The following is a 72,089-nucleotide window of genomic DNA, read 5'->3' as shown; positions in this document are numbered from 1 at the left end:
GAATGCTCAATCGGAATGAGATCTGGTTCAACCTTGAACTCTTTTCCTGCTAAGCCCCATATGTGGCAGGATTTAGCATGGTGGGTGTTGTGATACTGTAGCTTCTTTAGTGGCCAGCATTGACTTTTTCAGCGGTTTGTGTTGAATTGGTATTGGTTCGGGCAGACCCGCCTCTGGTCCTTGTGGCATAGATGGGCCTTGGATGCCCATGCTGCTGTCTCCAGTTTCCAGGTATGTACAGTAATGGATATTATTCAATTTACCTGTTGGTGATGTTAACGTTACAGCTGATTGGTGTACTGAACAGGTTTTATTTTAAAAAGCAACCTTACACACCATACACCGATCAGCCATATAATTAACCACAAAACATGAACACATGGGTGTCCACGGCTTTCCTATGGACTATAGGCCAGCTTCAATTCCACATAAAATTCAGTGCAGCACAAATCGTAGAAAAAAAGTCATTACTTTGCACATTAAAAGGCAACAGAAAACCCAGTGGATCACAGCCTGCTCCTCACAGGAACCAGAAGACAAAGAATGCCAAGCCAGCCTCCAAATTCCCCACATCCCAAATTCCCCACATCTCCCATGGGATGCACCAGACAAACAAGTCTGATACACGGATCCCCCACCCTACAACCCACAGCACCCACTGCCAACTTCCTGGTGCCAGACCCTAGAGCACACACCCACAGAGGTCTTGTGGAGTCATGCCCCGAGGGGCCAGACAGCTCACTGGGAATTTACACAATACCGAACTTAATGTTTTGTGTTGTAATTTTTGTGTGGTTGATTAATGCATAACAAATTACTACTATTGCCGAACAAACAGTAACAAAACAACATAATACATTTCAATTTAAATGGAAGTGATCATAACAACCCATACACAGTTACTCATAATAATTTCCAGGCTTCTCAGAAGACTTATCAGTGGATTTTGGAATGTGGCTGAGGGGAATTACCCATTCAGCTACAAGAACATTAGTGAGGTCAGGCACTGATGTTGGGCAAGGAGCCCAGGCATGCAGTCAGTAAGATTCATCCCAATCAGCGCGGTTGATGTCAGGGACGTCAGGACCACTAAAATTCTTCCGATCCAAATTTGGCCAACTCTATCTTCATGGACCTCACTTTATGCACAGGGGCATTGTCATGAATCAGATAGAACAAGTTTATTCCTCTTTGTTTCAAAGAGGGGAAACTGTAATGCATTAGCATACAAAGGCTCCTGACTTTGTGGCAGCAGTCTGAAGAAGGCTCACATACTGTACTGTATGAGTGCGATGTTTTGTGTGAGTGCGTGTGTTTGTGTGTTATAGCCTATGCATTTACTGTTTGCATAAAAAACTCCAGCTTACCTATTTGTCTTGCAAAGTGCTGGTATCTAATGTAGGCAAAAAGTTTACCTGCAATCTGTGTACAAAGTTCGCTCGGCAACAGTAGGTCAAAAGAAGGCCACGTACACATTTTAAAACCTGTCGGTGTCTTTAAATAAGTAGATTAAATGCATTTTTCTAAAAGATAATTAATGTTTTGTGATAAAATCATCTTCCAAATGCAGGAATTTACTGGAGTGGATGTCCAGTACCCACACACACGTGCTACAGGCACACCTGCAGTAGTTTACTTTAGCAGATTCATATGTGTCACCACAGCAACCACCGAACACAATACAGGTCACCTCGCATGCCCGACAATCCCCCATATTCACCAGTTGCTATGGAAAGAACTTGAATGATAGAATCAGAAAAACTCAGCACATCGGAAAGCAGATTATTGAGCTCGGTATTTTCACTCAATAGTAAGCACAGACATGAGTCACGGTGTTCTCAGGATGGAGGAGCTTCCTTGGCACTTCCTTCCCACACTGAAAAAACACGAAGGCCGATGACGTTTCATGGATAAGGGGTTCCCAAACTTTTCTTAGCGGAACCCCTTAATTCTTTCCCTGCGTACTGAGACTTTAGCTAGACTGCTATAACATTTTAAATGTGCATAAACATGACTTCTTAAAACATTTTTAGTTTGGGAAATATTTCTATCTACAGGTATTATTTTTTACCATTACAGTTTGTGTTTGAACTTGACATACAGATGGGTCCATAAATAGTTAGACATTAACGATAATGTAAGCAGCACCATGTAGGGGTGGTGGTTAGCACGGTGACCTCGCACCTCCAGGGTCATTGGTTCAATTCCCTCCTCAGGTCTGTGTGCATGGCATTTGCATGTCCTCCCGGTGCTTTCTGGGTTTCTTCCAGTTACTCCGGTTTCCTCCCACAGTTCAAAGACATGCAGATTAGGTTCATTTGCGTTCCCAAATTGCCCGTAGTGTGTGTGTGTCTGTCTGTGTGTGTTTGTGTGTGTGCATCTTGCAATGGATCTGCACCCTGTCCAAGGTGTACCCCAGTTCTTCCTCAAAGTCTCCTGGGATAGGCTCCAGTGCCCCGGCAGTACCCTGTGCAGGATAAGCGGTAGAGAAGATGAATGAATGATGAACTTGTTACTACACGCCTACATGGAAACGCCACCTACTAGACAAAAAAAAAAAAAAAAAAAAAAAAAAAATATATATATATATATATATATATATATATATCAAAATGTTTCTTTTCTATAACAGCAGCTCAGACAGAAGTGGTGGCTGTATTGCAAATCTCAAATTTTTCTAATATGCTTTAGTTTCTATGGCAACAGGTAATTCACAGGGACATGTATGGGGGACGTGGCACATAATCTAATTCTAATAATAAACGGATTAAATATATGTTTGCTGTTTAACAAAGGAACACGTCTCTTCATTTATATGGTGAAGGCGTGATTGAAATTCAGTGTGGATTTTTTTCTTGAAATCTTCTATTGCATCTGTTTATTTTAATCACAAGTAAAAAAAAACAAACAAACAAACAAAAAAAAAAACCCCACAACGATCCTGGTTTTGCATTTCTTTATTTACTTAAATTTCTATTTGAAAATTCCATCCATCCATCTAGGAAGCTCTGTAGTCCAAATGGGGACAGGAGGCCAATTGTAACCATTGTATTTACTCACATCTTTACGACCGTGGTAGGACAACATTTACACACGCGGTCACACACTATGGACAATTTGGGAACGCCACTTAGACTAATCTGTATGTCTTGGGACTTTGGAAGGAAACTGGAGAACCCTAAGGAAACCCAACAAGCACGGAGCACCATGCACACAGACCCAGAGGTAGGAATTGAACTTGGACCCTGGACATAGTTACTAGTTTTTTTTTTTTTTTTTATTCTTGATTCTTGATAAGATCCCATTTAAAATCAGAAAATTCGTATCATTGGATCTGCAGGATGTACAGTATGTACAGTACTGTAGTTTGACGGGGAACTAAATGCACACGCACTGTTCCTTATATAATTGATTTCTATCACATGAAGTAATCTATTGATCCACCCATGAGCTCAATCCTGAACTTATATGACATTTCAACTGTTTGTCTCTCCTTATAGCTTACTAACAGGATGAATCATTTTCTTTCTTCATCACTTCCATCAATGTAATTGAATTGTCTTCACTGTTGTTCCAGCCTCCCCTGACTCTGACACAGATCCACACATCCACTGTGCTCCAGTCTCTAAAAGCATCTGTTATTTACTTCTTCTCATTAAACACTGCAAATATATGCAGAGCTTTATATGCCGCCCACTGAACATACAGCATCACGTATGATTTTTTTTCATGTGAAAATTATTTAGCATGATTTTATCACTTTTTTATTAGTTTTTTTTGTCAGTCATGATGCCAGTCATGCAGTCATATAGTCATAGGTCCATTGTTGCATCCAAATGTCACGTTCAGTTGGGTGTATTAATAATCAAAAGTTCATTGCATCCATTTTCTCAGAAAAGCTAATGTCAAGCAGAGCAAACAGTGAGTCACGTTGTTATGGTTAGCGCTTTTTTTCAGCTATAGATAAGTAAAGGTAAATGGGAAGCCACTTATCTTTATAACCAGTGTTGCAGGAAGATATGTAGAAAAAATAAGAATATTGGCTTAAGAAATATTGCACAAGCGAGAATGAAGTTCTTTGGAATATCTGATTACATGCAGCATAATCACAGCTGTGCCAATACTCTCGATAACTGCAGGTAGGAAAGTGCTATATTGCTTTTATGTACAGTACCTGTTCTATAAAGAGTGAATTTTATTTGTTTATTTTTGCACCTTTGTTATAAATTGACCCTGAAAAAGTTTTTTTTTTTTAAATATAATTTCAACCAAAGGGCAAGATTCAATGTCATGTCACACGTACTTTGGAGCAAAAGCAAATAATTTTTTCACATATCCCAGTTAGGAAGCTGTGTTCGGATTGCAGGGTCAGCCTGGAGCAGGTGGGGTTCACGGCCTTGTTTAAGGACTTAACAATGGCAACTTGGTGGTGCTGGGGCTTGAACTCATGACCTTCCGGTCAGCAATCCACAGCCTGAACCGTTTGGGCTATCACTGCCTTTTATTGCTGTGGGTATAATACTAAAAAGCACCATATTTCTCCTAATTATGTCACTAGTGTTACTGTAATAATGTCAAAGTCACTCACTCATTCTCTGTACCACTTATCCTGTACAGGGTCACATGAGGTCAGGACTCTACTCCAGGGCCCTTGGGGCACAAGGCAGGATATACCCAGAACAGGGTGCCAATTTATTCCAGAGCACACACTTACATGCTATTCGAAAACGACAGTTAGCCTAACCTGTACAATATAAACAGTCTTTGGACTGTGGGAGGAAACTGGTGTTTAAGCACAGGGAGAACATGCAAACTTCACACACAAGAGGGTGGAATCGAACTCATGAACCCTGGAGTGTGCAAGTCTATTGTGATAACCACTGTGCCACCCTGCCACCTACCTCGTCAAGCTCGGAAGTGGAATTTGATGTTGCGAACCCAAAGGAGTAGAATAATGTGATAGAGTGAAACTTTCTAGCGCACAATTACAGGAAACATAAACAGTCTTCGAACGCCTCTTAACCAATCAGTTTAGGGGACCGGACTACCCAACTGTTCTATTATGAAGTGCAATTGCTAATGCATTTAGTTCATTTTTATCAGGTTTAAGCATATTGGATAACATTAAGGTTTTATTGTTAGCTCCTAAAAACAAAAGAGCAACAGCTTAAATCAATGATCAATGTCAGTATTTAAAATCAGTGGAGACAGCAAACACTGGACTCAGAGTTCCGGAATGCAATGCTGTTCAACAGCTGAGTTATGGCACAAACTCCTCTGTGCTAGTAAGTGATCTCTGAGGGGATATTCGTTATGGTGTTGACAGCAGTAAAAATTTGTGTGAAAGTTGAAATCCGATCTGTTTGCGCGGTGTGTACACATGGGGAAGTGAAAAAACTTGACAGGCTGAAGAACTGCTACTGTACATCGCGAGCACACCGGGTGATGTGGTCCAATGTTTCTATAGCAATGATGTTTTTTTACAGGGAGGGGTTGCTAGCCCTCTGCCCAATCATCCTCCTTTCTCATCCAGTCTTTGGGACGCGTCAATGGCGGTGTGATTTTGAATAGGAAAAAGGCATTAAGGGCTTTGCTAAGGGCCCAATGGTGGGGAACCCTCGACCCCCTAATCAGCAAACCAGAGCCTCTACTATCTGAGCCACCAACCCAGAGCCTCTACCATCTGAGCCACCAACCCAGAGCCTCTATCATCTGTCCCAGAGCCTCTACCACCATTGCCCGAGGCAAAGATTAAGCAAGGGTTAAGTTTGCTTGCACCACTATCAGCCGGTAGTTGACTGGCATTGTGGGTAATATAAGAAACCATATACCAAAGTAATGTCAAAAGTGTTAAAAACCAGCTGAAAATGTCAATATAGAATTTCATCAGTCGATCAATCAATTGATCTTGTATGCCACTGAAGATGAATGTGTTTTTCCTTTCATTTTTCTATTTTATTAGGCTACATTTTCCATGAATCATAGTAATAAGCTTTGACCAGATACAATTTACTAATAGAGTACTGTGTAACAAACAGCAGAATGAAAATGTGTGTGTGTGTTCTTGTGTGTAAGGTGTTAGTGAGTGGGTTTTGAACTGCTTGCCCTCAGGCTGGAGCGATACACACAGATGTGCCTCACGGCCTGGTTCTCGGAAAGCGCCTGGCAGCGACTCTTACATTCCAGCTTCATTTAGTACAACGTTGAGCTGATAATCATACTTAACCTTACATCACCGCGGTGTACACCCAGGTCACATCCAAGCAGCGGCAGCACTACAGCCAAGTGGAACCTTCATACCTGATTACACGGTGTGGCGGGTTTTAAATCGCTTAACACCCATCTTCCTCAAATAGCTCGTAAATGAAAGTGTTTTTCTTTAACAAATAAAGTATCATAATGATAGCAGTTTAAATAATACCACAACATAGAAAGAAATGCTGGAAGTAATGATCAGTATATTAGGAACAACAACAAGGAAATTTAAATCTTTAATCTTTAAGTCACTAATCCAGATGTTCAGCCTATTTTGCACACAGAAGAGAGCCATCAGTACACACAATCTGATAATGAATAAATTTAATACAAATTAGTCAGCAGAACTAATCATGCTCATTCTTGTCAGTATAACAGCATCACAAACAAGCAGAGCTTTGCAGGGTGACTGTTTTGTTGTTTGGAAAAAGATTCACATTAACTCATTTTTTTTTTTCACCTAGCTTTCTCAAGAGACAGATGTGCAGCGTCATGGAAACACTTGCTTACTAAAGTCATCAGTTCATATCCAGTCAGCAGAATCTGGGACAAAAGATGCTGGTAGTCAGAGATATTGATTCAGTTTTGATAGAGTAACATTTTCCATTTTCTCTGACTTTCTCTGACTATTTTATGTGCTTTCTTGAATTATTGGTTGCCAAATGTAAACAGTTTATAACTCTTCACTACTATATTACCAGTAACTATTTTTAGGGTTGTGCTGCTAGGTGCATGTCATCTCCTCTTTCTCTGTTAACAGTAACAGCTCTCTGTGTTTAACAACTTGTCATTCATGCTCAGCCTGCACAGAAAATCAATGCAAAAATAGACAGACAAGCTTAACTCTTAAAACACAAGAGAGAAAAAACACATTTTTATCCATTACTTAATAAAAATAATAAACATACTGAATATAGTGGTCAGGATAGTGCAATATTGAGTGACATTCTTTTTTTTAATAGCACAACCTAGACAGTATGATGATTCAAATTTTATTCTATTTTAATCTACTGTACAAGCATACAAAATGTACAAAATGGGTCATACAGGCAAAGAGATAGTACAAATACATTAGATCATGTGATTTCATGTGATTTCATATGAGCATTTTATAGGTTCAAAACTTTTGTGAAGTCATTCTCATATTCCGGACTGCATTTTAAAACCAACTCATTTTGGTTCTACCTGAGATATTCAAAACACTCGCGTGTCTGAAGTCTCATCCGCTGACACACACTGTAGGACTTCATTTTTTTTTTTAAACCAGTCATTGACTAATACTGTGTTGCTGGCATGGATCTGTGCCACTTGAATTTTAAAGCATTTATAAATGTGATATCTCTATCCTCACTCTGGCTGTAGAATTTATTTTAATCTTTAAACTTTCGGAAAGGACAAATGCATTGTTTTTTGACATTTGACATTTAACAAGCTTTAGTTAGTTGTCGCTCTTATTAGAAATGATTTAGAATGAGCTGTGAGCTACAAATGCACCGCTGTCTTCACTTCTTCATCAGAAGTGAATCTTCGTCCTTATAGGGCTGCTTTCAGGGAACCAAACAGGCCCTTATCCAGAGCGACTTATATTTATAATAAAATATAAATATTTATTGACTCTTCCTTATATACTGTATACATCGTGGTTATTGTTAATAAACTAAAGCATTTTTTATAGTACGGTAAATAGAAGGCTGAGAAAATCTCAATTAAAGTGTCACTTTTTACACTTTCACTAAAATAAAGATAAAAAATTAATAGTCATCTATCCCTGCATCACCTGCTGGTCTGAACAGGAAGTGTTTCTTTAAGACTATGCTAAACTGTACAAAGCGATTACGTAGACCTGATTTTACCTGTACAGTCGTAGACAAAAATTTAGAGAATGACACAAATATAAATTTTTACAAAGTCCTGTCATTCTTAGTGGTGATGGCAGTCTATTTTTGCATAATCAATGCAATCCCCAATAGGAGTGTGGACAAACAAAACCCCACAAATTCTGAAAAACTCCAAGCATTGATTTTGCGAGAATAAGGGCTGCCATCAGTCAGGATGTGGCTGATAGAAGTTGATTGATAGCATGCCAAGGTGAATTGCACATCTTGAAAATGAAGGGTCAACACTGCAAATACTGATTCTTTGCATAAACTTAATGAAATTGTCAATAAAAGCCTTTAAAACTTATGAAATGCTTGTAATCATACTTTAGTATACCATAGGAACATACACGAAAATGTTTAAAAACACAGATTTCTTGGAAATTACAGTAAAAAAAACTTTTGTCCACTGCTGTAGACTCAATAATAATGTTGCTAAACTGTTAATTAAGTTTAAGTTAGGACAGTTAGGTAACTGTCATCTTTTCTTGGTTATATTCGGCAATTCTTTAGCTTTTTTTAAAAATATATATTCTTTGCTAAGATGAAAGAGAGACACCTGAATTCTAGATGTTTTTTTAAAAAAACTAAAAGTCAACTCAAATGCAAATAAAATTTACCTGCCAGAAAAAAAAAAAAACTAATGATGTAATGGGAAAGCACATGCGTAATCAAAGTCATTGTAATGTGGCACATGAAAGAAAAGTTACATGGTTGCTTTCACTTCTCCATGACTTTATCAAGGTGAACTTTTACAAGGTAAACTTTCCGCAATAAAAGCATCGGGTAAAATATGTTATGTGTCATCGTTTACTATTTGTTGTGTTACAAATGTTGATGTCTCTGTTAATCTTTACATCAGATTGTATTAGAAGGGTGTCTATGGAAGAGCTGGTAGCTAAGCAGGTTGTATTTCAACCTAATCGTTCAGATATAATGTTGATGATGTCATTATGGAGTGAGAGCACTGGTCGAGCCACTACACTTGTACAAATGGACTTTTTGCACAGATGCATTGTCATGCTGGAAGGTGTTTTAGGCTCATACTTCTAGAAGTAATGCAACAGCATACAAAGACATCCTATATGATTGTGTTCTTACACATTTTAAGGTGGTATCCACATATGGGTATAATGGTCATGTGTCGACAAATTGTTGGTCTTTATTTTTTTCTTTGCTTACCTACAGGATTTTATATAAGCTATTACTATGTGTTCATTGTGCCTTGTGACTTGTTTGGGCATCATAGGCAAGCTTTTAGAACTGACCTGGCAGTCAGAACATTGTTGTGTCAGAACTTTTTGTGTTTTTGCTTTGAGACTTGTTGGGAGCTAGTGCATGACCCTGTATATCACACAGACACCTAGCCAACATCAGCACCTGCACAGATGAGGTAACCTGTTTATGCAAATCCTCAGCAAATTGCAACAGAGAATGTCACATCTGTCTTTGTTGGAATCTGGAACATGTTGTGTCTAGTCATGTTCAGATAGCTTGCAGCAATATTGATCAGGCCAGAAAATCTTAAGCAAAAAGACTTCATTTGAATTCCAATTTGAATTCCAAAATATCAAACCAGCTGCTGAACACTTAATGGTACAGTATTTTAATATCTGAACCAAAATATCTGGACTACAGAAACCCACACAGAAAAAAAGCCCATACTCAGAAACACAGCCCCATGACAGATAGCCATCTCGCCATTCCTCACCTTTTGACCTCAGTTGACCTTCCCTTCCAAGTTCCCATAAAACCTCCCCTCCCCTTCTTAACTCACTTTGTCTCCCTGATTTTCTTAACCCGCCAATTTTCTGAACAATAAAGCTGGAAACACCTGCCTGTTACATCTACAATTTTTAAATGTTCTGTTCTTGATCCTTTAAAACAGCTCTTTCAATTTCTTCCATTCACTGATATTTATACTCTCCATGGACCATGAACTTAGCTCATGAATTTCTCTACTGTTCCAATATTTAAAATTATTATTAAAAAAATTACCAACTTTGTCTTTTGTCTTCGTTTTGTCCTCACCTATCTCTTGGACCCTGTTTTTTGTTCCCTCATAATCGTTACATTAAAAAATCCTTTTAAACTTTTCCAACAATTTTTAAGCATAACAGATACAATCAGTGAGCTGGACTAGCCAGAATGACTGATTTGGTGCCAACCACAGGAGTGTCCACAACAGTCAAAATGACTGATCCAAACCAATCTAGCCACAGGTGTGTCCCAACCAACAAAACTGGCTTTTGGACTGTTGTGGGCATCTTTACATCATTTACATTTAGGCATCCAGGCATTCGGCACACGTTATTATCCAGAGCGATGTACAAAAGTGCTTTATTTTTTTTTTAAAAATAGATCCTTACACTGGTTTGCTAGGTTACTACCTACAAGTACTTGACTGTAGAAGTACCATCAGTCAAGCAGTGTTTTTTGGAGAAAGCGAATGGGGGAAATGAAGTTTTAGTATAAGCAACACATAGGGATTACTATCCATCTCGCGTTGGTGTCCATCGTGTGTTGTTGTGACTCTTTTGATCTACAGTATCTGCAACTCCTCATTAAAATTTTGCCAAACTTTCACAGTACCTTTTTTTTCAGAAAGCATAGATATGCATTAGTTGTTTAGTTTTCTTATACATTTTTTTTTTTTATCTAATATCTTCCAATAGACTGTAACAGTCAGGGGTTTAGTAAGGAGGTTACACATATATACCAAATCAAATAACACCACAAAGTGGCATTTCTTTTTTTTTTTAGGGTAGACTGCAATGCCGCGCTGCTACAGTAGCTACCTTGTGAAACTTATTCTTCTCAGTAACAAGCAGTCCTTTTTATCACAGAACATTTATTAGGAAGCACTAGATAATTTATTATAAGAAACACCATGTTTACTGGGCAGGTCACATGTCTTCCTTGGAAGGCTCTTCAACTAATATACAGAATTCTTAACAAGACTTCAGGGCAAAAATATTCCTCAAAGACTTGTGCTTGGCCGGTCTTTCTGTGATTGCAGTTATGTTTGTACATGTTTTGCATGGTGGCGTAGTGGTTAGCACTGTCACTTAGCACCTCCGGGGTATGGGTTTGATTCCCGCTTCGGGCCTGTGTGCATGCAGTTTAAAAATGGAAAAGTTGGTGGGTTTCCTCCTACAGTCCAAAGACTAGTAGATTAAGAACTGTTACCTTGGGATAAGAATCAATTTACCACCTTGGCTGTCTTATCTATTTCATGGTAATCTCCTTATCTTGCAGTTTTCTCAAGATAGTATCAGGAAAAATCATTTCCCTGTCATAATAACTGATGTAACTCTAGGCATTGAGCATTTCATGGTTAGTGCAGCTCTCTCCTGGCTGAACTATGATCTTGCACTATAAAATAATTGCTGTTTAATAATTAAGGCGCATATTGATCTGTAGACTAAGCAGCAACTGATATGGGTCTGTGTTTCAAACCCACCAGTACATGAGTACATAAATAAAATCTGGTAAAACCACTACTGTTGGGTAAAACCAAGTTCACAACCAAAGTTGATCTCATGGTGGTCGCATAGTTCTGCAATAGACATGTCACATTCAGTTTCAACTGGATACTTGCATTGCATGTTGGCTCACTTTACATTTTGGATGAACACAAAAGTGAAAGAGAAAAATTTGAATCCCTTAAACATGTGACAGTGGATTTTCCAGAGTTGCTGCATGTAGGCCGAGCTAGATGATTAAGTCAAATGTCACCTTTGTTGTTTACCTTTAAAGTTTGTAATGCTTGAATGCAATTTTAAACCTAAATTTGCCTGGTGCGTCTGGATCACAATGACAAGCTTTTTTTTTTTTTTTTTTTTTTAAATAATGCTCAATCTTCTACTTTTTTCTACTTTGTTTTTGCCTTGCTCCTTTACTCCCACTTGTACGGTGCACATTTCAAAACAAAAGCCAGTATTGCCCCTGGGACTTAATATTTAATTCTGTGTATGCCGCTTTGTTTGATTTTTCAGCACCTCCCTTGTGGCTTTGTTTGTTTAGTTAACTTTAGGATGTTGCATAACTATTATAGTAATGCAATAAAATGTTACGGGACAGGATGTAGCAAGAGAGAGCTATCTGCATAGCGCACAGATGAATCATCCCTGAAGGCTTGGCTGTGTCCACAATCATTTCCTGTCTAATATGCTACAGAGTACAGAGCAGCAGTACTGTATATTGACCATGTAAGGGTCTGTGTAAACAGCTACGTACACAACGTTCATCGAAAAATTGGATGAAACATGAAAATCATTTTTAGAGACATGCATTCTCGTGATAAATTAAACAATAACTCAACATCAAGTGTCTAAGTGGGCGATTTGGCCACCATGAGCCACCAGAACGGGTTTAGCACCTTTCATTGCCAGAGATTCTACAAAGTGCTGAAGGGAGCTTCAAATTCACTGGTCATTCAGTGTTGAACCCAAACGGTAAGATCTGGTGAGTGTGAAGGTCACAGCATATACAGTAGTTTACATCATTTACACTCAGCAAACCACCAAGTGAGCCCTAGTGTCCTGGGATGGAGGCTTTGCCATCTTAGACGAGATCACTGTCATTATATGCTGTATGATCACTACCTGAATAAAACAACAGCAACAAACACACATACAAGGTACAGCAAAAGCCACTGGGTTTTTTCCATAATTTTAATAATTTAATTATATTTTATTATCATTATTCACTTGAAGTAAAAAGGGAATGCAAGAACAGAGAAGTGCATGCCTTCAGGACATTAGGAATGAAAATGAAAACTAAGAATGATAATGAAAACACTACTTACTCCACTTTAACCACTGATTGTTAGAAAGTTTTTTTGTACATTGAGAATATGTATAGTTTGAAATTGGTTCACTAGTTATGTATGCAAAGCCTATTTGTTGCAACTCTAGGTAGCCCTTAAAGCTGAGAACATTTCAGCCATTGTTTGTTTTGCTATATTTTTTTAAAAACCGTCATACATTACTGCATATATCATATTGAGTGACAATTTTTTTCAGCAAAAAAAGGGAAATATAGTAATATTGGCGATATAATAAACTGAATTTTAGTTCATTTTAAGCAATTTTCCCAAACAGTGAAAAATGATAAAATAGGTCAAGGCAAAGAAATGTAATAAAAAAAAGGGTTGTTTCTATGACCAAATAATAATAATAGTAATATGCTAATTTTGTGAGTTCTACATTTTTGCAACTTAATTCTCATATTGTAGTAGTGGTAAATTTAACACTTTTAATTACTTGCATATTAGTTGAAATATATGGAAATATGGGTTTGCTAAAAATAAGTTGAGAAATGAAGTTAAAAACGAAAATTATAAAAATATATATAAAAAAACAAATCAGGTTGGCACCAGAAATTTTCAGGGGTGCACGAGATAATTGTATATATTTTTTTATTTCTTTAATTTATTATATAAATATATATATATATATATTTACATATTTTATATTCATGTCCCTTTAGGGGCTCAGTATGGAAGAAGTAAAATAAATTATTATTATTATTATTATTATTATTATTATTATTATTATTATTATTATTGTTATTATTTTAAATAAGGGAATAAGTAGGAGAAGGTTAGATACTTGGATTTTTTTGATTGTGTGGCTGAAAATAAACAGGATTTATTGTTTTTTTTTTACTTCTTTTTACTATTATCAGGGTGGGAGTTATTTTTTAAGTAAGCTGTGATTTTTTCTCTTGTTTTTAATAGACTGAATTAAAATAATTTTCAAATAAATTAACATTTTTACTTTACTATAAATGCCAATAATTTTGATGCCATTTTGAGCTCAGGTAGATTCTTCATTTATTATCAGTAATCGATTTAGTTTTCAAATGATAAGATTTTTATAATCAGGCTCTCCCTTCAGTGTTCAGAGAAATGCTGGATGGTTCTGGTCATCTTCAGCCATAAATACAGGCTTTTATTTGCAAGAACTGACTTATCTGACTTTGCGAGTTATGTGCTCTGGATTTTCAGGATGATCAGAGATAAACTTTTTTGTTTCGATAAAGAAGCTGAGAACAATGTTTTAAATAATGGATGAAAGGAACTTTTTAAAGAGAGACTTCAAAAATATTTGAACGTTCTTAAGCGCATGATTGCCCCCTTGTGATGTAAGTGAATATTTGGGTTTTATTTTGGTAAAACTTACCTTGACCTCATTTATGATCGACCTTTGATTCATGATCAAAGCTTGTGAAGATTGTTGTGACCTAAAAGGAAAATATAGGGGAAGTCCTGTGAAACTGGGACATGAATCAAAACCTTTCTCATAGATGTTTATGTCTAGGCCATTTGCCACTTGAATATAGTGAGATAGAACACAGTATTTCATAGCCAATGTAGTCCAAGTACAGGTGAGGGTTCCGTGTTTCATCATTTGAAATGAGAATATATTCATACATAGTTAGCCATACAGTTTGTATTTGAAAACAATACATATTATTGTATTTTTAGGGGAAATGATGTCGCCTTAATGTGAGCCACAAACATGTCTACTCACTTAGCTTACTTCGGTTGTATTATTTAATAGAATAAAGACAAGCATTACAGGACGTAGTTCTTTTAGAGACAGATGCTTGATTTATTTGGCACATTTCTCTATGGATTACTTTTGAATTTTAAATGAAACATTTGCCCTGAACAATCTGATTATTAATATTTCTAATTAATCTGGAATGGCAGCCTGGAATTGTGTATTATTATTATTATATTATTATTATTATTATTATTATTATTATTATTATTATTATTATTATATATTTATTATAATTTATCGTTATGCTCTTGATGTCTCTCTTTTAATAAGGTAAAAATGTGATTTCTGTTAACGATAAAAGACACATCATGAGATCTGAATAAGAAATATTAAATGGTAATTAACACGTCCAGATCCAAAGCAAAGTGCAGTGCTACAGTTGTTTAGGCCTGATGTTCCAACTTCTTTCAGTGTGTTTGACAGTAAATTGCTGTGAACCCTTCTGAAACCGAGTCTGAGGATGACGGTTGGAGCACCTGTCATGCAAAGAGCTCATCCTCACTGTTTGCCCCTAGAGAAGTGAAATCCTCTCAGGCCGAGTGCCGAACAGGTAAGCCCCCCTCCCGGCCACCACAAGGCCCAGCATTAACAGAAATACACTCTGGTTTACCAGCCACATGTGCTAGGCACCGGCGTCTGCCTGCCCAACACCTTCCGAAGGCTGCTATCAGATGCCTCCAGGCAGCCTAGCCTGACCAAGGGCCCTAGTTCAGCTTTGGCTGTGGCTTCAGCCTCAGGCAACGCTCAGCTCTCTGTGGGTGACCTGCATCCGGCAGATGTCCCAGATGCAAGGCCGAGGGGATCCCACCACAGGAGGGAGGAGGTATGTGTGTGTATGTGTGTGTAACGGGGGGTTGCGTAAAAGAAAGTCTCTTCTCGTGTACTGATGTGCAAGGCCGAGTCTTACGTTCAGTCTCCTTCGAGACTTCCAGCAAGCAGACTTCCAGATGTTCAGTGCAAATGAGAATATTTTTTTCTTTAAACTTGATCATTTGCTCCTATGTAATAAACTTGTATCTTTCTTTCAGAAATTCAGCACAGAGAAAACAAACGTCTTCTCCATGCCTGTGTAAGTGGTTAGCACTAATTACATGAATTAAACCTAGACTAGATGAACCTCTGATCGGTGTAGGGACTTTTAAAAAATATGCTTAGGTAAGCAAAATATGTGTAATTCTGCAACTACACTAAATAAATTATCTAGCCTGTCATATCAACACAGAAATCTCAAGCATAATAAATGATTTTCATTTTTTAAATTTTATATATGTGTGTGTATATATATTCTTGAATTACTTAAGGCCATAAAGGTCAACAAGAATCAAATATCAAATAAGTGTCTAAAAGCTCTATTTTATTTTAGTTATTCGTGATGTGGTAAGCTAGGCCATACAACCACACACACCTTTACCGTCTCATTCGCTGAGATTAGATGTAACAATCAATTGCTCCTGACCAAAATGTTATTTAGTGTTACCTATCTAACCGATCTTCGTATCATTGGGTTATTTCTTGTGCAAGTGCTACTTTTGTGTTCCAACCAACCCCGGAAGCACGAGGCAATAGACTCAAAGACTCCAAGACCGCACTGGCTCTTTGCATGTGTGGGGCTTTCCACCTAAATCCGATACATGACCTGACTATTGTGATATTAAAAACATGTGCATGTGTGATTGTGAGATTCTAGATGGAAGAGGTTAGAGCATGTTTGAGGCCGGAAGCCTGTTGTCTCTGTGGTTCTGTCCTGCAGTGCTCTAGACAGCAAACTTTTTACTGAAGTGTGTGTGTGTGTGTGTTTTTGTGTGTAAAAGTAAAAGCCTTACAGACATGCACTTATAGAGAATTGAACATATTAATTTATGTATGGGTTCATTTGGGACAATTGGTTGTTGAATTTGTATTTCTATTTGTACCATGTGCTTTATATATATTTTTTTATATTTGCATGTGGTAAAATATCTGTTATGTAAAATATAATAAATAAATGTATGTAATTTTTTTTAAGTTTTATAATTATTATCATTCTACAGTAGTCTATTAGAACATTTAGGATAGATTTTATATCTGTTGTTTGTTTTTGCAGTAATACTCAACCTAAGCATGATGTTCTTGTTTATTAGACTTTCTTTTTAGCCGCTGAGAAATCTCCCATTGCTGGTGATTTTGCTACCATTTTTGCCTATTTCTGGATTTTATTGGTGTTACTCAGATTTTCCTAGGCCCGAGGCTTGGCTTGAGATCCTATTGACAGATTGTTAGTATAGACTATTTGCAAGGGAGATTCGGCACAGTTTTAAGTGAAACTTAACAGTGTAAAACAAGATTTTGTTTTAAGCCCGCCTTTCTTCTCCCTTTGGACATAGACTTCACAAAAATGAAAGTACCTTATGTTGTTGTGGTGATGCAGGATTACACTGAACAGTTTGTACAGAATCATCAGCATACATGCACAAAATGGAACATACATGTTTACAAAAATAGAAAGTTATTTCTTCTAAATAAAACAGAACTACAGATATTGTATAACTAAATGTGATTGTAAGTTAAGTGGTTATTTGTAACATATACATTACTGCACAGTGAATTTTTTTTCTTGTGGGCTGGGGTCAGAGCGCTGGGTCAGTTATGATATCGCACCCCTAAGGCAGACAGGATTAAAGGTTTTGCTCAAACGCAATTTATATCAGGGGCTCAATTATATACATTTTATAAATAATTAGGAAAAATCTTTTTCAATTATTTATCAACATGTGTTGTTTGAATATTGTGATCGAATAAAAAAAAATTATAAAATCTGATATAAATATTGAAATCTGATAGAAATGTTTTTGTAAAATGTCTGTTAAAGATTTTTGTATTACTTGCACACCATGCACTCTACATGATGAACTAGCTCAGGGCTTCTTATGAGTAAGTAGTGTCATCTAGTGGTTGAAAGGTCAATTAACTCTTCCATGCAAACAGATCTCAAAGCTTTTGGACTTAAAATTGTGTGTCAGGATATCTGTGTCACATTATTGAAGTGAAGATAAAAGTCTAAATGCCCCTCACTTTCTATATATTCTTCATAAGGTTCAATAATAAGGTTTAATTCTTCAGGTATAATCTTGATACTGATACATGAAATATGAAAATGGGTTTTTATTTTAAATACTACTACTAATACTATTACTACTAATAATAATGATACTACTACTACTACTAATAATAATAATAATAATATAAATAATACTGTAAATAATAAGGTTGTAGCTAAATAACCACAGAAACAAACAGATGTTTAAAATAATAGATTTGTTTATTACATCTTTTTAACAGAACTTGTGCATAATCCAATTAGATGCATCACATTCTCTATTTAAACTTAAAAAAAAGGAAGACCCGTGGATAGTAAAAATCTGGAAGAAATCAAGTAAGCTTTTTAAAACACACACACAGACAAAAAATAGACAACAAAGAAAAACCCTGCAAAGGTGCCTTTTTCTATTAAATTTTTAAAACTCAACGGATAAACCTGAAAAAAGTTAAATTAACACAATAAGACAAAAGAAAAGCTAATAAACACAAAAACAAAAACAACAGAATTGATTAAAAGAAATAAAACACAGGAGATTAACAAGGATGTGAAAGTTTGTTCTTTAGCTGTAAATAGACAAAAATAAAATAGAACAAATACGAGAACTTAAGTGTAAACATGCCAGCAATAATAAACAAAATTCCAATGAACTTCTGGTGGGATTAGGACACTGGGACAGTGATTCCAGTGAAAGATTTCAACTAAGGATTTCTATTTCTTAGTATAAAAAATCTAGCAAATATAAAAATCATCAGACTGTTAGAGATTAACAAAATAATAGTTGCAAAATGTCATAATTACAACTCGAATGAAAATGAAATCGATACAGGGGTCTGAATATTAACATGCTCTTATTCGTGTAAAATCTAGCTGTATTACATAAACACATACTGTAGCATTCACAAGAAGTTTCCTGCATGTGACTATCAGTGTCAATGTTGCTCATTATTGTATGAACAAAAAGTGTAAGTGAAATCTTTTATATACAGATTTGCTGTACATATCCTGAACAAAGTTGAGATGTATCCCAGTAACACTGACTGTGAGAGGGGAATACACCCTGGATGGAATGCCTACGTATGCATCACACACACACACACACACACACACACACACACACTATTGGCAGATTTTTTAGAGGTGAAGGGAAACTGGTGGAAACCCAAAGACAACCCACACAAACATTGAAAGAAAAATCACAGATATTTCACACAGACCGTCATCTGAGCTCAGTATCGAACCTGGGACCCTGAAGGTACAAGAAAGCAATGTACCCACTGCACCAGCGTGCCACCTCGCTCAGTATCACGAGCACCTTAAACTGCTGTCATTCTATAAGATAGAAAGCTAAAGGTATATTTCATAATAACAAACAATAAAATAGGCAGTTCAGTAGGAAAGATTTCCTGTGTAGAGAGCCTGTGTAAAATTGTGGTTAATTTTATCCTTTCAACTCGCTATTCCATACAAAAGCAAGCTACATGTAATTGAAATGTAAATTCTGGTACATGCAAAAGGACTTCAGGGAATCACAGTCATTTCACACTGCAGTTATGAACATTCTGTGATATGTTGGAATACACATGCAGAGAGATGAAAGAAATTTACGTTTGCATAAATTTCTTTTTTTTTTTTTAAATAAAAGTAAATCACAACAGTATGTGGGTAAAATCGGCATGTTGATATTACATATTATGCTCTAATATTTATTAGTTTTCATAGTAACTTCCATAATGAGTTGTTAAAATTGATATGGTGATGTTTCCTATGGATGCATTGATTAATTTTATTTATTTATTAATTTATTTGTATTGAACTTGTTTCATGCTCGTGAAGAGATTTTAAAAGAGCTTTAATATCATCTATGATAAGACAATTTTTGGCTGTGCTCTAAAAGAAATAGCTATTAATACCTATTAATTTCTTATATAGAAAACAATGTCCTGTTGTGTTTAATTAACTTGTTGTTATAGAGGTTGCCTTTTCATAACAAAACAATAGCTTCCTACCTTAGCGACTCAAACACCCAGAACAATCAGTTTGTCAGCTAACTAAGCTGGATGTTGGACTAGTTGATTGAATCACCCTGGCAGAATTGTGGACATCCCGTACAATAGTGTGTCAAGACATCACATTCTCAGGCCTTATGGAATGCTAGATAACAAGGAGGTCACATTTACAGCAGGTGAGCAGCGGTTGCCATAACAGTTTGTGGCGATGAAGTTTGATGGTTTGGGATGAGGGGACAATAAAAAAAACAAAAGTCCTTCTCAGGTGAGTCTCAGTGCACTAACATGTTTGACTATAATGTACAGTATACTAACAGTGAAATGTACTTTGAATGTTCCTGTCAATGTTCCTTTTTTTAAATGCCACTTGGATAAAATGGCACGTATGAAGCAGGTAAAGAAAATATATGCAAACTTTTAAAAACAATAGAATTCTACACAAAATAGTTAAATAATTAAACAAAAAACAGAATAATGGTGATGGGCAACTTTAATTTGCTACTCTGCTTATTGCTACGTAATGTTAAGGTTTGTATACATGTAGAAAAGTGACCAGGACAAGCAGTCGAGTCACTGAGCATAACTCTGGCTGGCAAAAATAACATCATCATCATCATCATCATCATCATCAGCATCAACAACAAGAACAATATCATTCGAATAAGCTTGCAGGCAAATAATGTAAAAAGGTGTGTAACTAGTCCTTAAAAACATGTACAAACATCGCTGATGGTGTAAATCTTCTTTCTGAAAATTCTTCCAGGTAACTGGTCACTGAGAAATGTCATAGTAGTAATCTCTTAGCCTGGGCTCCACCACAGAAAAGCCTGGCCTCTCGTCCGGCCTGAAGAAATAAGATTGCGTTACGTTCGTGGAATGTTCAGAAATAAAAAGCTCTAGGAATCCAATAAATATCCAAAATGTTATTGTACACATGCGACCAAGTGTTATTTGACTTATCGATTTAAACTATATCCATCTATTACCTATACCTATATCTTCTATGCACTACTGGCAATTTGGAAATCAATCTAGACTGCATGTCTTTGAAACGTACAGTAAGAGGAAACCTACCAAGTATAGGGAGAACATTTTCTTATATGATTGTTTAAATCGAAAAACGATAAACTCTCTTATACATTTAAAGTCACACGCTCTAATGTTTTGTTGGGCCGCTTTTTGCTTTAATTACGGCCGTGCCATTGTTTCCATGAGCTTATGCAATGTTAACCAGAGTTGCATTCATTTCTCTTCAAGATCTTGATGATGATGGAAGTATCGTCATCAGCACATATAAAAGATTCTTAGCGGGATTAAGATCTGGACTCTGTGGAGGCCAACCTATGTGTAAAAATGATGTCTCATGCTCCCTGAACCACTCTTTCATAATTTGAACCTAAAGAATTCTGGCATTGTCTTCTTGGAATATTCCCAATTCAATTTCCAGTGTTCCAAAGTCCATTCTTTTGCTCTTTTTTCTCACTGATAAGTGTTTTTCTTTAAAGCTACACAGCTGTTTAGTATTAATTCCATAAGTCATCTTGGTGTTTTGTGTGGGAAATGCTTTTACCTTGACTAATTAACATAGGCATGATTTCTACTTTTTTTTTTTTTTTTTATATTACTAAGCATTTAAGTGATCTCCCATCATGCTTAATGACGATGTTTTTTGGCAATATTTCTTTCTTGAAGAATGAAATTAAGAATGCATTTTCAGTTATTTTTTGGCTGAGCAGTGTATATGCTTAATAAACCATTATCATATGTCAGGAATAAATCTTGCTCAGGGGTGTTTATAAGGTTACTGATCACATCTTCAATTAATGCAATACTGGAAAAAGAAATATAGGAAGTCACTCACTTGTATGTCCAGCATTTCAACATGAGGTTGTAAATCTCTTGTGGGCAGCTGGGTGGAGCGGGCATCCTCTGACCACTCTCAATCATCTGGATAACCTCATTTCCCTTCATCCCCTATAGAGTACAAAGAGACAACAGCATTTCAACCCCAGATTACAAACAGACTCAGGGCTTTCCGGAACATGTGCTACACTATGACTCAGCAATATAAGGTCACTATGACTCAACAATATTGGGTTCTGTGTGACATTCTGATCATACACAGTATATTAGATAAGATTAGATTCAACTTTATTGTCATTGCACATAGTTACAAGGCAACGAAATGCAGTTAGCATCTAACCAGAAATGTAAGTTAGCAGTGGGGTATAAACATATATACAGATCTATATATATACTATACAAAAATAAATAAATAAAAATAAAGGCTATGTATGAATTGGATTTACAGAAGAATATACAGTATGTATATATTTAAATGAATATACAGTGTAAAGTGAGCAGAGATGGATGAATTAATTGACTGAATAAGTGTAGATATACAGATATGTCTAAATATAAGTATATGGGATAAAGATATACTGAAACTCTATATGGTTGAATTTACAGGATGTGCAATAATATGAAAATATATACGAATAAATATGAATAACCTAATTTAACAGCTGGAAGGGAATGCAGAGAGTATATCTTTACACACATATATACATATATTAATATACATATATTAGTGTACGGTCTATGTGCAGGTTATACAAGTGAATGTACAGGGAATATTTACAGAGATATTATACAGGGATGTTGGGTTATCAGTGATGATGATGCCGTGCATGTAAAGGGGTTAGGTGGTTGGTGAAGTTTTCAATAAGGTAACCACTGTGGGGTAAAAACTGTTTCTCATCCTGCTGCTCTTGGCTTTTAGGCATCTAAATCTTTTTCCAAAGGGAAGGAGAGAAAACAGTTTATGTGCAGGGTGAGAGGTGTCCTTCACGATGCTACGGGCCCTACGCAGACACCTTTTCTTGTACACCTCCTCAATGCAATGATGCACTGGGCGGTTTTCACCACCCTTTGGATGGATTTACGGTCCGAAACAGAGCGGTTACCGTACCAGACTGTAGGATGCTCTCTACTGCACAACGATAGAAATTGTTTATTATGTCCTTAGAAAGGTGATTCTTCCTCAGTTGTCTCAGGAAGAAGAGACGCTGGGAAGCTTTCTTGAGGAGACTGGAGGTATTAGTGAACCAGGTTACAGTAAGTCCTCAGAAATGTGTATCCCCAGGAACTTGAAGTAAGTAACACGTTCAATATATATATGAGGTCAATAAATATTTGATCATCACCCTGTGATTTTGCAAGTTCTCTTACTTAGAAATCATGGAGGGGTCTACAATTTTCAGCATAGGTGCATTTCCACTCTGAGAGACAGAATCTTAAAAGAAAAATCCAAAAATCACATTTCATGATTTTTATAAACAATTTATTTGTGAATTACTGTGTCAAATAGGAATTTGATCACTTGCTTATCAGCCAGATTTCTGACCCTCAAAGACCTTTTATTTTGCTTTTAAATAGTCCATATGCTTCTTTCTTGGTTCTACTTGTGCTTTGGGTCATTGTTATGTTGGAAGACCCAGCCACGACCCATCTTTAATGCTCTGACTGAGGGAAGGAGGTTTTTGCCCAATATGTCACAATAGCATGGCCCCATTCATCCTCTCCCTAATACAGTGCAGTCGTCCTGTCCCCTGTGCAGAAAAACACCCCCAGGGCATGATGCCTCCAGCCCCATGCTTCACTGTAGGTATGGTATTATTGGGATGATACTCATCATTCTTCTTCCTCCAAACACGGCGAATGGAGTTAAGACCAAAAGTTCTACTTTGGTCTCATCTGACCTCAGGACTTTCTCCCATGACTTCTCTGGATTATCCAGCTGGTCCCTGGCAAACTTCAGACGGGCCTGAACATGGGCTGACTTAAGCAGGGGAAGCTTCCGTGTGATGCAAGATTTTAAACCATGACGTCTTAGTGTATTACTGATAGTAGCCTTGGAAACGATGGTCCCAGCTCTCTTCACGGCATTGACCAGCTCCTCCCGTGTAGTTCTGGGCTGATTCTTCACCATTCTTAGCATCATTGATACCCCGTGTATCTACTTAGACTTAGGCTGATTGTGGGGTGCACAGGTGTCTTTATGACAGCTAACGACCTCAAACAGGTGCTACTAATTTATAATCATGAGCAGAGTCTAGCTGGACTATTTAAAAGCAAAATAAAAGGTCTTTGAGGGTCAGAAATCTGGCTGATAAGCAAGTGATCAAATACTTATTTAACACAGTAATTCACAAATAAATTGTAAAAAAATCATACAATGCGATTTCCGGATTTTTCTTTTTAGATTCTGTCTCTTACAGTGGAAATGCACCTACTGTATGCCAAAAAATGTAGACCCCATTTTTAGAAACAAATGTAGAGAGAGAACTTGCAAAATCACAGGGTGATCAAATGCTTATTGACCTCACTGTATATATATATATATATATATATATATATATATATATATATATATATATATATATATATATATATATATATAATATAATATAATAAATAATACCTATTATATAACAAAATATATTAATCTTACATTTATGTTCTAATGTCCCATATCATTAAAAGGTGATTACATATATCATTTACATTAATTATATATATATATATATATATATATATATATATATATATATATATATATAAATGATTACATTAATTTATGTAAATGATTACATAGAAAATTATATAATTTTATATAGTAATATAAACATTTTGGCAGCAGTCCGGTGGCTTAGTGGTTAGCTCTGGGATGGGTTCCAACCCTCTGAACATGTTAACGCAGTCGCCCACTAGATGTCGCCAAAGAGCTTAAAATGGTACGAATATGTCTGCTAGAGTGAGCTTTAAGCTTTAAGCTTTAATTAAATTTGTAACTTTTAACATTGCATTTACATATAATGTAAAAACATTAAATATATAATTATATATAATTATCTATCTATACAAATAATAAAACTGTTTGATTGCCGTGCGTGTTCATTGAAGGTATTTGCAAAATAATTTTTTGTGGTGACGTAAGATGAGTAATCAAACACATCAATATATTTAAAAAAAAATGTATGTCTGTTTGTCCTGTTTGTTTGTGCACACATCTCGTAAAACCTACTGAATGGATTTTAATGGCATTTCACAGATGTATTTGGCCGAGCTTGAGATAAAATATAGGCTTTGTTTTATCGCAATTGGTGAAAAAATTAGAAGATAAAATATGCCAATTTAAAAACGTCTTCACATCATAAAAAAACAACCTTGAAAAAATCATTAGTTCATCTTAAAATTCAGCAGACAGTGATGTGCATTTTTTAATTTGTGTTTATGAGTGTGCAAGTGAAATCTAAACAGGATCTCACACCTTCATTCAGCGCACTTCACAGATGGCTTTGTACATTTTTTAAAGCACACTTATAATGTGAAATTAAATTCCATGCAAACAAAGTTGCGAGCACATGTAGTATTTAATTTGTCTGAAAGTCTGAAAAAAACCAGCTAAAGTAATTTATTGTGATTTACTATTTTCTACATATTTTTATTTTATGTTTTTAACAAAACAGTGAATCATAAAAAAATACTTCAGCAGTGTTTTCACAGACTGAATCGCATATTATTACCCTGTTCTAACTTAGCTGCCTATCTTTTACATGATTATGACACTACTCTTGATGGTGCCAGTGAACAGGAAGTTGATTTCCTAATACAGACTGCCACATACTGTACCTTGTATGGCTTCTGGCCGTATGAAAAAGCTTCCCACATCAGCACGCCAAAGCTCCACACGTCACTCTTACAGGAGAACTTGAAGAAGTTCATGCATTCAGGCGCATACCACTTCACAGGCCACTTACCGTGACCTTTCGACTAAACAAGAGGAAATACACAGGAAGATGTTTAATACATTGTTTAACTGCTCCTTAAACTATATGAAAGGTTCACAATCCATATATCATGATGCAACTGAGATCTGATCTGTACCAACTAATTTCCACTTTATATCACCTGCAGGCTTAGTTAGAAAATACAATAATTGTGCGGATCACTAGACTATCACATATAGTTAGGACTGTACCTACTGTATATTGCTCTTAATGTTATGCTATGTTACTTGAGCTATCGCATGTAAAATCTGTTCTATAATTTTTTTAAAGTTTTTTTTTGTTTTATTTTTAATAACCTTCAGTGAAATTGTTCATTTTCTCATGCAAAATATGATTATTAATGCAGCAGGAGTGTCTGCCAGTAGACTGTACAGGTCACAAGGGATTTTATTATTTCTGCTTATCATTAACAGACTGTGCCACTGCACAGAGACCAATTGTTGGTCCTTTGAGCAAGTACATTAATGCTGAATAGCTATATTTTCTGTTCTTTAACAATTTGCATTCTAAAGAATCACTTAAAAGTGATGTCACTGAATTTCACACCATCTTCTAACATAAAACATTAGATTGCACATAGTCTGTCTCCATTCACACTGTGGGAAACGTGTTCTGGAGGTGAAGCATACCTCATAATAATCATGCTCACTGGTGAGGGCTTTGGACAGACCAAAGTCACTGATTTTGGCATAGTGCTGGGTGACTAATAGAACATTCCGGGCTGCTAGATCTCTGTGAACGAAGTTATGCTCCTCCAGGTACTTCATGCCCATAGAGACCTGGTGCACAAGCTCGGTGACGTTTTTATTAACAAGTCTGCATAAAAAACATAAAGTGGATGTCACACAATATTCTGTGATGTCGACATTCCCTTATTTATACAATAAATACAGGAAAAATCATGTTATTACTAAATACAGAACTGGTTTGCCCTAAAAGATTCTTAAGGCTTTTTCACTTTGCACTAAGGACTATTCCAGGTCAAGGTTTTTTAAGGTAAGTTAATTTCATGACTATACTGAACCTATCAGAAGCTTCAAGGAAAGAATATTTATAATAATAATAATAATAATAATAATAATAATAATAATAATAATAGACAACATAAATACCAAATAGTACATTATTTTTTATAATATTGTTAATAATAATAATAATAATAATAATAATAATAATAATAATAATAAACTTTGAGTCTGTTTAAACCTAAACCTGTTTATACAGTTTAACATTACTAGACAGTAACAGGCTGCAGAAGGGTTTTGCAAAAATTGTAAAATTAAGGTATATTTCTTTTTTTTTTTTTTTTACTTAGAGGGAAAACATTTTATTTGTGTCTCTTAATAGAAAATATTGGGTTGTATTTCCATCATAAAGACATTGCATGCCTTATTTAAGTGGATTCTTTAGTTAAAAAACATCAATCCAGTCAGATGATAGGTGGAATATCTCCAGTATTAAATGCCCAGTCCCTTAGATTTGCCATTGTAACAGTGCAGTCATGTGTAAAACCTAGTACTCCCTCTTTTTATGTGTAAAAAAAAAAAAATTATCTGTTCTGCATCAAGCCTTAGTGCTAGGCAAATACAACCTTGGGCAAACAGCAACATTATTTATTTAACAAAAATAAAGCCAAAAAAAAAAACATGTGGGGTATACTAAGCACCACAGGATTTAAAAAGGGAAGTTGCAGACGGGTGCTGCAAATTATCATCCCTTGATTAATTTATCATTAGCAGATGTGCAGACCTCTATAAAAGCAGAAGTTTTGGCGGTTTTCTGGTCTGGTGCATTCCAGTGTGAGGACACACCAATTCAAGAGGGAAAGACATGAGCTATGGTCTTAGAGGAGCAACTGTTTCTAAAAACATTTCCAAAAAATTCAAAATTCTACAGTAAGAAAGAATATTCACAAGTGGAAAGCATTCAAGACCAATCTGCCAATCTTCCCAGCATGTTCACCACAATGTCAGACCATACAACGCTCAGAGAAATGAAAAAAAAAAAGGCTACATCTCAGACCCAACAGGCCTCAATAAGTATGTTAAATGTTAGAGTCCATGACGGCACAATTAGACGAAGAATGAACAAGTATGATTTGTTTGGAAGGGTTGCCAGGAGAAAATATCTTCTGTGAACAAAACACAAGGCTTCTGGAACAATGTCTTATGGACAGATGAGACCAAAGTGGAGTTGTTTGGCTCAGCACTACGTTTAAGAAAAACCAAACAATATTTCAGTTAAAATACCTCCTACTAGTAATAATATGATAATATGATCTGGGCTTGTTTTTTTTGGGCACCTTGAAGCTTCTCTGCATACCAAAGTGTAGTTTTGAAATGGCATAGCCAAAGTCCAGACCCAAACCCAATTGCAATGCTGTGGCTGGACCTAAAGTGAGCTGTCCATAAGCAGATGCCCCAAAACCTTTATTAACTGAAGAATAGACCAAAATGATGTAACTGATTACGTGAGGAAACAATTACTTTAATTTGTTGCTGCTGAAGGTGGATTTATAAGCTATTGAATTATGGGGGGGGGGGGGGGCGGCACTTAATTTTGCCCACCAGATTTATTTTTGTTTTGGCATAATCTTTGTTAAATAAATAATTGCATGGTGAAAAAAGTTATATGTTCTGAAGTTGACCCGCACAATCAGAAGATTTAAAAAAAAATGTTTTTACACAAAAAATATTCATTTTAAAGATATGACTTTATATACAGTACATATAGACTTATTAACATCCTCTCTTATGTTCAAAAACAGTCCACATGGCACTAAAGCTGTTTTCTTAAAATGTTCAGTGAATAAGGGTCTGTGGTGCTAAAATATTAGTATTATACCTGTTTCTTTGCAGGAACTTGTTCAGAGGGCCGAGCTCAGCCAACTCCATGACCAGCATCAGGTTCTCAGCTTCACAGATGCCGATCATACGCACTATGTAGGGGTTGTCCAGCTGCTGCATGACTTGAGCCTCACGAAGCATTTCATCCTTTACTGCAGGATTGCTGTCTTCATTCTTCAGGATCTTTACTGCCACCGGTTTCTGTGTTCTGAAGCCCATGCACAAATGCACACGCACACACACACGCACACGCACACACACACACACACACACACGCACACACACACACACACCTATGAATTCAGCAAACCACCTGTCAACCCTGAAACACCTCAAGTTGAAGGACGGATTCATGAGGTTCATTTACACTTTAGCATATCTGTACCTTAACACACTAAAACTTTTAAACCCCAGTTAAGGAAGCTAATGGCTCAAATGAGTCAGCTACCACATCAGGAGTCATTTTAACATATATGTGTGTTACCATATAAATATACGGAAAACCAACAAATTGACATTTGCTAATTTATATTTATAGATACATTTTGAATCACACTTGTTTGGTGGTTAGCACTGACGCATCACACTTCCAGTGTCGTGTTTTTGAAGCTTGCCTTAAGGCTGTGTGCATTAGCATGTTCTCCTGTGTTTAGTATGTTTCTTGGGAGAGCTCTGGTTTTCCCCATACTGTCCAAAGATACGTGTTATTGGCTGATGGGCATTTCCAAATTTGTCTGTAGTGTATCTTTAGTGGTGTGAATGCGTATAGGTTGCCATAAGTTAGCAATATGACTTCGTGAAAATCCCCTACAGCAAAGACCACTATGACATCAAATGTCATTGCGGCCAGCTTAGCAATGCCGTCTTGGATTATTATAAACGGTTTATGCAGTTTAAAAGACATGTCATCTGATTCCCATTTAAATTCCTGGTGTTCCATATTTTCTATGGTTAGCCACAATGTACTGATATATGCTCACTAGTGAAGAGTAACTTGCAGGAAGTAAGGTGAAAACCCTGTATATATTTAGTCTAAAAGCCTAAACTAGGATAAAGGTTTTCTTGAAGAACTCATATGATTTTCACCTTCACTGGTACAGAATCCAGTAATCCATACCTGTTGAATCTACATATCTTATGGTTTCCCTTATCCTGATGAACTATAGGGGATTTAGCGAACATGCTTAACTGGCAGAGTACGTAATTAACTGCCCTTAAAATGTGGGAATAAGCCTGTTCTCTATAAAAGCAGAAGCTTTGGCAGGTTCCTGGTCTGGTCCGTCAGGTGTGAGCTCACACAATGCCAAAAGGGAATGAGATAAGCAATGGCCTAAGAAAAGTATTTTTTTTTGCTGCACATCAATCAGGAAAAGGTTATAAAACAATTTGGGGTTCAACATTCTACCATGATAAAGATTAAGTGTAAAGTATTCATGACACATTCCAGCACATTCACTCCATGGCTGGACCAGAAAAAAACTAAATTCAGAAATACTAGAGAAATAAAAAAAAAAAAAACAAGTCCATGATAGTACAATTAGAAGAAGACTGAACCAGTACAGTTTGTTTGGAAGAGTTGCCAGAATAAAGTCTCTTCTGTCTAGAACATGGGAGCACAACTAGGGTTTGCAAAACTGCATCTGAACAAAGCACAAGGTTTCTGGAACAATGTTCTACAGACAGATGAGACCAAAGTGGAGTTGTTTAGCATTAATGCCCAGTACTAAAGTATGTTTAGTAAAAACCAAACAGCATTTCAGCAGAAACACCTCATACTCACTTCCTCATGTGGTAGATACCCCTAAGAACTGTGCCAAAATTGCCCGAGCCAAGCTCTCCATCCTCCAGGAACAAGTTCTTCCGGTCCACTGTGGTTGAGCGTAGTTCTTCAGGATCAGCATATGGACTCTCATACACCTCCGTGCTCATGGGTAAGTCATCTGGTTTAGCATGTTCAGAGAGTAAAAATATGTGAGTAAAACTCAGTTATTTCAGCTGTATAAAACATGTTGAGAGTTTTCACACTTTGACCTTTCTAAATATTAAAAATCTCAATGTGGACATGTTAACCAACCTGTTCCAGGCACTGTTTCCCTCTGAGCATAAGGATTATCAGTCTCGTGACTTTTTCGAAGGTATGTTGTGATCTACAGTCATACAAGATGAAAAAGAGGTTTGAATGGTCCAGAGTTATTGGTGCACATGGTCTAATTCACAAGTTTCCAACTCTTGTCCTAGACTACACATTGTCCTGCACATGCTCATTTCCCTGGTCTGAATAACCCACTTTAACACAGGAAGAGCTCATAGTTAGCTGACTAGTTTAAATATGTGCAGGATGAAGGGTACTCCTAGACTAGGGCTGGAAACCTGCAATCTAATTAGCTACATGGACACATATTGGCTAATTACAGTCTTTGTTTTGAATGCTTACATGATGTTACTGCACATTGGCACACTTTTCTCAATAGCTTTGTTTTCTTTTGCCATGACATAGACATCTTCTCCTTACACACTTCTTGCACCTTCAAGCACAAATCCCGTGTACCAGTCTCACCCCACAATGTGGGAGTGCTAAGAAATAACATGCATGCATTTGGAATCCGTGAAAGGACACTAACCTTACCAGGGCAAACATCTAAGATCTTTTCTTTACACCTCTTAAACGTTGTCTATGGAATGAGAAAAATGAAGTTAAAATGGTAATTTCTATAGACAGTAAAATACAAAGGCAGAGATATACATGTTTCTGCGGTAGTGCGATACATGTATGGGTTATTTTTATGCAGGAATGCCACAGAATAATATATGACATGGTTACTGCCAGCCAGGGGTTCAGCCAGAGAGTTTTCGATTGGAACAGTACACACATACAATGATGGTTTGAGAATTCTCTGGCTGAACAGAAATGAGATGACAAATTCTGCACAATAGTTTCTATTATAAATGTATAAAGATTTTATTACTGTATCTGGTATTTGAAATATTTCGTTATTTTTTTCTTCTGTTAATTTATTTATCCGTCCATTCGTTTATTTCTTTATTTCTTCTTTTGTTTGGTTTCATTGAAGCATGGAATATATTGTATGTCCTGTTACAATTTCCTTTTTTACAGGTAAAAAAAATGCAGTTCTAGTTATGCTATAACTGTATGCTGTAGTCAGGCCCATAAAATTGGAAACAACTTTTTTTTTTGGGTGTTTGTCCGCTGCACACCACCATCACCTTAAATTTATAATGAAAGACTCAAAATATGAGCAAAGAGGTTTGACATAAATGTGGCATTTAAAATTCATGTGTTACAAATAATGGAACAAACTAACTTAATTACAATTTAAATCCTGTGCAGGTAATGTCTGATGTCTGGAACATACAGAATGGACATGACCAAATGATGATTTTCCTCCCTTGTGATGCTTTGCCAGGCCTTTTACTGCAGTTTTTACTTTTACTTTTGCAGCATTTGGCTGAATCTGAGCATAGAGTAGTATCTAACTCTATACATTTCAGAATTCATCCTGCTACTTTTATTAGCAGTCAGATCATGAATAAATACAAGTGACCCAGTCCCATTAATAGCCATGCACACTTATGCCATAACACTGTCTCCCATCACTCTTCCCATCATCATGCTGTTGCTGAGGTTGCCAGATAATCTCTTTTGATTTAAAAGAATGTTCTAATATTATATTGGCCACTCCCACTGTTTTTGCTATCTCTCTAATGTTTTTTTTTTCTTTCATCTAATTAAAACAAAACTCCTTCACTTGTATAGATACCTTATTTTGAGAGATGAAGTGAACACTCAGAACACACAGAACCACCTCCAGGGCTCCACCAGGAGTAATGAGGGAGCTGGCCACACCTTGCCATGCAACTGCTTATGAGCTATTTGTTCCATTATAAAATATGTATAAAAATCACTGTAATTGGTTAATACCACACTTTTGTCAAACCTGTCGAATTAAGCTGAAAGTCATGACTTCGCTCAAATAGGTGGTGGTATACAGGGGCTAAATTCCAAAAAAACAGTTAAGTGTCTAAAAAACAAACAAACAAACAACAAAAAAAAAAAACAGAAAACATTGTTTCAGAATTTATGGGCCTGGCAGGATATTGATCTAAATATTTAACTTTGACTCACTTTGATTTTGGAGCTAGCATTTTGATTTGCTGAAATTTCGAGAAATGTGTTTCAGAGAAGAGCACTGTTTCCTGAATTATTTGTAAGCAAGGAAGAAAAACTGTAATGGCACATTGTGTCCATGAAATGGCACACAAGCAAATCACACCACACACTGTTTCCCAGTCTCCTTCATGGCCCGTTGCATATAAAAATGCACCTAAATCTTTGGATGTTAAATCAGAGTGCATTTATAGTTTTCTGGTGGGGGGCCATGAAAGAGAAGAGAATCTAAGTCTGTAAAAAAAGCCACAGGATAAACTCATGGCACAAAAAGAAGAAATAAGAGCTAAACTTTTGCAGGCATACACTCTTGGAAAAAATGGTTCAGTGAATAGTTACTGTTATTGTGTTCTCATTTAAACTTTGTTTATAGGGAAACACTTTACTGTACTACATAGAACAATTAAGGGTTCCCCAGAGGGACAAAAAGGAATCCTGTAGTGTTCTAGATATTTTTTCTAAGAGTGTAGGAAGTGGCAGATCAGTGTTTTATTTGAAATTAATAAGAAAAGGCTGAATATGTAGTCAAGTAATCAATTGAACTGATTATGCCTATTTGTAATGAGGGATTTATATATGGGAAAAAAGGTGTTTGGTTTTGGCACGTTGCATTTTTTTCCAGGGAGCACTAGGTGACACTCTAATTTAGATAAACCATGGTAGCGATCTTCCTGTTCTGGGTTACACAGGGTGAGAATAAAATCTCTCCCGGATTATGTAGAAGTGTAGTTTTATAAATGATGCTACCTACTATAGCACAGGTTTTGTGTAATATATGTTCGAACTCAGGCCAGGACTTTAATTCTCACCCTGTATAGTTGATAAAAGGGGTTTTGTACACTGTAACACAACACATGTCAAATATTTGGACACACATGCTTAACTTAAACCTCTGTTCATCTTAACAAGCAGCAAACTGACAGATGATCATTAATATCAACAACAAGGTAGCTTTTGCATGAAGGTATTTGTTAGAAAGTGATACATTGACATTGGTGGCTTGAATGTTCCCTCGGACCAGTCCTTTGGCGGGTGTGGTCCGAAGGGTTTTTAGGTTCCTCCATACAATTTCACTTAATATGCATGGTTAGTTCATACTTAGAATTTGACAAGTAAGCAAAAAACTTCCAGTGAGTGTGCAATGTTAGTACAGTTAGCATGCCTATCATCTTTAAACAAAGCTAGCAAAAAGGCCAGCATATTTATATACAAAACGAAACAAGCATGCAATTTGTATTTTATATATATATATATATATATATATATATATATATATATATATATATATATATATATAGCTACAACCATGTACATTAGCTTCCACATGAGAAACAAGCAACACATAGGTTACGTGCTGCCTGTTGACATGAACATATGGTAAAACTATTTAAATGTATTTCTAATGCTTGATGTCAATAAAAAAAAAAGTGCAATAAAGGGAGAAAAAGTTGCATGAAGTAATATATATATATATATATATATATATATATATATATATATATATATATATAGTAACAACAAAGTAAACCCTGCAATGTGTGTCCAAAACATATGACTGGTCGTGTATGAAGTTATAGCAACTTGTTTCAGATTGCATTTTGGATTTCAGTGTTAAAGCCTATGAACTAAAGGAAGAGATTTCTAAGTTTCATTAACAAATATTTTTAGAGCATCTAATGTGTGTGTGTTTGTGAGTGGTGTGTGCATGCATGTCTGCCTGCATGTCTGAGTGTGTGTGTGTGTGTGTGTGTGTGTGTGTGTGTATATATATTAGCTTTCAGCCTGAGATTGGCACCAAATGATAGGTATGGTGGATGATGGAGTCGTTGCCGTGGAGATGAAGTGCAGGTGAGTGGACAAAGAGATGTGAGAGTGCAGATGAGAGGGTGTAGGCAACCAAAGACGGATTAGCAGGGAAAAACCACACGTAGTGGTGGATGACAGCCATGCAGACATCATATCTCCGGGGCAGAGAGAGGAGGGGATGGTTTATCTGTGCACCTTTTTGAGACCAGGTTTGGGGAAGGAAGCAGATCGGATTCTGGAGAGAATTCCACTTGTGCCACCCAGCTAGAAAACCACAATTTTGAAGAGGATAAAGTTATTGTACTAAAAACCTATTTGCTACAGGTGACCCATGCACTGCTTTATGCAACAGCATTTCGAGTTATAGTATGTTAATGGTGTAAAAATTAAGAAAGAAATCATGCAATAAGATATCCTGAAGGATCTGAAGTATGCTGTAAACCTAAAGATAAACGACAAGGTAATTAGCGATAATTTTCTCATATAATTGAACTTAAAATTCATTGTGACTCATGAAGCATTTCTACCAGGGAGGGTGGTTAATATTGCATCGTTCACAGCAGATGGTGCTTCCATTAAATGAATATTTCATTTTTGCACTTATTTTGTTTTAATAATAATTAATTTGCCAACAAGATCTTAATAGCTTTCGGTAAATGCCAAAAGTCAAACATGAGTTAATGCTTTCTGTGGACCGATATAATTATGACTTGGTAATATGATCTAATTACAAGAGTAAATATTTCATTAATATTATTCACTTTTTTTATTCGCACACACTGTTTGTTTGATAATGTTGGAAGAACAGCACCCACCTCTGGATGATTTCCTGGAAGTGCAGGTGGACCTGAGCACAAGAAACATTAACTTGTAAATACTAACATTAACAATAAAGTAGTAAATAGCACAAACTGTAAAAAATGATTTAATTTTGATCCGCCCTCTCAATCATCGATGTATTATGTATTAATAGTTAACCAATGATGCATATCAAAACACATTAACCAATCCATCCTTTTGTCCATCCATGCATATATATATATATATATATATATATATATATATATATATATATATATATATATACAACCAACTATACAGTCTGTGTAAAAGTTAGTGAATTTTTTTATATAAATAATACAAGTAATAAAACATTTAATCTGATTGTGGCAAATATAACTTCAGATGAACAACAGCATAGTACTTTTTTGTTTCTCGTGCCATTGTTTATTTAACAACAATGAAGCCAAAAAAAAAAATCTTGGTTAAATAGCTTGTAGATCCACCTTTAGCAGCAATAACTTAAAATAATCATTTCCTATATGACTTTATCCGTCTCACATTGTTGTGGAGGAATTTTGTCCCATTCCTGCCACAAGATTTCAGTTAGTTGAGGTCTGGGCTTCTACATTAATTCTTTCATTTTTCAGCCTTTCAGACGTAGATTAATGTCTTGTTGCATGACCCAATTTTGACATCATTCATCCAATGTTAAAGTTTTGGCTGTCACAGATGGTGACAGATGGTGTCACATATGTCGCTAGAATACTCTGGTATATAGAGGAGTTCATGGTCGAGTTAATGACTGCAACGTGCCCAGGTCTTGTGGCTGCAAAACTAGCCTAAATCATCACTCCTCCCTGGCTGTACCTAACGGTGGGTATGAGGTGTTTCTGCTAAAATGCTGTGTTTGTTTTTTTTTCAAACATAGTTCTTGGAATTAAGGCCAAACATCTATCCATAAGTTCCCAAAGCTTTGTGCTTTGTTCAAATGCAGTCCTGCAAACCTCAGTCATGCTTTCATAGTCTTTCTAGACAGAAGAGACTTTCTCTTGGCAATACTTCCTAACAAACCATACTGTATTTGTTCAGTCTTCTTCGTGCTGTCATGGACTAACATTTAACTTGCTCAGTGAGGCCTATAGGGTCTGAAATGTAGCCCTTGGGTTTTTGCGTGCAGTATATCTCTGAGGATTGTCTTGGGTGAATGTACTGGGATGCCCATTCCTGGGAAAATTGGCAACTGTCTTGAATGCCATCCACTTTTGAACAATCATTCTTACTGTAGAATGTTGAACTCCAAACTGTTTGGAAATGCAACTTACCCTTTTAAGGCCCGAAAGCAGTATCGGGGTATTTAATATGGGCCACATTTTTTTTCTTTTAGGCTTAATTTTGTTAAATAAAAAATGGCGTGGTGAAAAGGTTACATTTTGTTATTTGTCTGAGGTTTGCTTAATACAGAGACTTGCAACAATTAGATGATTTTATGTTTTTATACAAAAAAACAGAATTAAAAGAAGGGGTATTAACTTTTGAACAAACCTGCATATCAAAAACATATCCATTCATTCCACTAAACACATATCTATCAATCTATCAATTTATAGATCCACCTATCCCTTGGCAGGTCAGTACCTCCAAGGAATCTATTCATTCAAACCTTTATCCATCCATCCATCCATCCATCCATCCATCCATCCATCCATCCAATCATTCCTTTCATCCACCCAATCATTCCCTTCATCCACTAAACCATCTATTTATTGAATTGTCAATTCAAACATTGAATTGTGCAACCATCTAGCCATCTATCTGTTTATCTATCGACCCCTCTATCTATCCACTGAGAGCAAACTTGGCTACCTTCAGGTCGGGGACAGGCTTCGGTCAGGCTTCGAAGCAGGCCATCAGGTTTATAGGAATAATGCTCCACCAGCTACAAGACAAAATATAATAAAAACAAATTAGTTAAATATTTATAACTATTGATGTATTAATTAGTATCCACAACCACCTGTAGTTTTAATGTTGTTTTCTATATCAGTGGTAATGACATCATTTAGATAAATTAGTTAAAATAATGGGAAATCTTTTAACAAATTTAGTAATGGAGAAATATTCAGTCTTCATACAGGTCAGCATATAAAATAATAAAAAGAAAGCTTGACTTAGCCCTCTGTATACAGTCAGTACCTGCCAAAGTGTGTCAAACTTTTTCCCATCAGGAATGGACAGTTTGCCAGCTTTGTCCCTGTCGATGCGATAGTGCATGACTTGGCCATTGTGGAGAAGACAGAGCGCAAAGGAGCCGTTGTTATCTCGCTGTCGAATTCTGTTGAGTTGAGAGCAACCAGAAAGGAAAGACAAACCACTTTAGGATAGGGCAAACATTTGATCTAACACTTCCAATGTTAGACTGATACTAAATGATCCTAGATAAGTTTAATTTTTTTTTCATCATAAGACAACCAAGGGATTTTTAAACATTTCATATGTTAAAGGCCTCTCTAGGTTAGCGAAACAGAAAGAAGAACTGTTACTCTCAGAAAGAAGAACTGATGTTCCTGTTGGAGTGTAATACCCAGATGGGCGACAGATTAAAAGACAAACTCCGGCTCTGATACAGTGTGTTGTCGAGGCATTTTACCAGTCTGCGCTTGACCTTTACAGTACTGTAACTAGGATTCAATCTCAATCGAGCGATTATTTTGGTGCTCTAGTGGACGTATAGAATCTGTGTCGGTGGGCATTCTGTTCTGAGCATAAACTGATTAAAAACAAAGACCTTCCGTAACATCTTTAATAAGGGTGCCAATAACTCTGGCTTTGACTGTATACAGTATATGTCCGTAAACAATAAAAAAAAAAAAAGACAATTAGCTATATACTTCGGTGGCACGCACGCACTCACACACACACTCACACACACACACACGTGCAGAAATGTCTTATGACTCCACCTCCCAGCAGTTCCTTGGTCATTTCAGGAAGTCCTGTAAGACAATGTGAGAGCGGAAACCACAGTGTGCGCCTGTTTCTGCCTCTTTCTCTCATTCTGTCTTTCTCTATCTCTCTCTCTCTGTGGGTGGGTATATGTGTGTGTCTGATGTGTAAGCGCACAGCCATAAAAAGACTTACAGAGAATCCGCTCAGAAAAAGAACCGTTCTCAAGTTGGACAGTTTAAACTTCCTCCCCAGGGAAACTGAATTAGCTCAATTCTTGTGTAAAGAATTACTAAAATGATTTTTAAGTTAAAGTTTTTAATAAAATGTAATGTATAAATAATTCATTATTAGTTGCAATATTTTATTTGCAATCTAATATTTTTTATGTACATGTACAATATATAATTCTGAACATATGTAATGAATTATGTAAATCATAAAATTCATAAAATGAAAATAAAATTAAGATAAAATTCCAGGTAACAACCCAAACAACCTGAAAAGGAAATCTAAGTCCGATGGTTATTGATTTAACCATATCTTATTTATTGCCCTAAATTACACATAGGTAAAAAAAACATTTTTTGAATTAGAGAACTTGACCTTCCTTATATCATTACTTACATCAAATATTTTAAATAATGTATTTCTCGAGAATGGTTTAAAAAAATATTTTATACAGTACTTTTGACATTTTCAATCCCATGTCTTAGATCACGAGAAAGATCTCTGTTCCAAGTCTACAGACTTACAGAAATTTGCCATTGGTGCGCCGGTTGTTAAGTAAACGTGGCTCAGAGTCTTCCCGTGAGATGGTCCCATGAAACCAGGGCATCTTCTCGTGTGCCGTGGTGGCAATCAGCTTCTCCAGCTGAGGCCTCTGACTGATAAGAGCCTGCTCCAATGAGGCACCCTGTTTAAAGGAGAAATACAATGCATGATTTTTAAAAGAAAAGATGAAGATGAAGAACATGATGAAGAAGAAAATAATCAGCAAAAACACAAGACTTCTTTCAGTTTCTACTTCCAGCGAGTGGTTTTCAGTTAGCCTTCGCAAAATGTGGAAGTTCGAGAAAACCACGCAAGATATGGTAAGTTTCTTGGAAAACAAGACAACAAAAGGTTACTGTCCACTTGTCAAGAAAGAGACCAATACATCATTCATAAAATCCTGTTAAGTGTAACCCTCTTGCTCAAGTTTAGTTCAGCTCGAAGGAAGTTGAAATGCAAAATGAACTGCGATAGTGTTTTAAAGCAAATCTTTTTTTTAAGGAGGGAAAAAAAAGAAAATACTACACTGAAAGCATACTTTCCATTAAAACAACAACTATTGTTTAATAGTGGAAGACTATTCACTTCTGTTTTCAAGAAGTCAGTACATATAAATGTTTAAGGAGCTTAAAACTACCGTATAGATTTCCTTTTAACCCATTCAGTCAATAATCAGATATATGTTCCTCAAGCTATTATACAAACAGAGCACATAAGCAGAAATAGTAGAAAATGAAAAATATTTGGAGAATAATATTTTTTAAATAAAATAATAAGTAAAACGATTTCAATCGCACCACTAGGATTATAATCCAACATTTAATAAGGCCACATTTTAAGCTTTGGTGTAGGATTTTTATTTCTGTGAAGATATACTGTGTATGTGTAAGTGCATAAATCTGGTATTTTAGATTCTAGTCTTCCAGGTTGACATGGGATATAAAATATTTCATATATTTAAATAAATATTTAAATATATGTTGCAATGTGACATTAAAATTATGTTCGCTTTACTGTAGATCGCAGCATGTCTTTTTATTGACTATTTACTCTACATTTACATTTAGGCATTTGGCAGACGCTCTTATCCAGAAAGGTTTCGGTAAGTTTCGGTAATTGGATAGATCTTTACATTGGGTTACTAGGTTACTAACTAAGTACCATCAGTCAAACACTATTGGGACGTTTCTTTTTTTATGGTAGATTAAAGAAACATTAAAGAAGTTCATTCCACCACCTGGGTGTTAGGACAGAAAAGAGTCTAAATGCATGTCTTCCTTAATCTCTGAGAGATGACCAGCCAAGCAGTGCTGGAGGATCGGAGGGAATATGGTGCGGTGTGGTATTAAAGTAGTGTTCTAACATTTAAAATGTCCATTTTAGACAGAAATTTAACACTGAAGCAACACATTCAGCTCAGCAACAGGAGATCGCTTAGTGATTGGTGGAGTGTTTCTGAAAGTCCCGCCTTTCTGTAGTGCATGCAGTCTACAAAAGTCACTTGAGTGCATGGAGAGAAACCTGATTTAGCAGACCAAGCTGCATCATTTGTTTTTTTTTAAGAAAACAAAACTTTAAAGTGTAACTTTCGTTCAGTTGGCTGTGGTAAAAATTTATAAGTAAGGGGTCACATACTATATTATTATACTTTATACACATATATAGAGGTTGAGCATCAGTGTAATTCCAGCATGCATTTTATTTGTTTTTACAGGTTTAAAAAACACTGAGGTGAAAATGACATCACGGTGCTTTTTATTCACTATTCATCTCGTTCCTTTTTCCTAGTATTTCAGCTTGCTTCCTTTAATACCTCAAACCTTTCGGCATTGTAAGATTTAAAGAAATATGCTTTATTATTAAAAGTAGGTCACATCCAAGGTTACATTTAAGAGATCAACCCATTATTATTTTGAATGTTTCTTATTAGTTTAACAAAATAACACTGTACATATGGACTTCCAATTTTGCTGAATTAGTCTAGATTGAAAAAAAATCTAAATGCAACATTTTCACACCTTTATTTTTAAGTCTTTTAAGCACCAACCTTCAGTTTCCATGTATGCTGTACATATTGCCTGATGAGCTGCTCCTTCAGATCTTCAAAAGCCCCCACCTTGGGCTCGACGCCCCGGGGCCGATTACAGGGCTTTTTCAGTAGACACACCAGGCCATCAGACTCCTGTGCATGGTACTCCACTACATCCACTGGAGTGCGGTGCGATTTTCCACCTGCTATGGCGTATGTATCATTCATCTCCCTTTCGATGGTGTAGTGGTAGGACTGATGGTTGTAAGCCACAGACAGGGCAAAGCCACCCAGGTAGTTGCGGCTCTGGCGGAGCAGGTAGAGGCCATTGCTCATGCCTCCTTGCCTCAGGTATGCTTCAGCTTCCTCTCGAGTGATGTTGCCATAGAAAAACGACAAGCCTTGGACCTGGTCTGCCATGACTACTTGCTCACCTCTGACTGCCAAAAGAAGTCCTATTCACTCGCTACCTGTTACAAGAAAAGGGTGGATTTTATTAATTGTGCAAGACAGTATTATCTAGTGTTAGGATCTGATCACAAACAAACACGCTCTTTGATAAACTGTCTAATTGAATAAGAATCATCTGTTTGAGATTTGTCACCTTTTGAGATTACTCATGTTTCTTGTGGTTATTTATATTATTCCAAAATCACAAGTGATCCTTTTTTGACTTGCAAAATTATATCTTTCTTAATTGTTTGATTCGGGTGCTTCATTTATTCAGTAAAATATAACAAAAGCAAAATCCTAATATTTACTACATATTTTACTATTCTTTCTATTTAAAAACACACTGTCACTCTAAACTGCTAATTATGCAAATATATGTAGGCTATATATCTCCATGGGAACTGTCCTTATAGTGTTTAAGTGAGCTGGAATTCACCTTTGATTAAAAGCTTTATGCCTTATGATCTTCGATTTAAATATGACTTTAGAATAATGCCAAAAGTAGTGAGTGCAAATGAGATGCACCCACAAGCATTTCGATAAGCTGCACAGGCAAATTAAGCAGACAAGAACTATTTTCTGACTAGGGTATTTAACAGCACTAGCGTGCACAACCCCTTCGCTCAAGAAAGTTCTGACAGGATCGGACAGACTGCTTATACCCTGCGCTTTACCTGACCTCTCTGCTCAAAAATTCTCGCTCTCACAGGGTGAAATACTGCACTCTCGAACATAGAGAGAGTGTGTTGTTGAAAACCCTCACAAAAATGAATATGTGTGCATGGCTGTAGGGTTTGCATGTGCAGCTCTTCTAAATCCTCACAAGTGTACCGTATGTCATCCGCGCTCACTGATTTTGGGATTATTCCAGCATTATGTTATGTCTAGCAACTTTTCATGTGTTGCAGCAGTTATAAATTAACACAATATACTGTAAGCTTATTTAAATCAACTTGGAACCATCAAAACAAAACCTGCATTTGAACATGCAATTGTCAAAATCATCATTTGGCTTTCATCTGGGGAGGATTATTAGAGTAGAATTAAAATCTACATAAACATTTTGTACCCAAGCATGTGGTTTTTCTTTAAAAAACAGTTTTTTTAAATTGGGTAAAGAATGCGTCTTTTATAATGATTAAAGCTGTCAGTCGTTTAGAAAACTCCCATATTAAACTGAATCCTTTGTTTGGATTAGGATAGTTAGGATGGTGAGGATTTGTGCGTATGTGTCATACCTTCAGTTCTTTTCTTTTTAAATATGTCAAAAACTGTGCTTGAACTGTCCCTTTGGCGAAAATGCGATCAGCGCGAAAAATGAAGCAAATTTGTGTGAACTTGTGAGCAGCGTGTTACAGTGTTGAACTCTGATTGGCTAATCGCCGTTATTTATAGTCTGTCAATCATCATATGTAGAGAGTTTTACATTTTTTATTTTCATGACAAATTTTACATAATACACAACATTATTAATCTAAAGGGGATGGTAAGAGGGATGGTGTTTTCACAGAGGCAATGGTTTTTGTCATTTGCACCCTTCCACAAATCCAGCCCTGCACACCGCACATACTGTATATTTTCAAAAATACAAATCTATATAGGAGTTATTCTGAGGTAAATCATTTTTCTCTGCTGCACCACTACGCTTGGTTTTACGGTTCTCACACCTGCCAAATCTCACTTCAACCCCTGTTTTAATGATTTTTTTTTAACATTTCTGCTCATTCACATCCAGGATATATTTTGATTGTAAAAAGGCAATTGCATATTCCTCTAAAGCCACAGTAGAATCACAACAGTTACATTTTATTTAGTAAAGAACAACAACATGCTTTTGATTCATTTATAGTTATATTGACTGTCGCTAAACTTCTGTAAAACAAGTTAGGTATTGTTACCACAATCATTATAGCAGCCCGCAACAGACAATTCCTTACTAAGTTTGTCCTTAGACAAAGAAACAGCTTTTTCTTAGACTTGAAGGTAGACTCATTGTGACCTGGCTGTCTTTTATTATTATTATTATTATTATTATTATTATTATTATTTATTTTTTTTTTTTTAGAACTAATAATCCCTTGAAGCACGAGCATTAATATAAGCATGTGAAGCTGCTTAGAAATAAAAATTCTAATACCTTCAATACCTTCCGACCAATCAGATTAGAGGATTCAACAGGGGCATGGACTGAAGTTCTGTATTTTAGTCAGATTTATCTTGGCAACTGTAAATACCATGTAATCTCATAGATGTCCTAAAAATGTGATTCTATGAAATGGGATTATTAACCATTACAAAACCAACAAAAATGTATAATATTTACTGGTTTGTTTATTTTTAGAAAGATAACAGGTCTTTCCAGGGTTGGCAAAGACTTTCCTATTCCCTGTTGTTCTAGTGCTCTGTATTTGTATGACATTATGCCATGTTTTGTATTTGTTGTATATGTGTAAGTGATTTATGTAGTTATATTTGTGATTCTAATTTTAAAGATCATAAACAGCAGGTAAACTCAATGATGCAAATATATTATATAAATTTCACAGATAATTCAAATGATAGAATAAAAAACTGAAGCACTCTTTAAAAAAACTGGAAGAAACTTGATGAAATTTCTGACTTTGCCACATGGCACAATAAAAAAATAAAAAAAATAAAAAGGAAGTAAGCCTGTGAAATAAAAAAAAAATCCCCCCAAAAAACATCAATGCATCCAGATCCGGACGTTATATAACCAAACACTGTTTTGCTATTAGTTTTACGGTAGTTACTGAATATATAAAAATATCATAGTTATACCTTAATAATATGCTTCAAGATGAAAGCTGAGACTTTAAGGCGTTACTAACACATACAGTATACTGTATGTGTTATATATCTGTATTGTATATACGCCTCTGCATGTGTGTGCGTGTGTCAACAAATTTAAATTTAAAGGCAAAATTTTAACTCAAACAAAATATCTTAATTGAAAAAAAGCTGAATAATGGTCAAAATTTGTATTTTATGTTGAACTCATTAAATAAAAATAAATACACATACAAACATTTTTGTAATAAAACAGGCATAATATCAATAAGTATTGTAAAAGCAACACATGACAAAAATATTTTTGAGTGTAAACCACAGTGCTATTTAATACTTGAATCTGATTAGCCAAATAGCAGTTAATTTTCTACAACAACTGCTCTTATCTGTTGAAACAACACAAATCTTATTCAAATCACAGGTTATCATTAATACAATCGCTCAAATAAGGTGTGGTAACATCTCATTTAAAGGAACCGGTACTGCAAATGCTGCTTGTAATATAAGAAACAAACAAAAAAATATGCCTTAAAAAAGTGTTAATTCCCATGGTTAATCTTTCGTTTTGGAAGTGTTTCCTTAACATTAATGAAACGAGTCTGCAGAGCTAGTGTTTTGTAACATCAATTTTGCTCTAGAGAGTTCTTCAGGACAGATGATTTTGTTTTGTCAGTAATATTGCAATCTAAATTTGCATTTTTTTTGAGATAGCGAGAGAGAGAAACAGAGAGAGAGAGAGAGAAGCCGGTGAGGAAACAACTGTTTAAAACTCTTCTGACACATATGATAACAGGAACTAACTTGTTTCTCGTATGTCCCACAGCAGCAAGATTTAAATAGATAAAACATAAAAAAGACCTCATATAATATATCAGCTCGATAATTAACTTCAGTATAAGCTGTGTCACACACAGCTGTGTGTGTTGCTGGTTATTTTACCATAATGCCTTGTCATGTATTAATCATTCCTTATCTATGTCAAAAAGGCACTGTAATATAAATGTTTACGAGAAATGACAACTGTAATATGTCGTTATAAATAAACAACAGCACTTTTTAATTAATTATTTCATCACGTAACTTTTTTACTACATCATTGAAGGTGTCGTAGGCAAAACATTAGTAAAAGTAAAAAAAAAAAAAAACGCAGCACAAATTGCTGTCCTTTTCAGTCGCAACTCAAATTTACAGCCCACCTCCGACACTTTGAAAATCTCATCGCACCATTTACCCTTTAAGGAGAGGAAGACGAGTGCAGGTATACATGCAGTCCTTCTGACATGAACCGCAAAAAGTTCTATAAAAAGCAGGCCGGCTTTACTTGTCCTAAAAGGGCCTTGCTCAGCTAGTATCATCTCACACTAAACAGGAAGAAGGCCACAAAAAGCTGAAAGCATGAAACATAGTTTTTTTTTTTTTTTTTCATTTTTAAAGAAGTCACGAAAGAGCTAAACACAGTGCACAGCATCGGTTCACTGATCCAAAGCTGAACGACTGAAGCTAGAATGAAGATACTGATATACTGCTGGAGACAAATAATAACCCCACCTGCTGAATTTATCTTTACTTATCTCTACTCTTGTTTATGCGTAACATCCTGTGTGGTGATATTTCCTCCTTGCTAAATTTCAGTATTTATTAAAACATTATTAAGTCACATACAGTTTCTCTTTATGGAAAGTCAAAAATTATCAAACAGCATAATAAATAAGTAATAATAACTCAAAAAGATGTTACCTCTCATCTACTTGGGTTTGGTTATAGCTCTATTAATAGTTAATCATAATTTAATCAAATTTATAGCAAAGAAAATTTTAAACCTGGATTTGAATTTTGCTTGCAAAGGAAAATTGTTTCTGAAAAACACTGACTAAAAGTAATATTTTGGAAAGATATGAAGTAAGTTCATAAAATGTAGAAAATTACATTGTGTGTATTATTGCAGATGTAATGTAGTTATGGTGTGGATCTCATCATAATTAATGATGAAACAAAACCCATAAATGTACAGGGAACTTCACAGCACTTAAATAAGCGTGTCATCTTCCTGAATATATTACATATGAATAAACGAAGGCTGAATCATATTTCTTATTTTTTTTATATTATCAGAATCTTTCTTTACTTAAATCCAAGTTCTAAAAAAAGGTAGACGAACGCTTTTGATGTTTACTTCAAAGTACCTCACTAATAAGCAATCAGACATGTTAACCCACAACACATGAACATACACATGCACTTGTTCTCTCTCTCTCTCTCTCACACACACACACACACACACACACACACACACACACACACACACACACACACCTGGTACAAGATGTAAAGAATTAAGCCTGTATAATTAACTTTTTTTTTTTTTTTACATTTTACAGATCCTGTGTATGTGTGTGTGTGCACTTACTGTACAGTGGTGACCAAAAGTATGAATGCAACATATGCCATGTTTTTTCGTTCTCCCTGTGCACAAACTAGGTGAGATACTAATCATTTTAATCCTGTCTGTCTAAAGAGTTGTACTAATTAGGATCAGTTGGTTTAGTTAATGGATAGATTAAATATGTGGCAGGATTTTTACTTTCAGATGCCAAGGGGTCCACCTCTGCACACAAATTGTTAAATCTAGTGAATTGCAATATTCTGTACAAATTCCTGTACATGATCTTTAGAAAACAATCAAGCAGGCATGGGTTGAGCAAGTTACATGAGTGCATGACTGCAGACATATTTTTGACTCAATGCCCAGGCAGATTCAGCAGGTTTTGAAGAGTAAAGAAATTCATACTAAATACAGTATAGCAATTTTATCTAATAAAAGAACAAAATTGTTCTTACTACCTCGATTGTAGTTATTTAAAAAAAAAATTTAATTAAATATTTTTGGCCCAAACTGTATATATAACCAATTCTTTGATTATAATCCAATCATAATTTTCATCATTAAACTATAGCATTATCAAAAATTGCTAATTGATAACAGCTATAATAAATAGCTTAAAAGCTATTTATAAAAATGTAATTTAGATCAATCGAAAACAACAAAAAAACAACAAAAAAAATCAGAAAAAAAAAATCTAAATTCTAAAAAAAGCGCAATAAAACATTACACATGTAATTTACAGTTCCACACTTGTCAAGACCTGCTGCTCTAACTTTCTAATTAGGAAAGGTGTGGGTATTTAAAAATAAAAATCCATAATAAACACAATAATACAGTTGTTAGGAAAATAAAATAAAAATCTACCAAAAACAGATCTTTACCTTACTTACAGAGTCTTTAACTTTCTTCTACTTGAGGCTGTGTGACTGCGCTGTGACAACCATGTTGAAGCACTGTGTAGCTCGACAGGATGTGGTATGGCCAAAAACTCAGTGGATAGTTCAAACGGCTGCAACAATTACTAAAACACTGGCTCAAGAAAGAGCGAATCTCAAAACCCAACAAATCAGGTGACTATCATCAATAACTCAAAGCCTGAAATTTCTATCTCTTAAAGCAATCACATTAACTTGTCACAGACCTAAAAAGTAGATCTATTTAAGTGGAACTTTTAGTGAGCTTCCTCATTTTAACTTACTTGTAGCTACAGTACTTCCTTTGGTGTTTTTTTTCTAAGCCTGACTTCCCCTTTTATATAAAGTGAAGACACTTAAGAACAGAAACAGTTGGAGAAAGAATCTGTTGGACAGGGCTGAAGTGTAAGCATTCTGTAAGTCTCATTTCATGGTCATGCAAAATCCTGACTAGTACAGAACTGGATTAGTTTAAGTATTGCAGAATGACATTTTATGTTAGCATGTTACGTCTTCTCCTTCTTTATGGGACCTTAGAAACATCCAAATAATCCTGAATCTCAATGCTCCTCTGAAATGAAGTGGAATGGGAGATCTTATGGGATTTGTGTGTGTGCGTGTGTGCGTATTTTTGGACTTTGGTGAATCATTTCCTAAGAAATACCTGTCAATATATTTCCGCATTATGTATTTCTAGACTATTATTAACTATTCTACCATGTACATAAAACGTAAAATGTTGTTTTCAAGAGTGCAAGAGTAAACATTTTTTTTTTAATTACCTACAAGGTAATACATATCCAGTAATTCAGAAAAACAGTATATATAATATACTGATAATATACCAGAACAATAACAACCAGTATTGACCATAGCTCCAGTACTTTCTCTCTCTCCCTCTGTGTATAAAAGATCGGAATTCATGATGTCCCTGAAGACCGTGTGGTTTTTCTCATCACGTGATAAAGTATAGCAGAGGTTATGTGAAATCTATGTGAATAAAAGGTACAGTGCATTTAAAGATGTCGGCATAAAAAATATAAATAAAAAAAATAAATTAAAATAGACCTACTTAAAGAGCAGGTCATAAAGCATGTTTAAAGCATTTTCTGATGTGAATCATTATTCCATTATTAATTGAAATTCACCTAAATTTGTGTTTTTATATTTCTTTAGCAAAATATCTCGTAAAAAAAGAGATGCCTAGGGCTAACAGAATTGACGCCAGTAACATGTTGATGCCAGTAACATGTTTAGAATAAAATGTTTACAACAATCATTGCTAATGGTGAAGCACATGTGAGCTCATGTTACAGATGCTGCAATGTTTACGTATGAGCATTTTTTTTTTGCACAGTCTATTAAATCATTTTAAATCTCCAATAATACTTTATGAAATACTGCCATGCTTACATGAAGCGTGAATTTTAAATGAATATATTTAAAAGAATGTGTAATTTAAGGCTAATATTTGATTGTGTGGTCATGGGCCAGAAGCACGCTGTGAACATCTGTTTGTTGTGATGTGACTCAATGAACTGAAGCCAGTTGTGAGGTTCAATGACTGTGGCCGGGCTATGGCAAGATGCCTTCCGGTAGCACACCTGCCCAAAGTTTCCTTCCCCTCTTACTGAATGTTGTGTTACTTTACATCTCATATATTTGTTCAACAAAACATTCTGATTTTAATGATAAATTACTATTTATGTCAATTCATAAAATAACAAGTTAAGTCAAAGCCCTGAGCTTATGAGACAGACAGGGAGTTTTTTTTTTTTATCTTCTACCCTTCTTTATGCAAAAGGGGAAAAAAACCTTGATTTTATGTTTTATATATAAATATATACTCTTTATAATTTATATCTTTTTTTTTCTACCCGATAACAACTGTGAGCAACTGTAACCAAGAATAAGCAATTTCCCTCTGGGATTAAGAAAGTTCTTTGAATATTGAATCTTGAATTAAACACCAGTAACACACTCCTTCTCATACTACCACTATTACTTTTACTATTATTATTACTACTACCGTACTATAACCTTCAATTTTACTGCTACTACACCATTATCTTTACTATTACTACTAGCATTAATTTTCAAGTTCAAGTTCTGTTTGTTTGTCATATGCATGTCAACGCAGGGCCCACACTACAATGAAATGCTTAGGACGAGAAGAGACAGTCAACTTATATATGTGTATGTGTGACTGTGTGTGTGTATGTGTGTATATATATATATATATATGTATTCGCATAAGTGAGTGCATGTGTGTATGTGTTATTGCACATGGTTACATGCTGTACATTAAAACTACACATGATTTTACATTAAGTTTGTATTGCACAATGTTGATAAATAGATTTAAAGGTGTCCTAGTGCAGTAATTCCTTTAAAACAAGGATTTTAGTGTCTGAAGCTTTCTTAGAGCTACTTCTTACTCCTAGTGATACAATTACTACTACAACTGCTTTCACAATTTCACAAACTATTACTACTACTTTTACTACCATTATCACTACAAACATTCCCATTACTGTTATAACATACCAATTATATTAAAATACCATCACTTTTAGTGCTATGGCTGTTACCATTAAGAATGACACTACCAGTATTGCAATTAATACTAATAGTATTATTACTATTAATAGTAATATTACTACTACTACTACTACTACTACTACTATTACCATACTATTATTACAGGTTTACTAATAGGGGGATATGTGTAAAGCAGAAAGTGTATGCTTACTCTAGCTATTTTATTCTCTTTCTTTTTTATCATTTGTTAAAATACCTGTTAATTTGTTAAAATAAATTCGACCTGTTGTATATACTGTCCTTTTTTGGATCATTACTATTATTTCTGTTTTTCTGTACTTGCATTTTTAATCGTTATGTTGAATTTGCTGTCTATATAAAACAAAACAATGCAAAACAAAACAGTAAAAAAGATTTAAGTAGGTCCACTTTAAAATACTGGCAACCTTTAACCAGTCCACAGAACCTAGAATCTTTACACATATACACGGTATATATACAAATATAATATGTAAGATTCTAGACATGAATACCTGACCTATTTTCAATAAGAAAGTAAGATGTTTTATTGCAAGTCCATGTTGCAACTATGTGACATTTAACTCACTCTCTTCAGCTATTGTTTCGTGCGAGACAGCTCTCTGACACTGTCTTTCATGACAACGCTTTGTGGTTAAAACCCTGCACACTGAAGCACATTCAGATTGGCAAGCAATGAGAAGATCCAAAGGTACTGGTCTTCAAAACCAAAACTATATTTAGAGAGCTGAAGGCTGACCGAGGGGCCCCGGAAGTGATTTTATTTCTCACGTCCACAGACCTTAGCTCTTCACACACCATAGTGGCTTGAAATGTCAGTCACCAATAGAGGGCAGAACAGCTTAAGATAAATAGGAGAAACAAGCTGCAAAATGCAATCAAATACATGTCTAAGAATTTATTTTTTTGCTATTAATATTTAACATCATTTTTTTTTTCAATTACCTTCATGACTGTTAGACATGTTGATGGTTTAGATCTTCAAACATTTGTTATTCATTTCTGTAACTTAATTGAAGTTTTTGCAAACATTCCGTAAAGCAAGTTGGAAGCTCATTCATAAATGGTTCTACATTACAAAAAAATTAAATGGTTAAAAAATAAAATCAATATAAAAGTATTATATTTATAATTATTAACTGTATTTAAATTATTAAAAATCCTAAAGGTACCAGCAAGCTCTTGTAATGCATTGTGTTTTCCTCATGATCTCATGATGATGTTGATTAAGATGATAATGATGATGATGATGATAGCTTCTAGGTCCTGTTCCACACCTTATAGGTTATGAGAAAATGCTTTAAAGGTAGAAACCTATCAATACCTGTATACTGTAATATATTAAAGATATTTAGACCCTTAGACAATTAAATATTAATAATAACCATAGGAATAAATAAATCTTATGATGTTATAAGTGGGTATGACTGGTAGGTCTAGGTATTACATTTTTATAAGGTGTAATCTCTTAAACATTTTACAACTGCAGTAGGTGAGCAAGAATATATTGAGGGCCATTGTTGAGAAATTGTTAAGTGATGTGAGACAAAACAATATACAACTTTTAATACAATTAACTTACACAAATTATGTGTGTAACATTTTTAATGTTCCTAAAAGTTTTTTAAAGTCCAGCTAAAATTAATCTTTTTGTTTATGTTCAGTGTCAACAGTCTTTCAATCAGAAGACTGATTGGACGAACAAGCAAAGCACAAAAAGCACATGCAATTTCCAGGAAGTCATAGGATTATTAAACTGGACAGCAAAATCCCCAGTGCTGTATTTATCTCTTCCAGAAGGACCTAAATGAACATTGCACTGGGAAACTGTCAACAAAAATTGCTCTGTAAACCTCATAACCAAATAAGATTTTATAAACTTCCTGGAGAGAATCTACAGGTACAGACTCTTTCTCACATTCTCTCAGGCAACTAAATACCTTTGATCTCATTTTGACTGTAGTTACTAAATAAGTCATGACAGTTTCTAAATAATATGTTTTAAGGTTAAAAGCTGATAAGAGCTTATTGTTGCTAGGTGGATTATATAAAAGTGTTCAAAATAGTCTATACATTGTTGTTAATTCAATAGTATTTAAGCCAGAGAGAAGACTTATGTCAGAATCAGTCCTCAATATATGTTAAATGTACAGCAATTAGATTTAAAATTATGCGTAGTCGCAAAATTATTATGCTTTTTTTTATCTTAACACCATGCTGTTCCAGACATTTGCAAGGAAAAAAAGTAACCAATCAGATCCTAATATTTAAATAATTAGTCACTGCAGTCAGATCTAACTGCGCTCTGTAGGTGAGCAATTACTGAGTGTAGCACACAATCCGTTGCATACCGTTTGTCTGAAACCCTTCAACCACATCCATGAGTGGATTTCATTAAAGAATATAAAGTAATATAAAATATTTAGACTTGTTAGTGACTTTAAATGTAACAATGCTTTAAGCAGACATTAATGACTAACATGACCTACAGTATGAACCTCTTTCCAGCTCACATAACAGCTGCTGGCTCAACAAGTTAATAAAGCACCATAGAGCCTCTGTTTTAACAACCAGTCACTTATTACCATTCTTCTCTTTCAATTCAATTTAAATCAACTGAAAGAATTTTATTTATCTCCCAATGTCAATTTAAGGCATGTATAGAAGTACAGAAACACAATAAACCACAAATAACATAAAATAATACTGGTGTCACGATAATAAATAGAATTAATGTTCATATAATGACTCTATAGCATTAGAGTCATTGTCACAGCAGAGACAATGATTGTGAGTATGACCAATCACAGATCACCATACTTATCAATAACCAATCACTTATTCCTAATTATGATTCGCTGACCAATCGTTAATTACCATTCTTGCGAACAACTAATCACTGATCACCACTGTTCCCAACAGCCAATTACTTATTATTATTTATGTCTTAAATGCCATGTATTATTTGTTCTTTGGCTTAAACTCTCTTCTACAAACAACACAAGCAATAAACTGTGGTATTTCATCCATAAGGGTTTCCTGCATTCTAAAAAAAATGTTAAGTAACAAAACAAGTAGCTTCTGGTGCCATTGCCACGTTTAAAAAAAATATTATAAAAAAAATAATATTTTTTAATACATGAATTTATGAATTCACAAGCTAGTCTACAACATCATTTGTGGACTTCTACTATAAATGGTGGTAAAATTGAGCATTATAACTGTAAATGTAAGTGTACAGTATAAAAGCTCCTGCAATTTCAGTGGATTTACTCTGCTGGAGATGATTCACCAGCCAAATAATAAAAAAGGGGATTCTTAATTGTATTTTTCATTGTCACTGGTGGTCCTTTTTACATGAAAAGATGCATATAGTGTACCCTATAGTGTATCTTAAAAGCACATTAAAGGCTCATTATAAAAGCCAATTATGTATGTATGTACAGTATATAAGTATGTAAACTTACCATGTAATAGCACAATATATGTACTAAAAGATATGCCCTTGAAGATACCAACAAAGAAAAAGAAATTTTAAAGTGGAAGTGAAGTGGTAATATTTTGTGCAACATACTGCAGTAATAAATAAATAAATAAATAAATAAATAAATAAAGTTCACCTATAGAGTACAATAAATATCTGCTTCAGTCAGGAGTGGTTTTTAACATGGGTATGAATAATATACTTACTCATGCACATAGTACATTAATACAGTAGGTGGCATGGTGGCTTAGTGGTTAGCACTGTCACCTTGCACCTACAGAGTCAAAGATTTGAATTTGCATGTTCTCTCTGTGCATGGTGGGTTTCCTGCGGGTTCTCCAGTTTCCTCCAACAGTCCAAAGACATGCAGATTAGGCTAATTGGCATTCCCAAAATGCCCATAGGGTGTGAATGTGTGCATGTACAGTACAGTATGTGTGTGTGCCCTGTGATGGATTGCCACCCTGTCCAGGGTGTACCCTGCCATGTACACTCGGGACTCCTGGGATAGGCTCCAGGCCCCCACAAATCTGTATGCAGCAAGGGTCCCCCATCACCTGTCACTTGAATACATGTCAGCTACACACTATTTACATTCGAATCTTATCATTTTATGACGTCAGGGGATTTCCCCATGAGAAGACTTCTTTTATTTTTATTATTAACTCTGTGATGATGACAGACAGTACTGCATTTCCTTAAAGAATGCAGGTTGTTAGACAGGTGTTCAGCCGATGGTGCAGCCCACGCGCTGGGGGGTTTCTTGTTGCTGAGAAAAGTGGGCGGAGTTATGATGCGGTGAGATTCCGCCTGACGTCAGCGAGGAAGAGGCGGCACGCGGGCGCGCGCGTGCTGCCGCGTCTATAAAAGTCATCCTGAGCGATCCTATGGACTTTCAGTGTCGGTGCAGCTTTACAGGACGACAACTGCGATTTTAACGTCTTTATATCACATGCTCCGACATGATCAAAGGGGCATAAACGTAACCTTTTTGTTTCGTCTGTGTTTTAAGGTGAGTAGTTTTACTTGGGGCATGTATTTGTTGCGTGCAAAAATAATCTCATTAATAACAATAATGACTACAAGGGAAACCCTGTATAATCGAGGGAATAAAGATGCAGAGGAAATAGACAGCGGTACTTACTTTCTATATGATGCTGTTTTGCTTGCTGTATTCGCTCCTGCATCCTGTCTGCATCAGCAGCGCTTTCGCATCACTGCTTTGTGCATTGCGAAAAAAAAAACAACAACAACCCAAAAACAAACACGCGGTATCTTATTCAAAGCGATAAAATGTTCCCTAGTGCGCAGTATAAGTGATCTTGTTATTTATGAGTCTGTACAAAGGGCTGGTTCTCTCTCTCTCTCTCTCTCTCTCTCTCATCATTAAACGATAAGACGAAGCAATGAGCCGCGTTTCTGCTGAATAAACACGCTTTCTTCGCATTAACCCTTCTTTTTTTTCTATATAATCCACATATCGTGTTTTGGAGGAAAAAAACAGCACCGAACTTTAAGATGTTCTCGTTAAGGAGTATAAATTGTCCTGGAGCTCGTGGTCTGCATCCTGTCTATATGTTAATGCAGCTACAGTAGGTTGACGCATGGCGTTATACAGCCTGTTATACAGCCTGTTTTTTTCTCCCCCTCTGTCCTACAGCAGTCTGGAATAGAGGGTTTGGTTTTGCACGTGTAGACCACTGTCCACTGGGTACAATATCCCTTCAGATGTCCTAACTAGATTTGCTTTATAACAAATCAGAATAGGGTATCTTCAATGCTTATCATTTTTTAAATGCAAAACCTGCTTATGAGCACAGTGGCTTAGTGGTTAGCACTGTCGCTTTGCACCTCCAGGATCCAGGTTTGATGCTCGACTTGGGGTCTGTGTGCATGTAGTGTGCATGTTCTACCTGTGCTTGATGGGTTCCCTCCAAGTGCTCCGGTTTCCTCCCACAGTCCAAAGACATGCGCTTTAAACTAGTTGCCGTTTCCAAATTGCTTGTTTTGTGTGAATGGTGACCTGCTGACTATATAGATAAAAGTATTTGGCCACACCTGTTAATTATTGATTTCAATTGCCCCAGTGAAGGGTAATTTTAAAGTTTCAGAATACCAAGACTTCTTGGACAACGCTATGCTTCCAAGTTTGTGGCAACAGTTTGGGGAGGCTCATTCTATTCCAACATGACCATGCCCCAGTGCACAAAGCTCCGGTTTCCTCCCACAGTCCAAAGACATGCACATTAGACTAATTGGCGTTCCCAAATTGCCTGTATTGTGTAAATGGTGACCAGGGGTTGTAAAAATGGCAATAAATACGTTGTCGACCATTGGTTTCCACGGTCCCTAGTTGGACTACAGAGGGTCCTAGATGGATAAATGGAAAACCTGCTTATTATAATCTTATTTCACATTTTTGTGTCATAGATTCCATAAAGAACAATGCCAGAGCAGAGCAACGATTACCGTGTGGTTGTGTTCGGCGCTGGTGGGGTCGGGAAGAGCTCCCTGGTCCTGCGATTTGTGAAGGGAACTTTCCGAGAGAGCTACATCCCCACCATCGAGGACACATACAGGCAGGTAATCAGCTGTGACAAGAGCATCTGCACTCTTCAGATCACAGACACCACTGGCAGTCATCAGTTCCCTGCCATGCAACGCCTGTCCATCTCCAAGGGTCATGCCTTCATCCTCGTCTACTCTATCACCAGCAAGCAGTCTCTGGAGGAGCTGAAGCCCATCTTTGAACAGATCTGCCAGATCAAAGGTGACGTTGAGAGTATTCCTATCATGTTGGTGGGCAACAAAAACGATGAGACCAGTGGTCGCGAGGTGGAGACCAGCGATGGCGAGGCAATGTCCAAGAGATGGAAATGCGCCTTTATGGAGACTTCAGCCAAAACCAATCACAACGTAAAAGAGCTTTTTCAGGAGCTGCTGAACCTGGAGAAGCGCAGAACTGTCAGTCTCCAGATCGATGGCAAAAAGAACAAGCAACAGAAACGGGCTGAGAAGCTTAAGGGAAAGTGTGTTGTCATGTGAGGTGTCAAAAAGAGGACGTGTCTGGATTTGGGCAGAGGAAAACTAAGGACATTCAAGCTTTCACAAAGTAGCAGTCCCCGCCAACACCTTTCACATGTCACAAAAATTTGCACGTATAATCATAACAATTTGTCCTGGAACAGGAAACTTTTTGAGTGAAGGGATTGCTGGAGTTCACCAGTCGGAGACAGTCAATTAAAAAAAAAAAAAAAAAACTTAGAAAACCATTTTAAAATTCCACCGCATTTAACCCGTGCTGCTCTAAAAGACTTTATTCCCTAAACTTGTTGCAAATTGGATCTTGCAAGTTGGCACCAGATGTTAGTATGTGATGGCATTTGTTTAATTATTTGCCACCACTCTCACGCGCTCATGCAGCAAAGTTCAGGAGTAACTTCAAGCCTCAAGGATCCGGTAGTAATAGTTTCTGTGAATAACCCATAAAGTCATGAGACTTGGAAGAATGGAGGTATGGAGGAGGGTGGAAGTCAATTCAATTCAAATAATTTACCCATGAGATGGATGCTATACAAAGCAATATGTATACCTGTTACTGATTTAAGTATTTTGAATAGGTCTAAAAAATGAAATGTGTGGAAAAACAAATAAGCTGCTGACTTTTGGTCTCTTCTACAGACAGTACAAATTAAATGGTATAAGGTTACCCTTTAACAGTTTACTAAGTCATATACTTACATTTCTTTTGACAGTTATATTTTAATAGCTTTCTGTCTTGTACTGTAGTTTTAACCTGTCACAACAATTCAGAAAGCAATCTAAAGATTTTTCTTTTAACAATAATATTACATTTTGAAATATTATTATTAATAATAATAATAATAACAATAATAATAATAATAATTATTATTATTATTATTATCATTATTATTATCATTATTATTTAATAGTGTACACAGAATACCTTTAGTTGAACTTTTCCAAATTAGGCCTTATTGCCTGAAATCTCAGAAAATAACAGCAATAGGAATGTCATGTCTTTAAATTTTACCAAACGGTGTTCATAAGCTAGATGGGCATTTATCAAGAAATGACGAACAGCATACAGTATATTCTAACACATATCTTACCAAAGACAGATATTGTTCTGTCGAAGATATGTCCGTTTCACTTGATTCAAATCAATAAGCTTGAGTCAGTGCCTTTATTTAAGGGTTATAGATGCTGATTTCCAAACCTAGAGTACTCAACGTGTTTACAGACAAGCTTGAGTTATCAACCATGACCCATGTGTTTATGTTCATCAAGGACACACTTACCAAAGGCATATACAGTAAATCATAAATCTTAAATTCCTCCATTGCTTTTAAAAATAGTAATTCATAAAAAAAAAAGGCAGATGTGCTTTATCCTGGATACCTCATTTGGCGGGATAATAACCTTGCGTGCCAGTATTCTGAGTTTGTTACTGAATGTGGATTTAAAAGGTCAGTACATTTAACAAAAAAATAATGTTATTGTATTTTATAAAATCAGAAAGTGGCCTTTGCAATTGGAGCATGTGCTGACTGATTAACTGGAACGGTCTCATGAAACTGATAATATTTTATAAACTATATATAAAGCTTTACAGCAGGATTGCATGACTCTTGCATCAGCAGGACAGCGCTTCATAACGACTGCGCAAAACCAACTAACAAAACCATGCACCATAATTAACAAGCACCCTGATATGTTTCCCATAGGCCTAGAGTCAAATAGCCTCTCTCTAACATTTATGAGAGGATAAATATATATTTATAGATTTAGCATGATGGGTCTTGTAATAATAATGATAGGAACTGGCTTTACAGCTAGCATTTACATATTGCTGCTTTGGCTGTCTTTCTTTACACATACAGTGTGATGTTTATTTCAGTGATATGTAGTCACAGGAATGACACTAGTATGGCTGTAACAAAAAGTAAAAGAATGACACTAGACTAAATGCTGTTGCAGTAGTTAAATATATCCTCTATATAACATTTTAGTTACAGGCACCAAAGTGCCAGTAAAAGTTGATGGTATGTGTTACTTAGGTAAGGAATGATCATAGACTCACTGATGAAGTTGACAAAACCTGTTGTTTGTTATGACAGATTTGTACATTGAATATGGTATAAAATAATGTAATATTGTTTTAATGAACTGCCTGTAAATCATCATGTGTGCCTACAAGTTTATATATTACTGTAAATAAATCTGAAAATAAATATAGCTCTGCATTTCATCCTGAATCCAGATCACTTACTGTGTTACTTGTTGTAAAAATGCTGACGCATAAAATGATTGAACATATATAGTGCATACATATGCAAACTTGTACGGACTATATAAAAAGAAAATTAGTGTAGAAAATTATTGATTTGATGTGAACTGAACATCATATTTAATATTTTCATTCTGTACCTTGACTTTCTTCTTTGACCACTGCTAAAATGTTTCTTTAAAATGTTATTCATGCATAGTAGACTGACTAAAAAAAATAAAAAAAAAATAAATATATATATACAAGGTGAAAAAAATTCCACACTCTGGCTGTAGAATTTGTTTAAATTTACTTTTAGAAAAGACAAATACTCCATTTTCGACATGATCTTATTGCTTTTCAATACACTTCGTCCATACGGCAACAAGCTTTCGTATTCCCTCATTAAAAAATGCCTTAGACTGAGCCAGTCTCGCACCATGAATGCACTGCTGTCTCCACTTCTTCATGCAAAGTGAACTTTTATCCTCGTAGGGCGGATTTCAGGGGACCAAACAGGTTAAAGCCTGATTGAGCGAGTTCAGGACTTTAGGGAGGATGCTTTAACATCTTAACACTAACTCTGTGCAGAGTGTCTACAGTGTGCAGAAGTGTGCAGATGTGCACTGTCATGCAAGATCACAACGCCCCTGGATAGCAGTCCTATAAAATTTCAACCGAAGTTTAGTCCTCAGCTCGTCAATAAGCATTTCACTGTAACGAGCACCATTGATTGTTGAACCTTTTTCCTGATCATGTTCCAATACTGGCCCTTGAGAATCCCAGAAAACTGTTAGGATCAATTTTCCAACTGATAGTTGATTTTTAAATTTTTTTCCTTGGTTAAAGATGTTTTCGTTTCATACTGTATGTAGTAATGAATTCATGTCTTGTCGCCAGTAATGATTCTCTTTAAAAACTAGTGGTTAGCACTGTCGCCTTGCACCTCCAGGGTCCGGGTTCGATTCCCGTCTCTGTGTGCATGGAGATTGCATATTCCCCCTGTGCTTGGTGGGTTTCCTCCCATAGTCCGAAGATTTGCAGGTTAGGTTTATTGGAGTTTCCAAATTGCCCGTAGTGTGTGTGTGTGTGTGTGTGTGTGTGTGTGCCCTGCGATGGATTGGCCCCCTGTCCAGGTTGTACCCCGCCTCGTGCCCTAAGCCTCCTGAGATAGGCGCCAGGTCCCCGCAACCCTAAATACAGGATAAAGTGGTATAGAAGATAAGTGAGTGATATTTAGATGCTTTTGTTTATGCTCTTCTGTGAGATGTTTCAGCACCAGGTACACGCTCAGACCACAAACAACATCAATAAATCTCTGCATGATGATCTTCTTTTGTGCAAACCATAATATAGGGCATCCATTTTTGCTTACACTATAATTTCAAATGAACTGAAGTACTACATTCACACCTGCACAGCAGTGACTCAAGACAGCAGCCGTGAACGGGAAGCGCTGATAAGACAAACGTTTTTATAGAAGCGAAGTGCGGATAATTTTTGACTCACCTTCAAAATAGTGTATTTATATACACTATTAATATCAACATATCAAAGATGATGTTATAGTGGTATAATAAAATATTTAAATTAGGAACAGAATGTAAACATTTGTGTTTATGTTAAATATTTATATCATCTGAAATGTATATGATGGTAATATGATGGCTGGCTACACCAGGCAGAAAATGTATGTTTTAATTCCATCCAAAATCTTTTATAATAAAAAAAAAAGGGAAACATCCTTGAGCAGCTCAATTCTATATTCAAATGTCATTTACAGGACTACCAAACCCATGTGAATTGTTCATTCCAGAACCTTCTAGAAGCTTCTTCACATCCTTGTTCAGACAGCCAGTACCGTAGTTAGTGTGACCATGTTAATAAAAGACAGCCAGAGGCCAGGGTTGGGGGAGGTGTAGCTGTGCTATTAAATATGACTAATCAGCATACGTGGCTCATTATTGTAGAGTGAAGTGGCTTACATGACATAATGGAGCACCTGCCAGTGCTCACTCAGCTTGCTTGTTTCCAACCCCCTTTATGACCGAGGGTTTCTTTTAGTGAAGCCTGAATTGGAGCTGAGTGCATCACAACGAGCAGTGTAAAAGATGTTTCAACCTGATATACACTGGAGTCAAACAGGCCTGCATATCACAAACAAACAGCTTGTTACATGTTGATAGGTGTTGCCATGTACATCTAGGAAAACGCATATGTTAGAACAACTTGATACTTAGTGATTAATAACCATCATTCAGTCAGGGATATTGTTTTTCCAGTGGTTTTTATATTCTGTTTTTGTTTAGTGCAAATGTGCATAAAATACACTCAGCAAAAAAAGATAATTCACTGAAGGGGAAATGACACAGGATGCAAAAAAAAAACTAATTTACTCCTACTTTGCCTTTATAGTCACTTTATCAAGTTAATAATAAAAATACTTTGCAACGAATTTCATTACAGGCTATTAGTCAGACTGTGTTATGTCTTACACTGTGGCGTGATATATAACCTTGCTTAAACTTAAACACATTTGAATGTTAATGGAAGCACACATCATATTAATGTACTTTGATTTCTAATCAGTCATTTTGGAAATGTAAGAAACAGTTTATGCATAATATTCCTGACTGAATTAGGCATTTGAATCATCATGTACCATGACCATTTATATTTATGGTCTTTACCTGGCTTAGCTGAAAACATCATCTTGTGCTACTTTGGTCAAAAGATTAGTAGTTTATATAAAAACTTAATGGCTTGAAAATTAAAATGGTCCTAAATGAGTGATTATGAGTACAAAAGAACATTTTCTTGCTTGAAAATACAACCCATGTAAGAAAGAATTGTATTTAAAACCCTTAAGATGTAAGCAGAACAGATCAGTGCCAGGAAAACAGCATACTGTGGGTCAATGACAAAAAAAAATTATAAAAAATAAAAGAAAATAATATATATATATATATATATATATATATATATATATATATATATATAGAGAGAGAGAGAGAGAGAGAGAGAGAGAGAGTATACAGTTTATACCGGAATATGAGGATAATGTTGCAAAAATGTAGAACTTTTTTCAAAAGAACCTATTATTATTATTATAAGATTTTTTAAATCATAGAAACAGCCGAAAACACCCATAAAGGACATGTGATCAGTGTAACTGTTACTTTGCCTATGTAACCTATCTTTTTATTCTTTTCTCTAATATTTCTGTGCAGTTGAAATAAAATTCAGTTCATTATATTGCATCATGTTGTGCTGAAAGAAAGGATATGTCACTCTATACTGCACAATCCTGAACCCTATATACTGTCTATTTTTTTTTTTAAAACCACAAAATGACTAAAACCATTTGGGTTTTAAGAGCTATGTCTGATAGCTTGTAAGTATGTAAATAATAATAATAATAATAATAATAATAATAATAATAATAATAATAATAATAATAATAATGTGTTTAATGTGAATAAAAACAATAATGATTAATAGTAAAATCAATAGAACCAACTTTTACAAAAAAATACAATCAATATATAAATTAATATTAATAATGCATAAATTAATGAAGTGATTAGTAGCTGCTCTAAATCAATTGTGAATTTATAAGCCTTGGTCTTGTTAGCCAAGAGAAAACAAAAAGAAACCAATCAGTTATGTAACACCAGAAGATACATACTGTGATGTTGCTCAGATCTTTTTTTACAGCAGTTGCTCACAGTTGCTCATTGGGATGGTTGTTTAGCACTGCCTCACAGCTCCAGGGTCTAGTGATGGGAATTCCGCTCTCTTTTAGATACCCTGATCATTTGGCTTAGCAATAAGAGACAGCCCTTTCAGCTCTCAAATAGGTTTTCATTTAGTTCAATTTCTGGCTTTATATTTTAGATACATTTAGAGTTGTTTTGACATGCTGTCACTTGCACCTCTAACATTTAAATGATTACATTATATTGAAGTATTAGACTAAACCTTACAAATTCTAGAACACCATTATTTTACATGATTAACTCATTAATGCACAAACATGAAGGATATGTAATAAATGTTTTGTTTATACAGTAAATTAGTGTTTTGCTACAAACTCTAAGCAAAGTGCATTCCGATGGTTTTAACTTACTGATTACCGTTTAGATGATATAGAAAAAAGGTAACATTCTGTAGCTTAAAGAGAATTCCCTAATATTCCTGAGGGTAGAAAAACTGTTTATAGTCTCATTTTTAACTATTCTAATGCTACTGATTTTATTATTGTATTGTATTGTGTGTATATATATACACACACACACAATAAAATAATAAAACAAATAAACTATTAAAAACGCAAGTTCAAATCACACTCAATACAGAACACAATGTGCCATATACCATAACATAAATTAAAAAAAATAATTTTTAAATAAATAAAATAAAAATAATTGTCAAAGAAGCAGCAACAAATATTTTACAACAAAAACAAAAGAGAAAGAAAGGAGAAAAAACAGACAAAAAAAATTGCTGTATGTAAGAATCAACCCTAACCCTAGCCTACTACTTCAGGACCGATGCATAACTAACTGAATCCCTGGTTAGATTCTGAGCTTTGTTGTCCGTGTGTGTGTGTGTGTGTGTGTGTGTGTGTATACATGTGTATGTGTGTGTATACTTGGTGTTGGACTGGCATCTCATTCAGGGTGAATCTTGCGTGCCTGTCAGAGGTTAGACTGCAGAGAGGATCTTTACGTCAATTTTGTCATAAAAATATAAAGCAAGCATTGGTAAACTTTTTTTTTGCAAATTACAGACGAATACCAGTTCATCCAATCTAATGTACTGTATATGTTTTTTGTTTATTTTAGCAAGGAGCTATACCACCCACTGATATATGTTAGGGGTTTCGTGGTTAAATTTGTTTTTTCCTCTTAGCCTCCTGGGATTTCCTTGTTAGCAATGCAACACAAAGGAACAAACAGCCCAGCACACCATTCCTTTAACCTAATGTAATAAATTTTTTTACTGGTCTATATTTTAACTTGCATAACTGATGTGCTTGGCTGATTACGGTTCAGTTATAGATGATAAAGAAATGACAGTAAAGTTCTGTAGATTAAATTGACTGCTCTAATAAGGTCTAAGGGTACAAAAACTGTTCATAGTCTCATCGATATAACAATGGACTGATACACTAGCCAGTCTTCCGACACGTTACAATACACCACACTCCTTAGGATCACAAAACTCCGGTTTCTCGACAGCGGCCAACCCTGCAAGGATCCTGGGGCATCCAGAGAAGGACCACCTCCAGCTGGATTCCGTCTGACTCATCCTGGTGCCGGACCTGGACTCCATGTTAATCTTCTGTTATATTGAACTTTCAGCTGCCTAACATAGAGTATGTCTGAAAAACAGTTCTTGATGTCTGTTATGACCCAAATGAGGATGGGTGTCTGTTGATGGGAGGATGGGAGGATATTGAGTCTGGTTCCTTTCAAGGTTTCTTTCTATTCTTCCATCGCCCTCTGCAATATGGTGACATCATGAGCAGTATGATTTCTACACAATTTTCCCCCATCACATACATATTTCCATAATTGTCATTTAATTCTGTGAAGCTGCTTTGAGACAATGACCATTATTAACAACGCTATATAAATAAAATCAAATCGAATTGAATTAAATATGACTATGTGTCATTGCTGGCACATATTCAGTTAATTCATGCACATTCTCTTATTTGGTCCAGCATGTTAAATCACACAAATGGTAACCAAATCCATATCAGAGCGTGCTAATTAGGCCCTCGATTACTCTCCAGTGTATCCACAGGGCAAATCTCAAGTGTCTCAAAGCACTAAATCTGTCTGTAAATGCCGGTCTGGCCACTTCAGTGTCAAAACAACAACAATAGCTCTCCATCATTTCACCCATTCGCCCCCTCTGTTTAATCTGATTTGAATAATTCAAAGGCCAGACCCATACAGAGACTGTTTGTCCTTTTATTGGTGTGTTAATTTCCAGTATTTTATGCTTGCATTAATCTTACTTATTTAAATTTTCTCCAATTCAACACTTCTCATTACAAATGAAGGTTCGGTTTAATTTCCGCCAATTTATTTGTTTTTAGAAGAGCGCATTGAGACAGAAAAGCAGAAATGAGTATCAAGCACATTTAGAATGGATGCTTTGCTATTGTAAGTGGCTTGAGGATACATTTGAAATCACAGTGCTTATCAAAGTGATTCACAAAACACATCTCATTCCCAATATGGCAATTCAAACCTTGCATCAGCGATAAATTCCAAGTATATTCCTTTTTTTGTTTGTTTTATTTGGTACAAAAGGAACTGACTTATATTTCATTGGGGAAGTCAGTACTAGCAAAGCATTATCTTTAGTAAATTATCATTATTCATTCATTCTTCAATACTGCTTATCCTATACTGGGTGGCAGGAAGCCTGGAGACTATCCCAGGAAAATTTGGGGTACACCCTGGACAGGGTGCCAATCCATCGCAGAGCACACATGCACACTCACATTACGCACTCATTCACACACTCCTGGCAATTTTGGAAGACCAGAGTTTTTTAAATTTTTGAAGAGTCCCCGGGGGAAACAACTAAACACGGTGAGAACATGCAACTACACGCACACAGACCCGATGTGAAAACCGAACCCTTGACCCTGGAGGTGCAAGGCCACAATGCCACAGTGCTAACCACTACTTCACCATAAAACCAATATATAACAGAAGATACACATTTCTGTAAAACCAGTAAAAAACATTAAATAGTGTAGGTGTGTTGTAGCACAGTAGTGAAAAACCCTAATTAAGTGTGTCATTCATAATATTCATTACACCTACATAAGGCCTTGCTTATAACTGACATAAGTTATTATAAACCTTTATGATATCAGGAATCACTTGTTGACAAACAATCGCAAGTTGACAAAACACCTCAGTTATGATGTAACATACAGTACATCTCTGTGCCAGTTCTACTCCAATACTGTAATCCTATTTTAAACTATTTAAATAAAAGTCTTCTTCTTCTTCTTTGCGTCATTAACTGTCATCAAACCTAATCACTACTGATATTTGATTGCAATGACTTATGACTTTAACCTCTTGCAATCCCAAGCACACACACACATACTGTACTCATACACTGCAAGCAATTTGCAAATGACAACCAGACTACATGCATGATGAAACCCACAAAGCACAGGAAGAACATGTAAACATGCACACAGACCAGAGGCAAGGTTCACTAAGCCACATTGAGACAAAAAAATGGACTTGTGGACCATGAGCAAACTGAAAAATGTAAATAACAACTGTATATATACAGTATATTTGAGTAATGCTTGCATGGTGTCATAGTGGGCTGCATTGGGGCCTCACAGCTTCTCTGCGGTTGGGGGTTCGAGTCCCACCTATGGGTCTGAGTTTGAATGTTTTCCCCTTGGTTGTTGGGTTTCCTTCAATTCCTCCAGTTTCCCTCCGTAGTCCAAAGACATGAATATTTGACTAACTGGCGTTTCCAACTTGCCTATAGTGTGTGAGTGGATGCGCTTGTGCCCTGCAGAACTAAAGAGATCCTGCAAGTCATGGTGTCCTGTAATGCTACCTCATGGTCACTGAGGACCACCTTAACACCATCTCATAAGACCTCCTCTGGTTCATCATTACTATCATTAATGACACCATTGAATATGGTCATATAAAGGGTTATTCCTGGATTCCTAGACCCCCAGACATCAACCACTACTGTCTGGTATCACTTCACTCTTTTTAGTCTGTCTTAAAGGCAGTTCATTCCATAGAAACTGGCCTTGTGTCTGTCACTGATAATTTCCATGCTGCTACAGTGGATCAGCCAAATTGTCAGGAATCCTCATCTTCCTCAACAGCTGACAGTAGTTTGCTTAGTACCTAGGGGGTTGGGCATATCAGGTGACTTGGAGGGGCTCTACAATTGCATCATGCAGACTTTTCAGAGGTGTACAACCAGATTTGGTACTTGGTCCTCCTCTGTTGTCTCCTATATTCTCGGTCTCGATCTCTTGGTCTTTTGGTGGGGAGGTAATATCCTCACATATATATTCATATTGCATTAATATTTCCATATTAATGCAATATGAATGGCACTCTCATCTTATCTCCCCTGCCTAGCCCAAAACACTTATGTTTATGTTCAGATCTCAGCATGTCTAGCAAATATCTTATCATGGATGGCAGGTCATCAGCTAAAGTTGAATCTTAGCAAACCTCAACTGCTATTTACCTCAATCAACTTATCCCCATGTCAGAATCTTTTGATTACCCTAGACAACACTTAGATATCATCTTCTGTCTCTGCACACATCATACTGTGCTTACGCCACTGTGTTCCCATAGCTGCACATATTAGTTTTAAAACGCTGGTGCCTCCTTACTAAGTCAAAACTGACCAGCACTCAACTACCTTATGCCTCTTTTAAATTGCACCACGCTCTGTCTGATTCTTGTACACTGCTCAACTGGTCCTACTATTACTGGCACCTTCCATAAACAGAAATTTTTGTATTATGGTATACTTGGAGATTCACCTATTTTTTTCCAATACTGTAGATGCTTAAATGTTACTTCTACATATCTGCTAAAATACTGCAACTGTAAATATACTGACATGCAAAAAATTCTGAGCTCAGGCAAGTTTTCACATGCATTATACTCACAACACATTTGATGTGAATATTATTGATGTCATCATGAATAATTTGTGTGCAAGAAAGAAAGGGTGGCACTGTGTTATCATGGCTGTAGTTGTTTTGGGATGGGTAAGTGGAAATAGTGGGTCAGGCTTGCTGGATGGGTGATGGCGATAAGGCTGTACATCCACTCCTCCACAGAGGATCTGCATCTCATAACGATCGGAGGGAGACAAACAATTGTCATGGAGACGGAGGCAGCCAGGCCCCTGGATGTGGAGGAGGAGTAATGACAGAGGAAGTAGATAGAAGGGGCAAGAGAAGGGCAGAAAGACAGGACAAAACTGGGGGGGGGGGGTTCTGGGTGATGAGAGGGAGAAAGAGGGATGCCTAATGTGATAGAAAGTCAGCCAAAATCAACTCAAATATTGTCTTTTAAAAACTCTGTCCTCTACAAGTGTTTACGGGTTCATTGAATTAAATGTTGTAATTTTATGCTGATTAAAAGAACAGGTGTCTTATTATTAACAGCCTTCAGCGATTCACTCTCAGATCCTGCAGAGGCTCATTATAATAACACACTGATACAACAAACTCAAAACATGCATATCATGCATATCATTTATAATTACTTTGTTCAGTTAAAAATTTTTAACTCATTCATAGTCCAAAATGAATTAAAACATATAAATGTTAATACAGTCGGTCAATACTAAGGATATACTGTATCCTTCCTATTACAGTAGTTTAGTTGCTGAATATTTTATCATGGCCCCTGAATAATATGCTTTAATATGATTTACTACATAAGATAACTGGTTGAAGTACCTACGAAACCAAAAGTTCTGAGAATGACACAAATATTAGTTTTCACAAAGTTTGCTGCTAAACTGCTTTTAGATCTTTGTTTTAGTTGTTTCTGTGATGTACTGAAATATAATTACAAGCACTTCATACGTTTCAAAGGCTTTTATCGACAATTACATGACATTTATGCCAGAAGTCAGTATTTGCAGTGTTGGCTCTTCTTTTTCAGGACCTCTGCAATTCGACTGGGCATGTTCTCAATTAACTTCTGGGCCAAATCCTGACTGATAGCAACCCATTCATTCATAATCACTTCTTGGAGTTTGTCAGAATTAGTGGGTTTGTGTTTGTCCACCCGCCTCTTGAGGATTGACCACAAGTTCTCAATGGGATTAAGATCTGGGGAGTTTCCAGGCCATGGACCCAAAATTTCAACGTTTTGGTCCCCGAGCCACTTAGTTATCACTTTTGCCTTATGGTTCTCCATCGCGCTGGAAAATGCATTGTTCTTCACCAAACTGTTGTTGGATTGTTGGATGAAGTTGCTGTTGGAGGGTGTTTTGGTACCATTCTTTATTCATGGCTGTGTTTTTGGGCAAAATTGTGAGTGAGCCCACTTCCTTGGATGAGAAGCAACCCCACACATGAATGGTCTCAGGATGCTTTACTGTTGGCATGACGCAGGACTGATGGTAGTGCTCACCTTTTCTTCTCCGGACAACCCTTTTTCCAGATGCCCCAAACAATAAGAAAGCGGCTTCATCTGAGAATATGACTTTGCCCCAGTCCTCAGCAGTCCATTCACCATACACTCTGCAGATCTGTCCCTGATGCAATCTGTCCCTGATGTTTTTTTTTGAGAGAAGTGGCTTCTTTGGTGCCCTTCTTGACACCAGGCCATTTTCCAAAACTCTTCGTCTCACTGTGCGTGCAGATGCGCTCACACCTGCCTGCTGCCATTCCTGAGCAAGCTCTGCACTGGTGGCACTCCGATCCCGCAACTGAATCCTTCTTAGGAGACGATCCTGACACTTGCTGGACCTTTTTGGACGCCCTGAAGCCTTACAAGAATTGAACCTCTTTCCTTGAAGTTCTTGATGATCCTATAAATTGTTGATTTAGGTGCAATCTTAGTAGCCACAATATCCTTGCCTGTGAAGTCATTTTTCTGCAACGCAATGATGGCTGCACACGTTTCTTTGCAGGTCACCATGGTTAACAATGGAAGAACAATGATTTCAAGCATCACCCTCCTTTTAACATGTCATGTCTGCAATTCTAACCCAATCAGCCTGACATAATGATTCTAGCCTTGTGCTCGTCAACATTCTCACCTGAGTTAACAAGACGATTACTGAAATGATCTCAGCAGGTCCTTTAATGACAGCAATCAAAGGCTGTGGAAAGGTTTTTTTTGGGATTAAGTTCATTTTCATAGCAAAGAAGGACTATGCAAGTCATCTGATCACTCTTCTAATGTATGCGCGTGGAATTTGCATAAAAATAGAAAGGAGCGAGTGTGACAAAGTAAACAGAAGAACTCATATTCTCCAGCAAGCTCAGTAAAACCTGACAGCTGTTTTCCTTACAGTACTATGCAAAATTCTTGGGCACATACAAAAATATGGCATAAGCCAAAGATGCTTTTGAAAACATTTCTGCATGAAAGAAACTTCTGTAAAGAGCAATAAAGAATAATAAAATAAACAGTCAGTATTTGGAGTGAAAACTCATTGTTTAGATCAGGAGTTTTAGACACAGATTTGTGCAGTTTTATAAAATAAATCAGCTGTACTAGTTTTGCACATATATATATATAATGATGATGATGATGAAAGAAGTCAGTGGCTGTGTCTTTGTATGATAGATCATGTGACTTTACTACTATTGCCTTTAAATTGCAAACTATTGTGCTTTTACTGATCTATATTACAAGAAAGAAATGCACACAAAAAATATAGAGTACACAGATGCTAAAACTGACAGCTCAGGCGGTCGCATTTTCTTATGATGTTAAGTGGGAGGCTACAACCACGCAGTACAAAACACAAGCACATCCTAGGAAAAATTAATAAATATAAACTTGTTTTGCCTTCTTGCTATGTAACATGGCTTTTAGACCATATAAATTAATAGGTGAATGTAAAAGTATGTATATGTACTGTAAATATTCTAAGAATATTGAATGTAACATTAGTTAAAATCAGTGAGATTATCAGGAGTTGGGCAATGTCTTATATCACATAATCTTAGAAACACAAATGATACAGTAAATGTTAAATGATAAAATAATCAAATGCTCTACTGGGTGCATACCGTCAAAAATACAAATATATTAAATAGAAAAGTACCAAATATAGTTAATAGGAAAGTTTTAACCCGTTTGAAACCTGTCATCTGTTATTTTGTGCAATTTGTACACGGACAAACATGTAATTTTAAGGCATCAATAATAGAATAAATAATTGGCTTAACTTTTATTAAACCCACCAACGTTTTCCACATGTGTCTTATCAGTCTTTTCAGGGACATGTGGCTAAAAATAGCAGTCCAAATTAAGATCTAAATTTATAGTGTCCAAAAAGTCAGAAACCAATTAAAGTAAAGGTACAATCACCGTAATATTCATTCATTCATTTATTCCTCTTCTATACCACTTATCCTGAGATAACAAAAGATTTAGGGCACAAGGCGGGGGTACATATTTTTTTATTATATTATATTAAATTATAATATTTAATTTATTATTTACGACATACACCAATCAGCCATAACATTAAAACATTAAGCCCAATATTGTGTACAATCCCATTGTATTGCTGGGGCAGCTCTGGCCCCTTGGTGCATGACTCCACAAGACCTCTGGGGTTGTGCTTTGATGTCTGGCACACGGACGTAAGCAGAGAATGCTTTAGGTGCTGTGGGTTGGTGAGTGGGGCATCCATGGATCAGTCTTTTTTGTCCAGTGCCATCCATGGGTGATCAGCCAGATTGAGATCTGGGGAATTTGGAGGCCAGACCAACAACCTTAACCTCAATATCTGGCTTCCGGTGCTTCAGGGTGTTCTGATACCTTTCTATCATGGCCGGTTATTGACAGTGCTGTATTGGCTTTTTTCTGTGGGATCAGAATTTCGAGTCTGGGCTTGAAATAAATCAGAGCAGGTGCTGCTTTTTCATACCTTTCTGTGTAATTTTCTTATGATGATTGCTGATGCTGTTATACCCGAGTTCACAAAAAAATCCAAAGCAATCCATGTTTGTTATGAGTTAAATTATCCGATGTGGATGGCTTGCCTTGCAGGAATTCTAATCTTGTCATATTTCTGTAGCTGTTAAAATCAGTTTATCTAAGAATAAGAGTTTTTCTGTTCATGAAATGAAAGAATTTTGGGAAAGCATCGGATATTCAGAGTTTCTCTGTGGGCGGCACATAGCTTCACTATTCAGTTCCTAATATATCCTTTTCATATTGCTGTTTTTATCTTGAGTGGAGATGAGAGGTGGTTCGGGGCTCATCTTACAGCCTTCCTTTTCTGTCTGACTCTGGTTTTATGTGGGCTATATCATTACAGCTTAATGCTGTATTTATTACTTACAAAAGAGAGATACACACAGAGAGCGAGCCACAATATAATTAAATACAAACAGAAGGTTAGTAAAGCATTTCATCCTAAAA

General features: G+C 36.0%; 2 protein-coding genes across 8 annotated transcripts; one reads left to right on the top strand and one right to left on the bottom strand.

The window, feature by feature from the left end:
- Positions 1-17,986: 17,986 nt before the first annotated feature.
- Positions 17,987-47,876, bottom strand: syk (spleen tyrosine kinase). 7 transcript variants are annotated; one of them, XM_053515897.1, is made up of 15 exons: positions 47,537-47,876; positions 41,030-41,481; positions 38,964-39,124; positions 37,459-37,597; positions 37,129-37,201; positions 35,298-35,329; positions 34,678-34,746; positions 31,112-31,162; positions 30,565-30,637; positions 30,271-30,430; positions 28,489-28,698; positions 26,274-26,460; positions 25,487-25,627; positions 21,654-21,766; positions 17,987-20,636 (listed from the first exon to the last, which is right to left on the bottom strand). In XM_053515897.1, the coding sequence occupies exons 2-15, from the start codon at positions 41,429-41,431 to the stop codon at positions 20,564-20,566; spliced, it is 1,884 nt and encodes a 627-aa protein (XP_053371872.1). In that variant the 5' UTR covers positions 41,432-41,481; positions 47,537-47,876; the 3' UTR covers positions 17,987-20,563. The 7 variants fall into 7 exon arrangements, with proteins under 7 accessions (XP_053371872.1, XP_053371873.1, XP_053371874.1 ...); XM_053515898.1 differs by having other exon boundaries at positions 47,546-47,876; XM_053515899.1 differs by lacking the exon at positions 31,112-31,162.
- A 6,661-nt stretch (positions 47,877-54,537) lies between these two features.
- Positions 54,538-57,449, top strand: LOC128545444 (GTP-binding protein Di-Ras2). Its single transcript, XM_053515710.1, has 2 exons — positions 54,538-54,645; positions 56,064-57,449. Exon 2 carries the CDS (start codon positions 56,079-56,081, stop codon positions 56,676-56,678), a length of 600 nt encoding a protein of 199 aa, XP_053371685.1. The 5' UTR covers positions 54,538-54,645; positions 56,064-56,078; the 3' UTR covers positions 56,679-57,449.
- The last annotated feature ends 14,640 nt before the right edge of the window (positions 57,450-72,089 follow it).

Source organism: Clarias gariepinus, chromosome 17 (assembly GCF_024256425.1).
Source record: "Clarias gariepinus isolate MV-2021 ecotype Netherlands chromosome 17, CGAR_prim_01v2, whole genome shotgun sequence".
Taxonomy (NCBI): domain Eukaryota; kingdom Metazoa; phylum Chordata; class Actinopteri; order Siluriformes; family Clariidae; genus Clarias; species Clarias gariepinus.
The sequence above is the reverse complement of the archived record's forward strand: the minus strand, read 5'-3'. Positions and strand labels throughout refer to the sequence as shown.

Excerpts from the sequence above, each read along its gene's own strand:
- syk (XM_053515897.1), bottom strand. The coding sequence starts at position 41,431 with ATGGCAGACCAGGTCCAAGGCTTGTCGTTTTTCTATGGCAACATCACT. Across the intron at positions 31,163-34,677 it reads CCAAACCTGGTCTCAAAAAG|ACAACGTTTAAGAGGTGTAA; the intron begins GTGCACAGATAA and ends CTCATTCCATAG. Across the intron at positions 30,431-30,564 it reads GGAAACAGTGCCTGGAACAG|ATGACTTACCCATGAGCACG; the intron begins GTTGGTTAACAT and ends ATGCTAAACCAG.
- LOC128545444 (XM_053515710.1), top strand. The coding sequence starts at position 56,079 with ATGCCAGAGCAGAGCAACGATTACCGTGTGGTTGTGTTCGGCGCTGGT.